The 72,089-nt window shown below is 38.4% G+C and overlaps 3 protein-coding genes, 1 long non-coding RNA gene and 1 other non-coding gene across 5 annotated transcripts; 3 read left to right on the top strand and 2 right to left on the bottom strand.

The window, feature by feature from the left end:
- Nucleotides 1-16,098: 16,098 nt before the first annotated feature.
- Nucleotides 16,099-19,325, bottom strand: LOC135151981 (uncharacterized). Its single transcript, XR_010290998.1, has 3 exons — nt 19,096-19,325; nt 17,210-17,402; nt 16,099-16,325 (listed from the first exon to the last, which is right to left on the bottom strand). It is a non-coding gene; the product is annotated as an uncharacterized LOC135151981 (long non-coding RNA).
- Nucleotides 19,326-27,336: 8,011 nt separating this feature from the next.
- Nucleotides 27,337-27,443, bottom strand: LOC135152503 (small nucleolar RNA R71). The gene has a single exon (XR_010291678.1). It is a non-coding gene; the product is annotated as a small nucleolar RNA R71 (small nucleolar RNA).
- Nucleotides 27,444-48,927: 21,484 nt separating this feature from the next.
- Nucleotides 48,928-50,211, top strand: LOC108203384 (uncharacterized). Its single transcript, XM_017372297.2, has one exon. The coding sequence runs from the start codon at nt 48,928-48,930 to the stop codon at nt 50,209-50,211; it is 1,284 nt and encodes a 427-aa protein (XP_017227786.2).
- A 2,295-nt stretch (nt 50,212-52,506) lies between these two features.
- Nucleotides 52,507-53,214, top strand: LOC108203385 (uncharacterized). Its single transcript, XM_017372298.1, has 2 exons — nt 52,507-52,741; nt 52,841-53,214. The coding sequence occupies exons 1-2, from the start codon at nt 52,507-52,509 to the stop codon at nt 53,212-53,214; spliced, it is 609 nt and encodes a 202-aa protein (XP_017227787.1).
- A 4,100-nt stretch (nt 53,215-57,314) lies between these two features.
- On the top strand, nt 57,315-57,884 carry LOC135152125 (uncharacterized). The gene is made up of 2 exons (XM_064091959.1): nt 57,315-57,415; nt 57,473-57,884. Exons 1-2 carry the CDS (start codon nt 57,315-57,317, stop codon nt 57,882-57,884), a joined length of 513 nt encoding a protein of 170 aa, XP_063948029.1.
- Nucleotides 57,885-72,089: the final 14,205 nt, after the last annotated feature.

Raw genomic sequence — 72,089 nt, 5'->3', positions numbered from 1 at the left:
TTTGAATCAGTCTCTCAGAAGGGACTTCTGATGCAATTTTGATGATTGAATTCTTCTTTAAGGTAGGAACACCATCAACAACCTGTTTTCCCTTGTCCTTAGGCTCAGTCTCGGATTTTGCTTGAGACCTTGTTCTTGGTCTGTTGATATCAGTGTAGTTTATTTCTCCAATCACAATCCCCTTTTCTTTTGGTTTTGATTGTTTCCATATGGGATCAGAGATTGGTTTCTCCTTATCAGACTTTAACTTGCTGACCTTTATCTTCTCAGCAGCCAATCTTTCTTCTTCTTCTAGTCTGATTGCTTCAATGTTGACTCTTGGATTCTCCCTTTCATAAATTTTTCTGGCAACGGCTTCATCAATAGCTTGAAGAGATGGAGATTTGTAGAACAAGGTGGTTTCTTTGCCTTTATATCTCAGAGTTTGATAGAACTTATGAGATTCTGGGTTTCCAGCTTCAATTAAATTATCTGATTCAGAGATCAGATTTTCTCTTTGCTGTTCAACCATAGGAATTAGAGGATTAACTATAGTCAGTTCTTTTGAAACTTGCTTTGATTTTCTGACTGCTTCAGTTTTTCCATCTTTATCACTCCTACTTCCCTCAGCATGAGTAGATTTCTCTTTGTCTCTGATTTGCAAAACAACTTGTTTTTCAGAGTTTCCATCACCAGTTCCCTTTCCATATTTATCATCATCTGGCTTCTTCTTTGACAGATGTTGTTCTTTAGAGCATTTGTCTTTTGGTATTTTCTGCCCCTTTTTGACATCAGCAGATGTAAGAAAAGCAACCAACTGTGCAACAGAAGAACTGAGCTCAGAGAGGGTGGTGAGCATTGAATGCTGAGTGGCCTCAATACCAGCAACCCTGGTTTCAAGAGATGGAGGTACATCTCTGCACATACCATGATGATATGCAACTTGACAGATTTTAACTCTGTTAGTAGTTTGAGGTGGCTCAGGGTGTGGAGGTGATGCTGTAGTTTGAGGAGGATCAGAGTTTGGAGCTTGAACTGGAATCTGAACAGAAGTTACCTCCTCAGCCTCATCATCATCAACTACTGAAATGCTCAAAGTTTGAGATGGCAGTGCTTCTGTGGCTGCATCAGAATTTACAGCACAAGAGATCTCCTGAACATGAGCTGCAACATGTTCTTGAACTTGAATCAGAGATTCCTGATTCACTTGAAGAGTTATCTCTGCTTGAGGCTGGGAATCTTCAGCTGGAATCAGAGATTCCTGATTCAGTGGTGGAGGTGCCTGTGGAAGATCTCTTGATGTTACATGGACATCAGGATTATACTCTGACATAGGAATGTCAGCTTCAGATGAAGGTACATCCAGAGGAACTGCTTAGATGGGCTCAATCAGCACTGGATCATCAAACTGAGGATGTGGATCAGAAAATGGAATCATAGCAAGAGACCTAATCTCTGTGTTAGTGGGAGGATCCACAATAAGATCTGTGATTGAGGTGGGCTTGATCTTCTTCCTGGTTTGTTTAACTGGTGGAGGAGATGGAGGATGTGGTGCATCTTCATCAGAATCTAAAACAGGTTGAAGAAATTTCCTCTTTCTTCTAGGAGGTGAGGATGGAGATGTGTGAGGTGAGTGTTTAGAGGATCTCAAAGTCCTCTTAGGAGATGATAGGTCAGATTTTACAATTGACCCATTTTGGGAAGGACCAGAGGTTGATACAGTCTTTGGTCTAGAGGTGGATGGTTGAGGTTGGTTATCATCAGAGAAGAGAGTATTGTATTTGTCTGGGAGGGCCAGTTTCGACTTGTCCTGCACTGTTATAGGAATGGCAAATACAGGGAGTGGGACCTTTTTGCTATCCTTTTTAATTAAATCAGTAAATGCACGTTTAGTGATTTTAAAAGGAGGCTCGGTATTAGTCTCAGGCAAGGGAACATTAGGAAAACAGTAAGAGAATATCAATTGACAGAATCTAGCATAATAAATGATATTCTTATTCTCTTGTCTCCTATCACCAATAAATCTTAGAATAGATGTAGCAATATCAAAGTTGAGATTATGGATCAGAGAATACCCAATTTGCTGACTAAGGATGGGGATTGCATCAAAATCGCTGCATTTATTTCCAAAGGCTCTGGTGATGCAGTCATAGAAGAAGCTCCATTCTTTGCATAGATTGGGGCGTTTGAGATCCCCCATTAAATCTGTACATCCAAAATACCCAAAGAAGTTAATCATATCTCGCAGAGTCTGAGTAGAGACAGAGGCATTGTACTTGGTATGCTCTGGGAGATGAAGCGCCTTTCGTACTGTTTCAGGAGAGACAAAGTTCTCCTGACCTTCATATTGACAGGTGAGGGATGGGGATCCATGGTCACCACCATCATTGTATTTGGTTGTACGCCAGAAGGTAAGGACTTGAGCTTGCGATATAGACTCCGGTGGAGTCAGAGCATACATTACGTCACTATGCCCAAAAAAGTATTGAATTAGGTGGAACTCGTTGGGAGCTTCAGTATTGTCTAGAATGGCAGCATAGTTGTTGGTAACAAATCGAGCTCCATCAAAATTGAACGCTTTTGTTGACATTTTGCTGTGAAAATGTGAGAAAGATGAGAAGAGTAGAACGTGTTTGAGGAAATGCGTAAGAGAAAATGGAGAAAAGAGAAGGAGAGAGATCAGTGAAAATAGCGTGTAAAAAGTAAAAGATTAAAATCTTTTATCTGTATATATATGCACGCGTTTTACTGATGAAGTTAGTGGGGCACGTGGCAGCCTCCCAAAGGTAAAAAGATATGTAGTGGGGAGGTCATAATTACTGTTGCGTTTAAAATTGTGTAAAAACAACTATTACCGAGAAAACAAAATAATTAGCCGACTTTTACTCCACTAACTTATACAAAGAGTTTTCTAACCGTTGTAGTGTAAATCTGAATATTTACTTAGATGAATAATCAATTAAACTTAAATTCCGAAGGCAATCAGAGTTTGACCAAAATCAGAATTTAGGCAAATATCAGATTTTAAATAACAAACTCAAAAGATGTACATGAATAATCATCTGAAGAGGAATGATAGATCATACGAGTATGTATCCTCAGAGTTTACAAATATTTTTCGAATTATATCAAAAATTACTCGAAGACAAAATATTTGCTAATCACATAAGTGGAGTGTAACGTGTGTGAATTCATGAATCTAAGTGAGATACACAGATTGACAATATTCTCAAGATTTTTAGAAAGAACCAGATTATCAGAAAATCATTTAAACACTTCATTTGCAACAGAGGCTACTATGGTAGGGATCAGAGTTTAACTTATGCTTCTATGGAATGGACCAAAAATGATCTTTAGACTAGAAATTTCTCAGGGCAAGTGAGTTATAACCATCATCAGATCAGTTATCTTATTCTCAGAGTATTGCTCTAGTAATCAGAGATTGTGAAAGGTCACCAAGAAAAATATTGCTTTTTAAATGCATTTTGCTTAATACCAGCAATGCACTTGGATCTTCCCTGACACATAATATCTAAGAAGTAAGGAAGTCTAAATGTTAGATTAAGATCATGGATGTGTTAGAGAGATTTCCACGTATATAACTTTACGAATATCAGTCTATAGAGTAGTATATGACTCAATTCAAGAATTTGTAACAAGTTCTTCACACGAACGTCACTCAGCAGAGAAAATCATGAAATCAGAGTTTAATTATCAGAGTTTAAATCAGAGTATAACATAAGCAGTTAGAAAACATGCTTATAACAAATAATTAATATTGATATGCTTCTAATCAACTAAGCAGAGTATAGAGAGGACCAGAGATCATCCCTAGATCATTTACAAGCCTTGTGAATGTTGCTTCAGCCAGAGGTTTGGTAAATATATCTGCCACCTACTGATTTGCAGGAATAAAATGCAGTTCCACTGTCCCTTCCATTACATGTTCTCTGATGAAATGATATCTGATGCTGATGTGCTTGGTCATTGAATGTTGTACTGGATAACCTGTCATAGCAATAGACTTTGGTTATCACAATAAATAGGAATCTGAGATTAAGTTAACCCATAATCTAGTAGCTGATTTTTCATCCATAAAATCTGAGCACAACAGCTTCCTGCTGCAATGTATTCTGCTTCTGCAGTAGAGGTGGAGATGGATTATTGTTTCTTACTAAACCAAGAAACTAATCTGCCACCAAGAAATTGGCAGCTTCCACTTGTGTTTTCCTGTCTATTTTGCATCCTGCAAAATCTGCATCTGAGTAACCAATTAGGGTAAGGTCTGATTCTCTAGAATACCAGAGTCCCATTTCAATTGTACCCTTGAGATATTTGAAAATTCTTTTGACTACAACTAAATGAGGTTCTCTTGGATCAGCTTGAAATCTTGCACAGAGATAGGTAGCAAACATGATATCAGGTCCACTTGTTGTTAGATATAGAAGTGAGCCTATCATACCTCTGTAGGTAGTAATGTCCACTGATGCTCCAGTGTCTTTATCTAACTTAGTGGCTTTTGCCATGGGGGTGGTGGCAGCTGAGCTGTCCTGCATGCCAATCCTTTTTAATAAGTTTCTGGTATATTTAGACTGATTTACGAAAATACCATAATCAGTTTGTTTGACTTTAAATCCCAGAAAATAACTCATTTCTCCCATCATGCTCATCTGATATCTGGACTGCATAAGCTTAGAAAATCTTTCACAGAGTTTAGAATTAGTAGATCCGAAAATGATATCATCCACATAAATTTGAATTAAAAGTAGGTCTTTACAATGGTTGAGATAAAATAGAGTTTTGTCAATAGTACCTCTGGTGAATCCACTTTCCAGAAGAAATTGAGCTAGAGTTTCATACCATGCTCTTGGAGCTTGCTTTAGTCCATAAAGTGCTTTGTCAATTCTATAGACATAATCTGGAAACTTTGAATCTACAAACCCTAGAGGCTGTTCAACATATACTTCTTCCTCCAGTTCCCCATTGAAAAATGCACTCTTTACATCCATCTGGAAAACTTTGGATTTCTTGTGAGCTGCATAAGCCAGAAAGATTCTGATTGCTTCTAACCTTGCAAAGCAAAGGTCTCATCATAGTCAATGCCTTCCTGTTGAGAGTATCCCTTGGCAACCAGCCTTGCTTTGTTTCTGGTGATTATCCCTTCACTGTCAGTTTTGTTTCTGAAGACCCAATTGGTACCAACTATGGATCTGTTCTTTGTTCTTGGTATCAGAGTCCAGACTTTATTCCTTTCAAATTCATTTAGCTCTTCTTGCATTGCTGTCACCCAATCAGCATCTTGAAGAGCTTCCTCCACTTTCTTAGGTTCTGTTTGAGATAAAAATGAATGAAAGAGACATTCATTTGTTGTTGCTGTTCTAGTCTGTACTCCTGCATCTGGATCTCCAATTATCAGATCTGGTGTATGAGACTTTGTCCACTTTCTTGCATGTGGCAGTTGACTTCTAGAGCTAGATTCCCCCCATAATCCATGCTATTTCCATAAGCAGTCTGATTCTCTGATGCTTCTCCCCCAGAATCCGTGTTATCTCCATGAGCATTCTGATTTTCTGATGCCCCCCCTGAGGGTATGCTCTCATTATTCTCTGATATGGATCTATCAGAGTTTGATGAACTGGCATCGGATGATGTGTTTTCTGATAATTCCTCATCATTTTGATCCATATTTTCATTATTAAATTGCTCCCCCTCAACGTGTGCTTGAGGCTGATGATTTGGAATAACAAACTCTGTATAATTTCAGAATCAGAGTTTATCGAGTCAGAGTATGCTTCTTCATCTTCAAATCTCAGCTGGTCATGTTCAGTGAAGTCTTCTAGTCCAATTATCTTCTTATCATCAAAAGATACATGGATGGATTCCATGACCACTTTTGTTCTCAGATTATAAACTCTGAAGGTCTTAGTTGACAGTGGATAGCCAACAAAAATTCCTTCATCAGCTTTTAAATCAAATTTTGTCAACTGTTCAGGATGACTTTTGAGAACAAAACATTTGCATCCAAATATATGAAAGTATTTCAGATTTGGCTTTCTGTTATTAACCATCTCAAATGGTGTTTTCCCATGCTTGTTTATCAGAGTTGCATTCTGTGTGAAGCAAGTAGTCTGCAAAGCTTCAGCCCAGAAGTAAGTTGGCAGTTTTGCTTCTTCCAGCATGGTTCTTGCAGCTTCTATTAGAGTTCTGTTCTTTCTCTCCACTACATCATTTTGCTGAGGTGTTCCAAGTGTAGAGAATTCTTGCTTGATTCCATTTAATTTACAGAACTCTACCATTCTTGAATTCTTGAACTCAGTGCCATAATCACTTCTGATGATCTTAACAGAATCTTTAGAGATTCTATCCAGTTGCTTGACATGCTCAACCAGAAGAGAGAATGTCTCATCTTTACTGTGTAGAAATAAACCTATGTAAATCTGGTATATTCATCAACAATAACCAGAGTATATCTTTTCTTTGCAATAGACATGACATTTACTGGTCCAAACAGATCAACATGTAGCAGATGATAAGGCTCAAGAATTGAGGACTCAGTTTTACTTTTGAATGAAGATTTTCTCTGTTTTGCTTTTTGACAAGAATCACAGAGGCCATCTGGTGTAAATACTGATTTGGGCAGTACTTTTACAATATCCTTCTTCACTAACTCATTTATATTGTTGAAGTTCAGGTGAGAGAGTTTCTTGTGCCAATTCCAGCTGTCTTTAACACTGGCTCTGCCCAGAAGAAATCTCGGCTTCATAGATATTTCCATGTCTGTATCCCTTCAGACCAACTTTCCCAGTGCTTTTGCTAACATCTTCACAGTGTTCTTCAAAGAAGTTGACATGAAATCCTCTGTCACAGATTTGACTTATGCTCAGCAGATTGTGCTTAAGTCCTGAGACAAGAGCTACAGATTCAATGATGACATTTCCAAGTTTGATGTTGCCATATCCCAAAGTTTTTCCTATGTTGCCATCTCCATAAGAAACATTTGGGCCAGCCTTCTCCACAAATTCTGATAGCAGGGCTTTATTTCCTGTCATATGTCCTGAGCATCCACTGTCCAGAACTAGGATGTTTTTCCTGTTGCCCTGCGATCACAAGGACCACTAATGGTTAGTTTTAAGGACCCAGACTTGCTTGGATCTTTTGTTCTTGTTAAGTTTGTTAACACTAGCAGCGGAAGATTTGTCAGTGTTTAAATCAGAGTTTATGCTAACAGACTTTTTATCAGAATTTGATTTTGAAGAATCAATATTTTTATTCAAGGAAGGTTTCAATTCATAATAATCATAATATAAGCTATGGTATTCCTTACAAGTGTAAATGGAATGCCATAAACTACCACAATGAAACCAAGGATTCTCTGGTCTAAACCTAACATTCCTAGTCTTAACTTCTGATTTGGGAGACATAGTATTTATGTCCTTATTCTTCCTGCAAAAAGAAGCAAGATGGTTAGGATTTCTACAATTATGACACGTTTTCCTAGGAGCATCAGGAATAGGCATGTAGTTATTGCTTTTGTTTATACGTACTTTTCCATTTCTGTTTTTCCCAGGATCCTTAATCCTGTTTTCTTGTTTAACCTCCTTGAGCTTGTGTTTAAGCTGTTTCTGAGTCATTAAACTTATGTTTACTTGTTTAGGTTTACCAGATTCTGATTTGTTGTGTATCTCTGACTCTGGAATTTCCTCTTTTATCCAAGGAGATTCAGCAACAAATTTAACTAGTATAACCTTAGGTTTTTCAATTTTAACAAACTCTGGTTTTGTTGACTCAGCTTCATTCTTATCAGTGTAACCTAATCCTTTCTTCCAATTTCCACTACCTAAGATATTCTGAGTAGTTTTTTCCTGAATTTGTCCATGTTTTTATTATTTCTCTCTCCTGGCAAGTTCTGATTCAAGAGATGCATGTTTCTTTAATAATTCATTTTTGACAAAAACAGCATCATCTCTTTCTTTCTGAACTTCTAACATCTGGACTAATTCTTTCTCAAGATAATCATTCCTTTTCTTTACATCTAAGACTTCAGATTTCAATCTTTCATTTTCTAAGGTCTAATCTCTATAACTGATATGCAAGCTTTTAAAGAACAATCTTAACTCAGTTATGTCTTCAGTATTAAAGGCAAGAGTAGAATTAGGTACCTTTGTTTCAACAATCTTAGAGCTGTTATCAGTGTTTTCCATCAAGGCATAGTTGACTTCTTCCTTTCCCTCATTTTTCTTGAAACCTTTTCTGTCAGAGTTTTTGTCCTTCCTTGTAAACTTCTTTCCCTTATTGAAGTTTTTGTAAGCCATCTTCTTGAAGCTTTTTATCATTAAGCTGCCAAATGCATCATCTCAGTGTCACTGTCCTCAGAGTCTGAGGGGATATCAGAGTTTGAGTCATCATCAGAGTTTGATGACTCAGTGTCAGTTTTTGTGACATGAGCTTTCCCTTTGTTTTTCACAGCAGCTTCTTTTTGAACTTTCAGAGCAACAGGCTTGGGTTTTCTTCCATGTCTTTTGTTTCTCTGCTCCATCTCAAGTTCATAGGTTTTCAGTCTTCCAAAGATATCATCAAGAGACATCTCTCCAAGATGATGATTGTCTCTTATGGTTGTCACTTTCAAATCCCATTTTTCAAGAAGAGCTAGTAGGAATTTGAGATTTGAATCTTCCAAATCATACTCTTTTTCTACCAGGGATAAGTCATTCAGCAACTTGACAAATCTGTCATACAGATCTGTCAATGATTCACCAGTCTTTGAATCAAAGTGTTCATACTCTTGAGTAAGTGTGGTCCTTCTGTTTTTCTTGATGGCATTGGTTCCTTGACATCTGATTTCCAAGGCATCCCATATTTCTTTTGCAGTTTTGCAGCCAATCACCCTATTAGACATAGCATTGGCGAGAGCACTATGCAGTAAGTGCTTCACTTTTGCATCCTTGCTGATTGATGAGATATCTTCAGGAGTATAATCTTTCTTCTCTTTGGGAATCATCTTCTGAGGTTCATCTCCAACTGCAACAGAGAGCTTGGTTGGCATGTGTGTGTTAGGGTTATACTGAAATATTCGTTTGAAGTATATAACAATTATTTGAGAATCTAGAATGCATGTTTTCACATTGTCTGTATATTATATATTGTAGACAATCTAGTATCAAATGGGATAGCAGAAGATTAGATTTTCGAACTCGTTATATAATATAATAAAGGTTCACAGTCTAAATGGTGTTAGACAAACCATTGGAACGACTGAAGTATTATTTGGAAATAGTTTATCTTGACTATTGAATAATACTTATATACTTTGTGTATATTGAACGGGATCAAAATAGTAGAATAATTGTTTCTTTAATTCTGACAATAAATAATTAAGATTCTACGATGTTATTATTGCCTAGGTTCTTAATCCGGATATAGTGATTGACACTTGTATTTAATGCACATGCCTTGATTCATACATTAAGTAATTTATTTTAAATTACAAATTTATGTATTGGGCAATGACATTATATGCAGAGTGGGATCCAGGTGTAGAGAATTCTTGCTTGATTCCATTTAATTTACAGAACTCTACCATTTTTGAATTCTTGAACTCAGTGTCATAATCACTTCTGATGATCTTAACACAATCTTTAGAGATTCTATCCAGTTGCTTGACATGCTCAACCAGAAGAGAGAATGTCTCATCTTTACTGTGTAGAAATAAACCTATGTAAATCTGGTGTATTCATCAACAATAACCAGAGTATATCTTTTCTTTGCAATAGACATGACATTTACTGGTCCAAACAGATCAACATGTAGCAGATGATAAGGCTCAAGAATTGAGGACTCAGTTTTACTTTTGAATGAAGATTTTCTCTGTTTTGCTTTTTGACAAGAATCACAGAGGCCATCTGGTGTAAATACTGATTTGGGCAGTCCTTTTACAATATCCTTCTTCACTAACTCATTTATATTGTTGAAGTTCAGGTGAGAGAGTTTCTTGTGCCAATTCCAGCTGTCTTTAACACTGGCTCTGCCCAGAAGAAATCTGGGCTTCATAGATATTTCCATGTGTGTATCCCTTCAGACCAACTTTCCCAATGCTTTTGCTAACAACTTCACAGTGTTCTTCAAAGAAGTTGACATGAAATCCTCTGTCACAGATTTGACTTATGCTCAGCAGATTGTGCTTAAGTCCTGAGACAAGAGCTACAGATTCAATGATGACATTTCCAAGTTTGATGTTGCCATATCCCAAAGTTTTTCCTATGTTGCCATCTCCATAAGAAACATTTGGGCCAACCTTCTCCACAAATTCTGATAGCAGGGCTTTATTTCCTGTCATATGTCCTGAGCATCCACTGTCCAGAACTAGGATGTTTTTCCTGTTGCCCTGCGATCACAAGGACCACTAATGGTTAGTTTTAAGGACCCAGACTTGCTTGGATCTTTTGTTCTTGTTAAGTTTGTTAACACTAGCAGCGGAAGATTTGTCAGAGTTTAAATCAGAGTTTATGCTAACAGACTTTTTATCAGAATTTGATTTTGAAGAATCAATATTTTTATTCAAGGAAGGTTTCAATTCATAATAATCATAATATAAGCTATGGTATTCCTTACAAGTGTAAATGGAATGCCATAAACTACCACAATGAAACCAAGGATTCTCTGGTCTAAACCAAACATTCCTAGTCTTAACTTCTGATTTGGGAGACATAGTATTTATGTCCTTATTCTTCCTGCAAAAAGAAGCAAGATGGTTAGGATTTCTACAATTATGACACGTTTTCCTATGAGCATCAGGAATAGGCATGTAGTTATTGCTTTTGTTTATACGTACTTTTCCATTTCTGTTTTTCCCAGGATCCTTAATCCTGTTTTCTTGTTTAACCTCCTTGAGCTTGTGTTTAAGCTGTTTCTGAGTCATTAAACTTATGTTTACTTGTTTAGGTTTACCAGATTTTGATTTGTTGTGTATCTCTGACTCTGGAATTTCCTCTTTTATCCAAGGAGATTCAGCAACAAATTTAACTAGTATAACCTTAGGTTTTTCAATTTTAACAAACTCTGGTTTTGTTGACTCAGCTTCATTCTTATCAGTGTAACCTAATCCTTTCTTCCAATTTCCACTACCTAAGAGATTCTGAGTAGTTTTTCCTGAATTTGTCCATGTTTTTATTATTTCTCTCTCCTGGCAAGTTCTGATTCAAGAGATGCATGTTTCTTTAATAATTCATTTTTGACGAAAACAACATCATCTCTTTCTTTCTGAACTTCTAACATCTGGACTAATTCTTTCTCAAGATAATCATTCCTTTTCTTTACATCTAAGACTTTAGATTTCAATCTTTCATTTTCTAAGGTCTGATCTCTATAACTGATATGCAAGCTTTTAAAGAACAATCTTAACTCAGTTATGTCTTCATTATTAAAGGCAAGAGTAGAATTAGGTACCTTTGTTTCAACAGTCTTAGAGCTGTTATCAGTGTTTTCCATCAAGGCATAGTTGACTTCTTCCTTTCCCTCATTTTTCTTGAAACCTTTTCTGTCAGAGTTTTTGTCCTTCCTTGTAAACTTCTTTCCCTTATTGAAGTTTTTGTAAGCCATCTTCTTGAAGCTTTTTACCATTAAAGCTGCCAAATGCATCATCTCAGTGTCACTGTCCTCAGAGTCTGAGGGGATATCAGAGTTTGAGTCATCATCAGAGTTTGATGACTCAGTGTCAGTTTTTGTGACATGAGCTTTCCCTTTGTTTTTCACAGCAGCTTCTTTTTGAACTTTCAGAGCAACAGGCTTGGGTTTTCTTCCATGTCTTTTGTTTCTCTGCTCCATCTCAAGTTCATAGGTTTTCAGTCTTCCAAAGATATCATCAAGAGACATCTCTCCAAGATGATGATTGTCTCTTATGGTTGTTACTTTCAAATCCCATTTTTCAAGAAGAGCTAGTAGGAATTTGAGTTTTGAATCTTCCAAATCATACTCTTTATCTACCAGGGATAAGTCATTCAGCAGCTTGACAAATCTGTCATACAGATCTGTCAATGATTCACCAGTCTTTGAATCAAAGTGTTCATACTTTTGAGTAAGTGTGGTCCTTCTGTTTTTCTTAATGGCATTGGTTCCTTGACATCTGATTTCCAAGGCATCCCATATTTCTTTTGCAGTTTTGCAGCCAATCACCCTATTAGACATAGCATTGGCGAGAGCACTATGCAGTAAGTGCTTCACTTTTGCATCCTTGCTGATTGATGAGATATCTTCAGGAGTATAATCTTTCTTCTCTTTGGGAATCATCTTCTGAGGTTCATCTCCAACTGCAACAGAGAGCTTGGTTGGCATGTGTGTGTTAGGGTTATACTGAAATATTCGTTTGAAGTATATAACAATTATTTGAGAATCTTGAATGCATGTTTTCACATTGTCTGTATATTATATATTGTAGACAATCTAGTATCAAATGGGATAGCAGAAGATTAGATTTTCGAACTCGTTATATAATATAATAAAGGTTCACAGTCTAAATGGTGTTAGACAAACCATTGGAACGACTGAAGTATTATTTGGAAATAGTTTATCTTGACTATTGAATAATACTTATATACTTTGTGTATATTGAACGGGATCAAAATAGTAGAATAATTGTTTCTTTAATTCTGACAATAAAGAACTAAGATTCTACGATGTTATTATTGCCTAGGTTCTTAATCCGGATATAGTGATTGACACTTGTATTTAATGCACATGCCTTGATTCATACATTAAGTAATTTATTTTAAATTACAAATTTATGTATTGGGCAATGACATTATATGCAGAGTGGGATCCAGGTGTAGAGAATTCTTGCTTGATTCCATTTAATTTACAGAACTCTACCATTTTTGAATTCTTGAACTCAGTGTCATAATCACTTCTGATGATCTTAACAGAATCTTTAGAGATTCTATCTAGTTGCTGGACATGCTCAACCAGAAGAGAGAATGTCTCATCTTTACTGTGTAGAAATAAACCTATGTAAATCTGGTGTATTCATCAACAATAACCAGAGTATATCTTTTCTTTGCAATAGACATGACATTTACTGGTCCAAACAGATCAACATGTAGCAGATGATAAGGCTCAAGAATTGAGGACTCGGTTTTACTTTTGAATGAAGATTTTCTCTGTTTTGCTTTTTGACAAGAATCACAGAGGCCATCTGGTGTAAATACTGATTTGGGCAGTCCTTTTACAATATCCTTCTTCACTAACTCATTTATATTGTTGAAGTTCAGGTGAGAGAGTTTCTTGTGCCAATTCCAGCTGTCTTTAACACTGGCTCTGCCCAGAAGAAATCTGGGCTTCATAGATATTTCCATGTGTGTATCCCTTCAGACCAACTTTCCCAATGCTTTTGCTAACAACTTCACAGTGTTCTTCAAAGAAGTTGACATGAAATCCTCTGTCACAGATTTGACTTATGCTCAGCAGATTGTGCTTAAGTCCTGAGACAAGAGCTATAGATTCAATGATGACATTTCCAAGTTTGATGTTGCCATATCCCAAAGTTTTTCCTATGTTGCCATCTCCATAAGAAACATTTGAGCCAGCCTTCTCCACAAATTCTGATAGCAGGGCTTTATTTCCTGTCATATGTCCTGAGCATCCATTGTCCAGAACTAAGATATTTTTCCTGTTGCCCTGCGATCACAAGGACCACTAATGGTTAGTTTTAAGGACCCAGACTTGCTTGGATCTTTTGTTCTTGTTAAGTTTGTTAACACTAGCAGCGGAAGATATGTCAGAGTTTAAATCAGAGTTTATGCTAACAGACTTTTTATCAGAATTTGATTTTGAAGAATCAATATTTTTATTCAAGGAAGGTTTCAATTCATAATAATCATAATATAAGCTATGGTATTCCTTACAAGTGTAAATGGAATGCCATAAACTACCACAATGAAACCAAGGATTCTCTGGTCTAAACCTAACATTCCTAGTCCTAACTTCTGATTTGGGAGACATAATATTTATGTCCTTATTCTTCCTGCAAAAAGAAGCAAGATGGTTAGGATTTCTACAATTATGACACGTTTTCCTAGGAGCATCGGGAATAGGCATGTAGTTATTGCTTTTGTTTATACGTACTTTTCCATTTCTGTTTTTCCCAGGATCCTTAATCCTGTTTTCTTGTTTAACCTCCTTGAGCTTGTGTTTAAGCTGTTTCTGAGTCATTAAACTTATGTTTACTTGTTTAGGTTTACCAGATTTTGATTTGTTGTGTATCTCTGACTTTGGAATTTCCTCTTTTATCCAAGGAGATTCAGCAACAAGTTTAACTAGTATAACCTTAGGTTTTCCAATTTTAACAAACTCTGGTTTTGTTGACTCAGCTTCAGTCTTATTAGTGTAACCTAATCCTTTCTTCCAATTTCCACTACCTAAGATATTCTGAGTAGTTTTTCCTGAATTTGTCCATGTTTTTATTATTTCTCTCTCCTGGCAAGTTCTGATTCAAGAGATGCATGTTTCTTTAATAATTCATTTTTGACAAAAATAACATCATCTCTTTCTTTCTGAACTTCTAACATCTGGACTAATTCTTTCTCAAGATAATCATTCCTTTTCTTTACATCTAAGACTTCAGATTTCAACCTTTCATTTTCTAAGGTCTGATCTCTATAACTGATATGCAAGCTTTTAAAGAACAATCTTAACTCAGTTATGTCTTCAGTATTAAAGGCAAGAGTAGAATGAGGTACCTTTGTTTCAACAGTCTTAGAGCTGTTATCAGTGTTTTCCATCGAGGCATAGTTGACTTCTTCCTTTCCCTCATTTTTCTTGAAACCTTTTCTGTCAGAGTTTTTGTCCTTCCTTGTAAACTTCTTTCCCTTATTGAAGTTTTTGTAAGCCATCTTCTTGAAGCTTTTTACCATTAAAGCTGCCAACTGCATCATCTCAGTGTCACTGTCCTCAGAGTCTGAGGGGATATCAGAGTTTGAGTCATCATCAGAGTTTGATGACTCAGTGTCAGTTTTTGTGACATGAGCTTTCCCTTTGTTTTTCACAGCAGCTTCTTTTTGAACTTTCAGAGCAACAGGCTTGGGTTTTCCTCCATGTCTTTTGTTTCTCTGCTCCATCTCAAGTTCATAGGTTTTCAGTCTTCCAAAGATATCATCAAGAGACAACTCTCCAAGATGATGATTGTCTCTTATGGTTGTTACTTTCAAATCCCATTTTTCAAGAAGAGCTAGTAGGAATTTGAGATTTGAATCTTCCAAATCATACTCTTTATCTATCAGGGATAAGTCATTCAGCAGCTTGACAAATCTGTCATACAGATCTGTCAATGATTCACCAGTCTTTGAATCAAAGTGTTCATACTCTTGAGTAAGTATGGTCCTTCTGTTTTTCTTGATGGCATTGGTTCCTTGACATCTGATTTCCAAGGCATCCCATATTTCTTTTGCAGTTTTGCAGCCAATCACCCTATTAGACATAGCATTGGCGAGAGCACTATGCAGTAAGTGCTTCACTTTTGCATCCTTGCTGATTGATGAGATATCTTCAGGAGTATAATATTTCTTCTCTTTGGGAATCATCTTATGAGGTTCATCTCCAACTGCAACAGAGAGCTTGGTTGGCATGTGTGTGTTAGGGTTATACTGAAATATTCGTTTGAAGTATATAACAATTATTTGAGAATCTTGAATGCATGTTTTCACATTGTCTGTATATTATATATTGTAGAAAATCTAGTATCAAATGGGATAGCAGAAGATTAGATTTTCGAACTCGTTATATAATATAATAAAGGTTCACAGTCTAAATGGTGTTAGACAAACCATTGGAACGACTGAAGTATTATTTGGAAATAGTTTATCTTGACTATTGAATAATACTTATACACTTTGTGTATATTTGTGACAGCCCTCAAATCCGGGGGTCTGGATTTGGTGCCACTATATGAAAAACAATTTAAAACCTATATATTTGAAAGAGAGTAAAATAGAAATTTCAAAACCTGGATATTTTAAATATGATTTACAGTTTTGAAAACCTGTATTTTTGAAAAGCTGAAAAAAACAGAGGATTTAAAACCTGAAAGCTTTAATAAAAGATTTAAAAGAACAAAGTTTAACCCCCTTTAAAACAGGATCGCAAACAGGCTATAGTATTGAAATCAGAAAAATAAAACTAATAAATTCTATTACATGTTTTTACAACTAAATCAAATTTAGACAACTCTAATTACCACTAGTCCCAAAGACTCGATCTTGGATACTCTTCCTGACCATCAGGTTGAAACTTAGTCACTTGCAATCCTCGCCTAGCCTTACTCTTATGCTTAGCCTAAATAGGCGAACCATCTTTAACATTATCTGAAAGGGGTTAGAAGAAATAGCAAGAATGAGCAAAAGAATGCTCAGCAAGTATATAATATCCAAACCAACAATAAATCAAACAGTATGTAAAACCTGACAATGATATAAAGATAATGATACCAACATAATATGATTTAAACCAACCAGTTTCTCCTTTATGGAATTGGAACCAGATAAGACGCTACGAGCTAAGCTGGGTGATCAGCCCACGACATAGCTCCGAACCCGCATATTCAATACGAGTTCTCAAATATAAAGGATCCTAGGCACACTTTGGCCTTTAATAATTCAATTGGGACCGGCGCCTCGGTCATAAAACATTTTCATCCAATTCCCTTTCTAAAACAGATAAATCACATCATTTAAGGTTCAAAATCTTAAGCAACATTGATTCTCAACCAAATATTCATTTCAACACCTTAGCATTAGATTTCTACTAATTAAGTATTCTTTATCAAGGGTATAGGTTACTGAATCAAGTGTATCAATGTATTTTATAATAATGGCGGGGTAGGTTGTATGATGATAACTAAGGTCTTTCAGGAAATGGGTTTCATTTCTGGGTCAGGAACAAACAAGTGAACTAGTTTTTTTATAAGCAAGAACACAATTTGTTGTAGTTAAAAGGGAGGTAAGAAAACAAGGTTCTAAGCTCAATAATAAGTAACTAGCAGTTGAAGAAGATAAGGATGATAATTAAGTTGATACATTTGCAAGATATAAGTGACAAAAGGTATTCCATTTCATACTTGGGTAATTCCAGAATACTCGTAATTAGTAGAAGTCTAATTCTATAAGGAGTTTTGCAATATTCAAAGCATAACAAAAGCATTGCAGGAGCAAAATCTTTTAAAGAGAAAGTAGGTAGGATATATACTTGCCTTAACTCCGGTGTCTAGCTCAGATTTCTAATAACACTATGTAGTGCCATATCATTCCTTTCTGCCAGCTTCTGACAAGATTCTATCTATAACAATCTCTGCCCAACTTCAACTTGCAACACAACTTAGCTATTTTTGAATACCCATTTCAATCACTTCTCGATCAATGCCTCGATCAACGTCTCGTTCAATTCTATACGATGGCAAAATAGTATTTCAGTCGTCGGATCAGACAGATTAACTAAGCTCGAAAAGCATTAATACCTATCATATATCTACCCTTCGCATATATATACCACATAGTCAGACAAACACATAGCACATAGTTGAACAATTAACTTTTATAGCTATTAAAAGTCAATATTGATAAGTTATCATATAACATGTTTCAGTTAACCATGTCACCTTATTCTTATCTTATTTAATATCCTTTAACAAATAAAACATATATAGTTTCTAACGAAAATGAGACAGCACTTCCTCTATTTATCGGACTATCCACATGTTTTCTTATATTATTCAACAAGTAAGCAACTCAATCCAACTCAATAAACCAATAAGTACAGGACCAATATCAATTAAAACACAATATCACAGTATGCACACTTACGTAGCTAGATTCGAAATCATATATCACTATTAGACTTGATTGACACTGACCAACCAAGTATAAACTCCTCCTATGCACTAATCAAAGAAAGAAAACTAGAACAAATAGTTCAAACAGCCCTCACTCTATGATTTTTAACAAATTGAAAATTTATCGCTTTAATACAAAATTTTTATGAGACACGCTTAAGCATTATTACAATCTACTATAAAAATTTCAGAAGCAAATTCCATGTTTAAGGGAGTAAAACAGGGCCTGCAAGTCAGGAACCTGAATCTGCCCTGCAGAACCAGCCCCACGCTAAGAATTTTAATAAATAAAAAAATTGGTCTGTTTGTATAAAATTTTAATGACATATTCCAGACACTAACATCTAACTCCAGTAAAAATTTGAGAAGCAGAGCTCGAGTTTAAAGTAGCAAAACAGGGCCTGGAATAGGACACACCTGCCCAGAATTTTCAGCGCATTTCGCAGTAAAACATGCATATCTTTTAGCTCGTTTAATGAAACTTTGAAATTCCTTTTGGTGCTTGATCTAGACTTCAAGTAGCAAATTATTAAAGAAAGATTAAGCACATAACTCAACTCAATTAACCCAGAATTATGCTGCAAAACAGACCAGCGATAGCCAAAACTTTCAACTCAAGTATGAATAATTCCTAAATCTTTAATCCACTACTTAAACTATTGAAATACCCGACCAAACACAAGTACATAACTCAACCCAAAGATTTAGTACCCAACTCATCTAATTATAGTACTAATTAAACGTACCAAGTACAATCACCAGACCACAACCAATTCAAATATCAATTAAGCACGTATATGTATATCATTATAAGATCAATAGCTTAGATATCAAAATAACTTGAACCACATAAATACACATAATTATATCAAAACAAAGTACCACTTACTCTGCATATATAAACATATACACCACCACTTTCAATTTAACTACTTAACTCTAAATCCAAGCTCGAAATCAATTAAGCCAACTAGTAACACCCATTCTCGATTATACACACAATAACATACATATAGTACCACACACTTTGAATGATACAACCACCAACTCCAATCTTCTTTCAATTACCCAATTAACCGTAAATAATCTACATTTTTGAAATCAAATCAGCCCTTAATCGCATCATCGTAATCCAAATTTCATAGATAATTCAACACCAAATTTGACTAAACTATATAACACATATATACAACAATTCACACTAAAATTCATCCCAACTCATGGATATAATAAGGACAGGGTTGTACCGAACAAGAATATGGTCAGAAGGTGGAGGACAGAGCCTGGGTTGCCAGAAACGGAGCATCGGTAGTCGATTAGACAGCGGTTGTCGCGACTTCAATCGCAGAACTGAGAACAGCGGCAGTGTTGGAGAGAAAAACGGAGGGCATCGATGTCGACAAACAGCATATAGGGGAGGCGACTGTTGGTTTGAGGGAGGAAGGAGAAATATGCGAGAGAGAGAGAGAGAGAGAGGGAGAGAGAGAGAGAGAGAGAGAGAGAGAGAGAGAGACGATAGATTTAGAGGAATGAGAGGGCTGAGATTTTGATTTATGATAATATGAAGGTCGGCAAAACGAGGCGGTGCTGTAAAAGGGTACGTGGCTAAGTCTTGTACCACGTGCCTTTAATAATCTGAATAACCAATTGACTCGGACCCGCTTTTAACTATATTATCGGAATATCTCGCTATTATAGTATCTTGGAAACATCACCAACATATTTTTATAAATCCCGGAATATTATAAAACTAATAAAATAAAAGTTTCGGGATTTATGAAGCATTACTGAAATTTATACGTAATTTAGAAGTTAATTGTGTTCAAGAAATATTTACACATGAAACTTCTACAAAAATAATATTTTTAATATTTTCAAAACTCCTAAAAATATTCATTACCATTTTCAAGTAATTAAAAGAATTTTACAAGTCATTTTTGTATTTTAAGAAATTCAATTTCCTATAATCCATTTTAAAGAAAATCATAAATATTTATAAAACAACACAAAAGTTTGTAACAGATATACACACAAGCATAAATCACATCCAGATACTAAAGTTAAATCATAGAACAAGTAATTCATATATTTAACATGGTATTCAATTCAAAACACACAACAAAATTTCGATATCCTAATGAGTCGGAAAATATTTGAAAATTATAAAACTGGAATAAAATATAGAATTTTATTCCTCATTTTTCTCGAATAATCATGAATAAAAATAATAAAATAATATCTAAAATCCGAGTCGTCACAATATTGAACGGGATCAAAATAGTAGAATAATTGTTTCTTTAATTCTGACAATAAAGAACTAAGATTCTACGATGTTATTATTACTTAGGTTCTTAATCCGGATATAGTGATTGACACTTGTATTTAATGCACATGCCTTGATTCATACATTAAGTAATTTATTTTAAATTACAAATTTATGTATTGGGCAATGACATTATATGCAGAGTGGGATCCAGGTGTAGAGAATTCTTGCTTGATTCCATTTAATTTACAGAACTCTACCATTTTTGAATTCTTGAACTCAGTGCCATAATCACTTCTGATGATCTTAACAGAATCTTTAGAGATTCTATCCAGTTGCTTGACATGCTCAACCAGAAGAGAGAATGTCTCATCTTTACTGTGTAGAAATAAACCTATGTAAATCTGGTATATTCGTCAACAATAACCAGAGTATATCTTTTCTTTGCAATAGACATGACATTTACTGGTCCAAACAGATCAACATGTAGCAGATGATAAGGCTCAAGAATTGAGGACTCAGTTTTACTTTTGAATGAAGATTTTCTCTGTTTTGCTTTTTGACAAGAATCATAGAGGCCATCTGGTGTAAATACTGATTTGGGCAGTCCTTTTACAATATCCTTCTTCACTAACTCATTTATATTGTTGAAGTTCAAGAGAGAGAGTTTCTTGTGCCAATTCCAGCTGTCTTTATCACTGGCTCTGCCCAGAAGAAAGCTTGGCTTCATAGATATTTCCATGTCTGTATCCCTTCAGACCAACTTTCCCAGTGCTTTTGCTAACAACTTCACAGTGTTCTTCAAAGAAGTTGACATGAAATCCTCTGTCACAGATTTGACTTATGCTCAGCAGATTGTGCTTAAGTCCTGAGACAAGAGCTACAGATTCAATGATGACATTTCCAACTTTGATGTTGCTATATCCCAAAGTTTTTCCTATGTTACCATCTCCATAAGAAACATTTGGGCCAGCCTTCTCCATAAATTCTGATAGCAGGGCTTTATTTCCTGTCATATGTCCTGAGCATCCACTGTCCAGAACTAGGATGTTTTTCCTGTTGCCCTGCGATCACAAGGACCACTAATGGTTAGTTTTAAGGACCCAGACTTGCTTGGATCTTTTGTTCTTGTTATGTTTGTTAACACTAGCAGCGGAAGATTTGTCAGAGTTTAAATCAGAGTTTATGCTAATAGACTTTTTATCAGAATTTGATTTTGAAGAATCAATATTTTTATTCAAGGAAGGTTTCAATTCATAATAATCATAATATAAGCTATGGTATTCCTTACAAGTGTAAATGGAATGCCATAAACTACCACAATGAAACCAAGGATTCTCTGGTCTAAACCTAACATTCCTAGTCTTAACTTACGATTTGGGAGACATAGTATTTATGTCCTTATTCTTCCTGCAAAAAGAAGCAAGATGGTTAGGATTTCTACAATTATGACACGTTTTCCTAGGAGCATCAGAAATAGGCATGTAGTTATTGCTTTTGTTTATACATACTTTTCCATTTCTGTTTTTCCTAGGATCCTTAATCCTGTTTTCTTGTTTAACCTCCTTGAGCTTGTGTTTAAGCTGTTTCTGAGTCATTAAACTTATGTTTACTTGTTTAGGTTTACCAGATTTTGATTTGTTGTGTATCTCTGACTCTGGAATTTCCTCTTTTATCCAAGGAGATTCAGCAACAAATTTAACTAGTATAACCTTAGGTTTTTCAATTTTAACAAACTCTGGTTTTGTTGACTAAGCTCCATTCTTATCAGTGTAACCTAATCCTTTCTTCCAATTTCCACTACCTAAGATATTCTGAGTAGTTTTTCCTGAATTTGTCCATGTTTTTATTATTTCTCTCTCCTGGCAAGTTCTGATTTAAGAGATGCATGTTTCTTTAATAATTCATTTTTGACAAAAACAACATCATCTCTTTCTTTCTGAACTTCTAACATCTGGACTAATTCTTTCTCAAGATAATCATTCCTTTTCTTTACATCTAAGACTTCAGATTTCAATCTTTCATTTTCTAAGGTCTGATCTCTATATCTGATATGCAAGCTTTTAAAGAACAATCTTAACTCAGTTATGTCTTCAGTATTAAAGGCAAGAGTAGAAAGAGGTACCTTTGTTTCAACAGTCTTAGAGCTGTTATCAGTGTTTTCCATCAAGGCATAGTTGACTTCTTCCTTTCCCTCATTTTTCTTCAAACCTTTTCTGTCAGAGTTTTTGTCCTTCCTTGTAAACTTCTTTCCCTTATTGAAGTTTTTGTAAGCCATCTTCTTGAAGCTTTTTACCAATAAAGCTACCAACTGCATCATCTCAGTGTCACTGTCCTCAGAGTCTGAGGGGATATCAGAGTTTGAGTCATCATCAGAGTTTGATGACTCAGTGTCAGTTTTTGTGACATGAGCTTTCCCTTTGTTTTTCACAGCAGCTTCTTTTTGAACTTTCAGAGCAACAGGCTTGGGTTTTCCTCCATGTCTTTTGTTTCTCTGCTCCATCTCAAGTTCATAGGTTTTCAGTCTTCCAAAGATATCATCAAGAGACATCTCTCCGAGATCATGATTGTCTTTTATGGTAGTTACTTTCAAATCCCATTTTTCAAGAAGAGCTAGTAGGAATTTGAGATTTGAATCTTCCAATTCATACTCTTTATCTACCAGGGATAAGTCATTCAGCATCTTGACAAATCTGTCATACAGATCTTTCAATGATTCACCAGTCTTTGAATCAAAGTGTTCATATTCTTGAGTAAGTATGGTCATTCTGTTTTTCTTGATGGCATTGGTTCCTTGACATCTGATTTCCAAGGCATCCCATATTTCTTTTGCAGTTTTGCAGCCAATCACCCTATTAGACATAGCATTGGCGAGAGCACTATGCAGTAAGTGCTTCACTTTTGCATCCTTGCTGATTGATGAGATATCTTCAGGAGTATAATCTTTCTTCTCTTTCGGAATCATCTTCTGAGGTTCATCTCCAACTGCAACAGAGATCTTGGTTGGCATGTGTGTGTTAGGGTTATACTGAAATATTCGTTTGAAGTATATAACAATTATTTGAGAATCTTGAATGCATGTTTTCACATTGTCTGTATATTATATATTGTAGACAATCTAGTATCAAATGGGATAGTAGAAGGTCAGATTTTCGAACTCGTTATATAATATAATAAAGGTTCACAGTCTAAATGGTGTTAGACAAACCATTGGAACGACTAAAGTATTATTTGGAAATAGTTTATCTTGACTATTGAATAATACTTATATACTTTGTGTATATTGAACGGGATCAAAATAGTAGAATAATTGTTTCTTTAATTCTGACAATAAAGAACTAAGATTCTACGATGTTATTATTGCTTAGGTTCTTAATCCGGATATAGTGATTGACACTTGTATTTAATGCACATGCCTTGATTCATACATTAAGTAATTTATTTTAAATTACAAATTTATGTATTGGGCAATGACATTATATGCAGAGTGGGATATTAACTATAAAAGGAAACCGTGTCCGAAAAATATATTCGGGTGATGATGTCCTCTTGAAAGCTCATAAAGATAATTATGCTTTAGTCCTGCAGGCAGATTTGTTCTTCATTATTATAAGGTTGAGTGGATGATCAAGGATAAAAGATATTGATTAAATTAATTGTCAGTAAATAATTTAATTAATGGATATGCATCTTAAACATGGGGAATTTATAAGCAATTAATATGTGAGCCGAATTAAATAATTAATTTACGGAATTAGGAAAGGTAGTGCAAATATTAATTCTTTAGTGGATTGAATTAATATTTAATGACTTTGGGCCTGGCCCGGAATGTCATTGGAAGGCTTGACCTAAGGGTCTATGATCCCTACTCTAGCCTATATATATTCTCGTTTTCCTAAAGCTGAAAGACACACCAAAAATGAATTCTTTCTAGGGTTTGAGAGAGGCAGACGTTTTTCTCAAGGAGCCAGCTAGGGTTTTGGTTTTCAGAGCTTTAAGGAGAGGCACACCTTGGGAGATCGAAGGCCACACTTCGTCCAAGGAGAATCAGGGAATATAGTAGAAGATGTGGATTTGAATCGCTTGCACCGTAGCGATTAAGGTTAATATTTTGTTCGAACTTTTAATTAGTATCATAAAACGCAGGGCCAAGGTCCGATTGTTCCTACAGTGGTATCAGAGCCAGGTTGCGGTTCTGCGATTTATGATATGTAGTCCATGTCATGATTATATATGCATGTATATAGTGGTTCTGTGATGCAGGTTGTTATCCACTATTATGGCCATGTTTTAATTATGTGTTTTGGATCCCACGTGGTTTATCGTGGCTGTGTTGTAAATCACGAGGGTTGATCGTGATAGTTTGATCTTGTAATTCAATTTGTAATTGTTTTAGATTATGATCTGATGTAATAGAATAGGATGGTTCGTCTGTACAATTTGTATGTAATTGTTTGATCAACGGGGCTGCAAGAAACAGAGATCTTCCGCTGCTGCGATCTGTTTAGGGGGTGCTTCGCTGTTTTGGCCATAACTTTTGCATACGATGTCCGATTTGGGCGAATCAGCACTTTTCGGGGACGGCAGAATGAGACATAACTCGCGAAAGCTTGATTGAGGTGATTTTGAAGCTGTTTTCAGGATTTTTCGAGGCATTCTGAGGCCTTTTAGGCCTCCAAACAGGCTCTCGAAGTTTTCTGGAATTTTCCGAAGGATGAATTCGAAGCTGTTTTTCCGGGGCCATAATAGTGGATGTGTTTTTATTATGATTTACATAATTCTTGATTATTGTTATTATGTGTTTCTTGTCTATGTTGTTATGCCATGTGATATTAACCCTTCGCATGCTAGAATGACATGGACATAGGGATGTTTTTAATTAATGCTTTAATCATGATAGTATGCTGCCATGTTATGTGTTCTTTGTGTTGCTATAATCATGATAGTATGCATTTGATTTTCGAAGAAATCACATAGGGCGACGCATCTAGATTAAAATCCTCAACGTAAATTCTAAGTGGGAGAGGGAATTAATATGAGATTAAATCCCATGGTCTCCATCATTGTTTGTATGTAATTTAACATAGAGACGAATATAAATTATATACACGTCACCCATCGTGGCATGTAATTTATGGTGTCTAGAATGTTATAGATATTACTGGAACAAACTACTTAAATTAATACGAATAAATACAAATTTTCTTTATTTCTGATTTGGGGCGATTTCTAAGGCTTATGGGTATTTGATAAGCGTGCATTTAATCCTAATATTGTCCCTGTATTTTAGTTATTTTGTAATTAATTGGATTTTTATTTAATAAATATTAATGTTTTATTGTAGGATGCAAGGAATTCTAATCAAATATGGATTGGAGTTTAAATAGCAAGAATTGGAGTTCAATTCGAATAAAATTCGGATTTTAAGGCTAGCTGCGCAGCATTAACTGTTTGGGCCATATTTGGAGTTCTAGAAGTCCAAATCAGGTGATTCAAGAGCCCACGCGAATCTTAGAACAAGGCCTTCATTTCAGAAGTGGTCGTGCAATTTTATCCCAGCCGTATCAGCCCAGAATCAGAGTCAAAAAGTCAACTGCGAATTTCCTCTTTTGGAATTCTATTCTGATTCGGAAGTCTCCTTGTATTTTCATTAATTCATTAAAAATACTTTTAATATAGAGATTAGGGTTTAGGATTCAGACCTAATTAGAGAGAGAGACACGGTACGAGATAGAGAAAGGAGGCACAAGCATAGAGAGAAAGAAGAAGCGAGACGGAAGAGATTTCAGCCATTGAAGACATTCAGTGGATTTGTTTCTTCATCTCTTTGTTTAGAATTCTCTCCTTTACTCTTATTATCATGAACATGTTCTCTTTATCTTTGGTTGATTTTGAGATTTTGAGTATGAACTAATTGTATAAAGTTAGGATTTTTATGGAACCCTAGCATTAGGATTTTGGTGTTTAGTTAAGAATATCGTATGCAATTTCATGGTTTACTCATTCGAGTGTTTTTCATGTTAATACTTGATATTGTCTTATCGACTCTAGTGGGTTATCGAGTTAATCATAATACTGAGAGGGTTATGATTAATTAACACAAGACTTGAATGGTGCATGATTATATCTTTTGATTATAATTTAGCTACGGTATAGACATATATTGTGACCATGCATAGATTTGTGAATTGATGCTAAATTGGATTCTGAATATTAAATTGGCATAGACATATGTTGGTTTAATTGTAGGAATTATACCATAGTAATTTCGAGAGAAGCCTATGACCATTGAATTCTAGCTAGTAAATTGTGATTTGCTGCAATATTTCGCGACTCTTTTATCGATATTCTTGTGTTAGGCGGAAGTAATTATCCTGACTTATCTTCTCTTATTTGAAACTCGTTAAGCTCTTTAGTATAATTTTAGTTTGTTAATTTAGTTTTAATATAAAAAACCACCAACAATTTATTGTGTTCGATAACCATACTGTTAGATATTATTTGTGATTGATACGTTTAAATAGTCCTTGAGGAATGATATATGGTATTTATTACTATTTACTTGTTTTCGATTGTGTACACTTGCACATCAGTATTTTACGCAACAAGTTGTTGGCGCCGCTGTCGGGGACTATTTTTGTTATTAATTGCGAATTTTATATTCTTACAGTTTGGTTTTTGTTACTTCTGTTCTAACGAGAGTAATTTTTTTGTGTTCATCAGGTCTCTTTGTGCATGAGCGAAAGACACCCAATGGTATTTGGCTTTGATCCTGAAATTGAGCGAACATTCAATAGAAGAAGAAAAGCACAATGCAAGATCAAGCAAACACAAGTAGCTATGGGTGACAACATTAATAATGGAGACATTCCAGTTGTTCCAGCGGGTGCATTTATTGTGGATGATAAGGATTCGGCAATATGCGGCACCCCGTTTCGAAGAATTAAATTCGGGGATCATAAGACCCGATATTCAAGCAACACAGTTTGAGTTGAAGCCGGTCATGTTCCAAATGCTTCAGACTATTGGTCAATTCATGGAGATCAGTGATTCTTTCAAATTTCTAGGAGTACCTGAAGATGCTTTGCGCTTGAAATTATTCCCTTATTCTGTGCGAGACAGAGCTAGAACCTGGCTAAATTCTTTACCGGCAGGATCAGTCACAACATGGAATAATTTGACAGAAAAATTCTTGAGCAAGTATTTTCCTCCCAATATGAATGCAAAGCTTCGGAATGAGATCAATTCTTTTCAACAGCAGGATGATGAATATTTGTATGATGCATGGGAGAGATTTAACGAATTACTCAGAAAATGTCCTCATCATGGTATTCTTCATTGCATTCAGATGGAGACTTTTTATAATGGTCTCAATGCCCAAACAAAGATGGTGGTTGATGCATCAGCAAATGGGGCTCTTCTCTCTAAGTCCTATAATCAGGCTTATGAAATTCTTGAGACAATTGCTACCAACAACTATCAGTAGTCATCTTCTAGAGCTCAAACAAGTAAAATGGTAGCTGGAATCTATGATGTGGACTCTGTTGTGCCATAAAATCTCCCTGGGCTTATTTTATAACCCATCATATTAGTTGGGCTTTATTTGGGCTTATTGGAATCATCTGGTTAAGGATAATGGGCTTCACCATGGTTGGGTGAATCATTGGAGGCATACGAGGAGGTATATGGACTTGCATTGGAAGCACAATGAAGACTGCCATCAGAATGGGGTTGCACCTGAAGGCGCTTTAGGGGTAACCGCTGCTAGGGGTTACCGCTAAGTGCATCCTGGCTTGCAGCTACAGGGCTGCAGTTAGGGATGCTGCTGGCAGGGCTTCCGCCGCCTGGGCAGAACTAAATACCTGCATATTAAGGACGAGTTGGAGGACGAGTTGGAGGTGGATTGGAGGTGGATTGGGAGTATATCAGCTATCATTTATTTGCAAATTAAGGGATAAATACATCTATTATGGAGATAATGACGATCAAGGGGAGATAATTCAAGGATATTCGGATATACATGCAAAATGAAGGCTTCAAGTGACCTACTTGGAGTGGGATGCCTCTAGATAACTACTAAAAGAAGGCTGTTTTATCCTAAACTAGAGGGGATAAGAGCTTATCTCTTCAGAGTCCTAAATCGAGAACTACATGGGCTTGATCCCTATAAATATAGGGTATGTAGGCACCTTGCAAAGGGAAGAATTTCGGATTCATAAACTCACGAGTTCTACACTCTAAAGAGAGGCACGTGTAACCTTTGTGACGTACATTTTCGGGCAATTGCAGGACGGAATTCCATAATTCCGGCCTCGTTGTTTGGTTCTTTGCAAGCTCAGCCCTTAAACACATTTGTTTTTCTTTAGTTTATGTAAACGGTAGCCCCTAAGAGCTAGCCGTGATTTTCGTAGTTGTAACAGATATCCCTATAATTGTGCTATACGGTTCTGGGGGTGTTGTATCAATTCCTCTCACAACACTTTTTGGCGCTAGAAGAAGGGGATTACTGATCTTAGAGAGGAGAGATGTCAGAAATTCCCGAAAACACTGAAAACCCCAAGACGCCGGAAGGCGCTACGCAAGGTGAAAGCGATGTTCCGAGCGGGGAATTAACACGCGAGGAGATGAAGGCAAAAATAAAGAGAATGAGTCGAAGGATTGCTTCTTTGAAAAGGAAATCAGCAAGGTCGAAAAAGGCTAGCAAGGTGACTCCCACCAAGCTAGATTTTGATGGAGAAGGCGGTAGGAAGGAAGGCGACAACCCTGAGGACCGAGCTGACCCCGAAATGGATGATGGAGAGCACTCACAGGCTGCTAGTGTGTTCGACCGCCTTGGAAGGAAACTGACCGAGCAAGACTTGCGGCACAGGCTTGGCAACAAGGCCCCTAACGGGGATGAACCTGAAGGCTCGCAACGCAGGGCTACTCCCAGCCAAAGACAGGAGAAGCCCGTGTCTGAAGCTCGGTCAAAGGATAGAAACCAAAGGTCGTCGAAAGTTATCTCCATTCATGATGAGGAGGAAAGCTCAGGGTCGCACAATGATGAGGAAGTAAGCAAGAAGAAAGATCGACCCTTGGATGGTGATTATGAGGTTGCACTTGATGATGGGGATGATAAGTGCAAGATGGAAGAGCTGCTAGAAGCCCTAAAGAAGGTGAAGGCCGATAAGAAGTCGAAAGCCGAGCTTACCGTCAAGTCACCCTTTACTAAGAGGGTTAGGGAGTCACCCCTACCACGCATCTACAGGGGGGTTGGCGACCTGCGATTTAACGGAACCACGGATCCCGTGGAGTATCTTAGCCGGTTTGACACTGAGATGGAGGTCTACCAGATTCCAGACCTCACAAAATGTCGCTTTTTGGCTGCAACCCTCAGGGATGACGCTCACCACTGGTTCAAGAGGCTTCCTGCTGATTCTATCAGCTCTTGGAGGAAAATGTGTGAACTGTTTGTGGGACAATTCAGGGCTTCTTTCACATGTGCCCCACCCGCCAACACTCTGGCCAATATCAAGCAAAAGGAACACGAGACATTAAGAGAGTATTTCAAGCGCTTCAACTCGGAGGTACCCCATGTTAGGCCAACATCAAAGGAAACCCTGAAAAACTTCTTGATAGCAGGGGTAAGGCCTGGAACAGACTTCTGGAAGGAGTTGCAAGGACGGGAGCCTGAAACCCTGGTTGACTTCTTTGCTAGGGCTGAACCCCATAAGGTGATTGAGGAATCCCTAGCTAAGTTGAAGAAGGTGTTGAAGTCTGAAAGCTGTAGCAGCTGGAAGAATAAGAGGGATAGGTCTTACAGCCCAGAAAGAAGGAACACCTATGAGAGGGATCCTTACGTAAGGCCTACTGGTGAGAAGCCTTCAAGCCGAGATGGCAAGACTTCACCCTTTACTGTGAACACAACCAGCACGCAGGGCTTCGACAAGTCAAGGCTAACGATGAGGTTGGCAAGAGAAACAAGGTATCATGAATACACGCCTCTAACGGCCTCCATAGATCGTATTTTCGAGGTCGGAGATAAGGCAAGATTCTTCCGGAAGCCCTTCCGAAATGGACCCCCTGGGAAGAAAGACCAGGGAAAATATTGTGCTTTCCATAACCTAAACGGACATGTCACGGCGGAATGTGTTCATCTTAAAGACCACATAGAGGATCTTATCAGAACAGGGTATCTGACGGAATTTGTAGCCCAAGAGGCTAAAAAGTATAAGGAAAAGAAAGCCGAAAAGACAAATAACCAGGAAGCCAACCGTAACACCCGAGCTGGCAGTGTACGAATGATCATCGGAGGACCCTTCGTGGGAGGCCATGGACGCAGTGCTATGAAAAGATATGTACGGGAAGCCCGAGGGCCGCCCTTAACCAATGTGTGCCATCTGTCTGAAAGGCCTCCCAAAATGTTCAAAGGGGAGACCATGGACATTACCTTTACTGAGGGGGATGCACGCGCGGTACACCATCCTCATAGCGATGCCCAGGTGGTAACAGCCGTGATCGAAAATGTCAATTTACACAGGCTTCTTGTCGACAACGGAAGCTCTGTCAATATCTTGGCCTATAGTGCACACCAGAGAATGAAAATGGAAGATAGAGATATGATGGCCTGCTACAATGAATTGTATGGTTTCACGGGGAATGCCGTCTAGATTGTTGGAAGGGTAAGACTCCCAATCACCCTTGGAGTAGAGCCCCGGGCTACCACTCAAGTTGCAGAGTTCATGATAGTGAACGAAGACATCTCCTATAACGGGATCCTGGGCAGACCCATCTTAAGGGACATGCGGATCGTGACCTTAATATACCATTTATCAATGAAGTTCCCAACCCCTAATGGGGTAGGATGTGTACGGGGATGCCAGGCTGACTCCCGGGAATGCTATAGCAAGGCTTTGAGATCTGCAGTAAAAGCCTGTAAAGAGGCCCAGCAAATGGATGAAGACATCCTGGAGAGCTGTTACAAGCAAATGGATATAGAAGAGGAACCCGAAACTAAGGCCTGGAAAGATCTTGATAAAGTTTTTAAAAGAGACTTGTAACATGGTGGTCATTGTGCAGCACCCAGGGGAAGACCCTTATCTAGAAGCCTCACACGCCGCGCATGGAGGGCTTACACTCACGGATGCACTCCCAGTGGAAAACACTGATACAGCTGAAATCCTGGTTGAAGGAATTGTGGAAGATGTTACTGACAGTGACTCCGAAGGGGTTGGTCAAAAGCAGCCCCAAAATAAAAAGCAAGAAAATGAGTGCGAGGCACCTTGTGACTTCAACAGTGCTATGGTAACCTATCAACTCGGAAACCGGACACGGCTTCCCGTTCATGAAATCCTGGGTACGCAACCCCAAGTGGGGGTCAACAAAGAGGTTACCGTTGAGATCGACCTCGACCCAAGGATGCCGGAAACCCAGGTGAAGACTAGAGCAGCTGGGGATACCCTGTCCATCTTGGTGGATGAGTCTGACCCCACTAAAGAACTAAAAATTAGGGAGCAATTGGGGCCGGACCTAAGGGAAACCCTGGCCGCATTCTTAAAGAATAATCTGGACATCTTTGCTTGGAACCATTCGGATATGATCGGGATTCACCCCGAAGTCATGTGCCACCACCTCAATATTGACCCAGACAGGAAGGGAGTTAGACAGAAGAGGAGACCAATTAGCGGGGAAAGAAGAGTTAGCCTAGTGAAAGAAGCTTTCTACCCTACATGGCTACCAAACCCGGTGTTGGTGAAGAAACCTAACGGAAAGTGGAGAACATGCATAGACTTTACTGATCTGAACAAGGCTTGCCCTAAGGACAACTTCCCGCTTCCTCGAATTGACCAATTGGTGGATTCCACTATAGGGCATGCACTGTTAAGCTTCATGGACGCCTACTCGGGCTACAATCAAATCCCCATGTTCGAGCCAGATCAGGAGCACACCTCCTTCATCACTGACAGGGGGCTTTACTGCTATATCGGCATGCCGTTTGGTTTGCTAAATGCTGGGGCCACGTATCAAAGGCTGGTTAACAAGATGTTTAAGGACCAGATTGGGAAAACAATGGAAGTATATGTGGACGACATGCTAGTCAAGTCAAAGGAAGCTTATCATCATGTGACACACTGATCAGAGATGTTCGACATACTAAGAGATTACAGGATGAAGTTGAATCCCCAAAAATGCGTATTCGGGGTTGAATCCAACAAGTTCCTGGGCTTCATTGTCAATCACATGGGAATCGAAGCTAACCCTGCGAAGATCAAGGCCTTAATTGAAATGAGGTCGCCTAGGAATGTAAAAGAGGTGCAATGCCTTATAGGCCGGGTTGCCGCCCTAAACCGGTTTATCTCAAAGTCCTCAGACAAATGTACAGAATTCTTTGCAGCCATAAAAAAAGGGCAAAAATTTGAATGGACGACAGAATGCGAGGCTGCCTTCCTGAAGCTGAAAGAGCAACTTGGAAGCCCGCCACTGTTGGCAAAACCAACAGAGGGTGAAGCCTTAATCCTTTACTTAGGGGTTTCTGAGTTCTCAATTACCGTTGTCCTGATCAAGGAGGAAGAGCAAGCCCAGCAGCCGGTATATTATGTGAGCAAAAGACTACTCGATGCTGAATCCCGTTACTCGAATATGGAGAAGTTAGCCTACACACTAATTTTGGCTTCCCGTAAACTAAGGCCTTACTTCCAGGCCCACAAGATAGAAGTGCGAACGTCCTTCCCTCTCAGGCAAGTACTACACATGCCGGAAGCCTCTGGCAGAATTATGAAATGGGCGGTTGAGCTAGGCCAATTTGATATAGAGTACAAGCCAAGGACCGCCATCAAGGCGCAGGCACTAGCTGACTTCATCTTAGAGTTTCGACCTACTTTTGAAGTTGAAGGGATGGAATGCATACCTGAACCTCAATATCCAATAGCCATACCCGAGAATTGTTCCCCTTGGTAGAACTTGTACGTCGATGGGGCTGTAAAAGGAAATGGGTCCGGGGCTGGCATTGTCTTAGTCAGTCTTGAAGGCCATAAGCTGCAAAGCTCCATTCACTTCGACTTTAAAGCCACCAACAATGACGCGGAGTATGAAGCCCTAATAGCAGGGCTAAAGCTAGCCTTGGAGATGAGGGTGGAAAATATGAATGTTTATAGTGATTCTATGCTGGTAGTCTGGCACATCCGAGGAGGCTTCCAAGCTAGGGGTCCCCGTACCGATCTCTACATGCGGTATGCCCAGGAACTAATTGGGAAATTTAGAGAAATCAAGCTAGAGCAAATACCAAGATCCGAAAATGCGAATGCAGACGCATTGGCCAAGTTAGGCTCTCAGAGGGATGCACACATACTTGGGGTGATCCCCCTCGAAATCCAGTATCAGCCTAGCATCCCCAAGATTGAAATCCTGGATGTTTCGGTCGATGAGTCTAAGCTTTGGACAACCCCAATCCAGGAATACATAGCCAACAGAACCCTGCCTGCAGATAAGGATGAGGCCGGAAAATTGAGATACAAGGCAGCCCGGTATGTAATCTATGATGGAATCCTTTACAAAAGGGGGTTCAATCGGCCCCACCTTAGGTGTGTTGCTGGGATAAGATGTGAATATATTATGCGCGAGGTGCATGAAGGAATTTGTGGGAATCACTCGGGGGGTGCCTCCCTCGCTCACAAAATACTCCGTCAAGGCTACTACTGGCCTATCCTCTACAAGGATGCTCATGCCTTCGCCAAGGCCTGTGACAGTTGCCAAAGGTTCTCTAATACAAATAAGAACCCAACAGTACCCCTGAAGACCCTGACAAGCCCCTGGCCGTTTGTTGTTTGGGGTATAGAACTGATTGATGAATTACCCAAAGGGAAAGGAGGGGTGAAATATGCAGTTGTGGTTGTAGACTACTTTACTAAATGGGCTGAGACCGAACCCCTGGCTTCCATCACTGCAAGGAAGCTAGTAGACTTCGTGTATCGAGCAATCGTCTGTCGATACGGGGTTCCCTACAAGCTCATATCAGACAATGGGAAGCAGTTTGACAGCAATGAGATGATAAACTTCTGCGAACACCTGGGCATAAAGAAAGGCTTTTCCGCTGTGTGCCACCCTCAGAGTAACGGTCAGAAGGAGGCCATAAACAAAATTATTAAGCACACCTTGGAAGCCAAACTAGAAGAGAAAAAGGGATGTTGGCCGGAAGAACTTCCTATGGTGTTGTGGTCTTACAATACCCCTCCAAGGTCTACCACTAGCGAAACCCTGTTCACCCTAACATACGGGTGTGAAGCCATGGTTCTTGTAGAGGTTGCAACAGGGTCCTTTCGAAGGGATAACTATGACCCTGAGAATAATGAAGTAAACCACATGCTCTACCTAGATCTGATTGAAGAAGTAAGGGATACGGCTCAGTTGAAACTTGTTGCGTATCAACAGAGGACCCGCAAGTATTTTGATAAGAAAGTGAGGGTTCGACCCCTCAAGACAGGAGACCTGGTTCTCAGGAAAATGATGCCTAACATGAGGGTTCCCGCTCATGGAACCTTCGGTGCAAAATGGGAAGGCCCATACATCATCAAAACAGTGCTTTGGGAAGGTACCTATCACCTCACAGACATGGATGGAAGACTCATACCACGGGCATGGAACGCCCAACACTTAAAGAGGTATTACCAGTAGCTTCACCTGAGTAGTATTTCTGTAGGCTTCGGCTTAAGGGTCAGTACAATAAAGGCGGTTTATTAGTTGTAATCGCTATGCTTTTAGGAAAATTATTAGGCTACTATTTTCTTTATTTGCTAGGATGCTCGGGGGGTGGTGTCTTTACACCCCCCAAAATTATGCTATGTCAACTTTTTACCATGTGATTTAGTAAAATTTCGCAGTGTTCCGTTACAAAAATCTTGTATATGCTTGCTTGCTTACCATGATTGTTAATTGAATACTTCATGTATGCTTTAAAAAGTATTTAGGGTTCCAATTGCATCTAGTTCTCCATCATAATTGTAATTATGCTAAAGAACTCGGGGGGTAGTAGGCATATCATTAAACATTACCAGGCTTAAATTTGAAATTGGAAATCGAAAACATCAAAACCCAACAACTTGGCTGCACTGATTGGAAGGAAAGCCTGTCAAGGCTTTCAAGGTTTAAAGCCTATCAAGGCTTTCAAGGTTTAAATCTTATCAAAGCTTTCAAGGTTTTGGGCTTACAGTAGCCCTTCAAGGCTAAAGCTTATCAATGCTTTCAAGGTTTTGGGCTTACAGTAGCCCTTCAAGGTTTAAAGCTTTTCAAGCTTGCAAGGTTTTGGGCTTACAGTAGCCCTTCAAGGCTAAAGCTTATCAAAGCTTTCAAGATTTCAAGCTTTTCAAGCTTGCAAGGTTTTGGGCTTACAGTAGCCCTTCAAGGTTTAAAGCCTATCAAGGCTTTCAAGGTTAAAGCTTATCAAAGCTTTCAAGGTTTCAAGCTTTTCAAGCTTGCAAGGTTTTGGGCTTACAGTAGTCCTTCAAGGTTTAAAGCCTATCAAGGCTTTCAAGGCTAAAGCTTATCAAAGCTTTCAAGGTTTCAAGCTTTTCAAGCTTACAAGGTTTTGGGCTTACAGTAGCCCTTCAAGGTTTTAAGCTTTTCAAGCTTGCAAGGTTTTGGGATTACAGTAGCCCTTCAAAGTTTAAAGCTTATCAAAGCTTTCAAGGTTTCAAGCTTTTCAAGCTTGCAAGGTTTTGGGCTTACAGTAGCCCTTCAAGGTTTCAAGCTTTTTAAGCTTGCAAGGTTTTGCGCTTACAGTAGCCCTTCAAGATTTAAAGCTTATCAAAGCTGTCAAGGGTTCAAGCTTTTCAAGCTTGCAAGGTTTTGGGCTTACAGCAGCCCTTCAAGGTTTAAAGCTTATCAAAGCTTTCAAGGTTTCAATCTTTTCAAGCTTGCAAGGTTTTGGGCTTACAGTAGCCCTTCAAGGTTTAAAGCTTATCAAAGCTTTCAAGGTTTCAAGCTTTACATGCTTGCAAGGTTTTGGGATTACAGTAGCCCTTCATGGTTTAAAGCTTATCAAAGCTTTCAAGGTTTCAAGCTTTTCAAGCTTGCAAGGTTTTCGGCTTACAGTAGTCCTTCAAGATTTAAAGCTTATCAAAGCTTTCAAGGTTTCAAGCTGGCAAGGTTTTGGGCTTACAGTAGCTCTTCAAGGTTAAAGCCTATCAAGGCTTTCAAGGCTGAAGGCCTATCAAGGCTTTCGAGTTTAAAGCCTATCCAGGCTCCCAAGGCTCACTTGGTGGAATTATTACAAGGCTAACTTGGTGGAGTTATTACAAGGCTTACTTGATGGAATTACAACAAGGCTAACTTGGTGGAGTTATTACAAGGCTTACTTGGTGGAATTACTACAAGGCTTACTTTGTGGAGTGATCTCGAAGCTTACACCTGGAGGGTCACTTTAAGAATTATACCTAAGGGTATCCTTCAAGGCTCACGCCTGGGGCTTACGTGTAAAGCCCGATGCCAAGCTTGCATGTAAGAATGAATTTACTTGTGCTCGGATGGATTATTACAAGGAAATATTAAGTACTTGTACGTTGATAGGGAGTTAACACAATTACTTCAATATACATTCCCAAGAAAGGAAACAACCCTGGAAAATAGGGTCCCAAGGGTCAAAACCCCCCGGAAAGTGGACAGTGCATACATTTTTAATGCAAGGGTTATCCCTATATTTGTCCTTTCTACCTGCACGTAAGGATTAGATGACAGGTACATGCAACATCATGAGGAATACCGAAAAATCATACAAGGCAAAGGAGATTGAAGGAAACTGCAGCAATTGGCATAAATAAATATATACTACAAAGGAAATTCCTCCCCACACCAACAGGGGGGGGCCCTTGTAGTATTGAAAATATCTCGCGAGGCATTCTGAGGTGCCCGCACCCTCATCCAAAGTTATTCAATTCACGACGACAAGCGCCAAGCAAAAATATTCGTAATTAAAAGCCGATTAAATAGAGGGGGAGGAGATCAAGGGGCAGCAGGAGAGGAGGAGTCCTTTTCATCGCCGACAAGAGGATCCTGGGAAGCTTGGGTTATCGCAGGGGCTGCAGCCGGAACCCCTTCCGGGGGCGTCACCTCAAGACCCACAGGAACTAACTCTGCAGGCTTCGGCTCGTCTTCGGCCACAGCCCTCTTTTCAACACCTCCGTTTGACAGACCCTGGGAAGTCGCCGAGACCTTGTTTAGGCCAGCTTCATCCTCGGCCTTTGCCTCCTCCAGGGCTACCGCGGCGTCAGACCCCAGCTTCGCCCAATCGTTGTCGGGGAAGAAGCGGTAGGCCGACTTAACACAGTCCTTCACCCCCGCGGCAACCCCAGCCTCGAATATGGCGGCCTCCCGCTCCTTCCTCCCTGCCTTTGTGGCGGCAGCGGCGTCCTGGAGGCCTTTCACTTGCAACTCAAGCTCCTTGACCTGCCTCCGCAGGCCGTCGACCTCCTCCTCAAGCCCCCTCATTATCATGTCCTACTTCTCCTTTAGCTGCTGAGCCTTGGCTTCCGCTTCCTTAAACTTTAGGTTGGCCTTTCGGTAGGCGTCCCTCTCTTTGGTGGCGGAAGCCAGGTCAGCCCTAACCTGCTCAGAGAGCATCCGCTGAAAGAGCTGAGTCTTTTGGTAGGCTATCGAAAGCCTGTCCCACTCCCGAATTGTGGCCTTGGGGACCTGATCAGAGAGCATCCGCTGAAAGAGCTGAGTCTTTTGGAAGGAAGAGGAAGCGGGAGAGCTGCGGGCTAGGGTTAACCTGGGCTTCTTGCTTGTACGGCCTTCAGCTGAAGACCCCGCCTTAGCAGTCTTAGAGGGGTCCCGCTTGCGACCCCCGGAGGAGGTCTTCTTCTGCTCTAGAGAAGGAGAAGGAAGCTGGGAGATAGGCTTCGCAGGAATAGGGGCCTGGGAGCCGGAGGCTTCCCCAAACGAATCCTCATACTTGGTGGAGCGCTTGACAAAACGGGGAATGTTGGCAGCCATATCTGTAGGAGGAAACAAAGAGAGACAATCAGAAACTATGCAATTGTTAATAAGAATATGAAAGAGTGCAACCAAAATAGGTGGCGTAAAAGGTTATAAGGCATGCATGGCATATATGGCAGTAAATCTACAAGGCAAATATCATATAAGGAAGACAAGTTCAAAGGTGCAAGCTAAGAGGAAACCTGGGCTTCCCGTTGCCTCCACATCTGCACCCCCCTCATCAACGGGGGATGCATCAACCACCGTAGTGGAGAAACCGAGCCCCTCCAGGTTCTCTGGAGTTAGCAAGCTGGAGCCATCACCCAATTTGGTGGAAATCCCCAGCACATGCTACAACAAACACAAGTATAAGGAAACTAAATGGGAAACCTAAAAAGCTAAACCGGACAGTGGACAAGGGGAAAATTGGCTTACTGGGGAAGAGGTTGAAGTCCTTTCTATAGACTGGGCAGTCGTAGCAGTAAACGAAGAGCTTCTGCCAGTTCGACATCGACTGGCGGTTGCCCTTGATGCCCTTTTTATGGTGGGTATTCCATGCAGTGAGGTAGAAGAACCCTGGGTCCTCCCAGTGAGTTTCAGCTGGAAGAACCAGCCCAGCTCCAAGGCAGACATCCTCACCCCATGGTGGATGTCGTAGAGGATGTAGAGGCAGACCGCCATGCGGTAGGAGTTGGGGGTGAGCTACATGTGGGAGACCTCATAGAAGTCCAAGACCTCCAGGATGAAAGGATGGAGGGGGAGAGACAAGCCCAGCCTAAAGAACTGGGCGGAGAGCACGGCCTTGGGATAGTGTTAGGGTTATACTGAAATATCCGTTTGAAGTATATAACAATTATTTGAAAATCTTGAATGCATGTTTTCACATTGTCTGTATATTATATATTGTAGACAATCTAGTATCAAATGGGATAGCAGAAGATTAGGTTGTCGAGTACCTTATATAATATAATAAAGGTTCACAGTCTAAATGGTGTTAGACAAACCATTGGAACGACTGAAGTATTATTTGGAAATAGTATATCTGGACTATTGAATAATACTTATATACCTTGTGTATATTGAACGGGATCAAAATAGTAGAATAATTGTTTCTTTAATTCTGACAATAAAGAACTAAGATTCTACGAAGTTATTATTGCTTAGGTTTTTAATCCGGATATAGTGATTGACACTTGTATTTAATGCACATGCCTTGACTCATAAGTTAAGTAATTTATTTTAAATTACGAATTTATCTATTGGGCAATGGCATTATATACAAAGTGGGATATTGACTATAAAAGGAAACCGTGTCCGAAAAATATATTCGGGTGATGATGTCCCCTTGAAAGCTCATAAAGATAATTATGCTTTAGTCCTGCAGGCAGATTTGTTCTTGCATAATTATAAGGTTGAGTGGATGATCAAGGATAAAAGATATTCATTAAATTAATTGTCAGAAATTTATTTAATTAATGGACATGCGATATCTTAAACATGGGGAATTTATAAGCAATTAATATGGGAGCCGAATTAAATAATTAATTTACGGAATTTAGAAAGGTAGTGCAAATATTAATTCTTTAGTGGATTGAATTAATATTTAATGACATTGGGCCTGGCCCGGAATGTCATTGGAAGGCCTGACCTAATGGTCCATGATCCCTACTATAGCCTATATATATTTTGGTTCTCCTGAAGCTGAAAGACACACCAAAACTATTACGGAAGGGATTTCGAGTCTGTTTTTCGGAATTTTTCGAGGTATTCTGAGGCCGTTTAGGCCTCCAAACGGGGACTCGAAGTTTTCTAGAATCTTTCGAAGGATGAATTCGAAGCTGATTTTTCTGGGGCCATAATAGTGGATGTGTTTTATTATGATTTACATAATCCTTGATTATTGTTATTATGTGTTTCTTGTCTTTGTTGTTATGCCATAATAGTGCATGCTAGTATGACATGGACATAGGGATGTTTTTCATTAATGCTTCAATCGTGATAGTATGCTGCCATGTTATGTGTTCTTTGTGTTGCTATGACCATGATAGTATGCATGTGGACTTCGAAGAACTAACATAGGGCGATGCATCTAGATTAAAATCCTCAAAGTAAATTCTAAGTGGGAGAGGGAGCTAATATGACATTAAATCCTATGGTCTCCATCATTGTTTGTATGTAATTTAACATAAAGACGAATATAAATTATGTATAGGTCACCCATCGTGGCATGTAATTTATGGTGTCTAGAATGTTATAGATATTACTAGAACAAACTTCTTAAATTAATACGAATAGATACGAATTTTCTTTATCTCTGATTTGGGGCGATTTCTAAGGCTTAGGGTATTAAGTGAGATCGATGTGACTCCTCCACCGCCTAGAAGTCAAACCAGACACGAATATTGAATTGAAGTATTCTATTCAAAGAATATTGGAAGGTATACATGCCGCCCATCGTGGCGTACCAAGTTCCATAGGTTTCGGATAATTTAATATTTGATGATGGTATACACTTAGCTATGAAAAATAATATAGACCACCCCAACGTGGCTTATTGTTTAGTAATAAGACCGAAGTAACGTTTAAACAAATTTAGGTGGTATACATGTCACCCATCGTGACGTACCAGAAACTTATGGTGTTTAAACGTTAGTGCATTTAATTTTAATAATTGTTAGAGGAACCAATAGGTCTTAATTTTAATGCACCCTTCTTTATGTGTAATGTGATTTTTTCATGTATGATTTTCAGGATAAAATGGGCTTTAATCCACTGTTCACCATACTTAAGGATAACAAACTTACCGGACCTAACTATATTGAATGGAAACGTAATTTGGACATTGTGTTGACTGCTGAGGAGTACAAGTTTTGCACTTATGAACCCAAGCCTGAGCAGCCCGCTGCTGATGCTCCTGATGAGGAGAAAGAGTATTATAAGCGGTGGATAAAGGCTGATGAGATGTCGCGATGTTACATTCTGGCAGCAATGTCGGGTGTTTTGCAGCATCAGCATCAGGCTATGGCCACTGCTTCGGATATGCTCTTTAATCTCAAGAAACTTTTTGGAGATCAGAATAGGGCTGCTAGGCAAGTAGCCATGAAGGCTTTAATGAACACTCAGATGGCTGAAGGTACACCTGTAAGGGATCATGTTCTCAAGATGATGTCACATCTGAATGAGATAGAGATCCTTGGTGCTGAGCTTGACGGGGAAACCCAGATTGACATTGTCCTTATGAGCTTGCCCAAAAGTTTTGAGCAGTTCCGCTTGAATTACAACATGAACAAGAGGCAGTATAGTCTTGCGGAACTGCTGACAGAACTTCAGGCAGCTGAAGGATTATTTCGCCAGAGTGTTCAGGTGAATGTGGCTGAGAAAGGTTCTTCCTCTAAGTCGAAAGGCAATAAGAAGAAGAAAAAGGCTCAGACACAACAAGCTGTGAAGGCAGTGGGAGTTCAAGGTGGTGTGAAAAAGTCTAAGGGAAAGTGCTACCGGTGCAAGCAGTCGGGTCACTGGAAAAAGGATTGTCCTCTTCCTAAGAAGACAAGCAATACTGGTATATCTCTTTCTCTAGTTACAGAAACATTTATAGCAGCTATATCTATGACCACTTGGTGTGTAGATACTGGAGCCACTGATAATGTTTGTAACTCTATGCAGGGGTTCCAGCAATCCAGAATGCTTAGAGATGGTGAGATCTACGTTTTCATGGGAGATGCTACGAAAGTAGCAGTAGTTGCAGTAGGAGTTATTCATTTATCTTTTGGTTCTGATAGGATTTTTATTTTGAACAATTGTCTTTATGTACCTTCTTTTAGAAGGAATTTGATTTCGGTTTCTAAACTTGCTATGGATGGTTATAATGTTTGTTTGGATCGTAATGTTTCTATTATGATGAATAAACGGATTATATGTTCTGGTACATTGCAAGACAATTTGTATATAATTAATCCTAGTCAACCCGCACTGCAACTACAACATAGGGTATTGAACAACACATTTTCTACCTCTAATAAAAGAAAGGAACCTTCTAGTTTGAACCAAACATATCTTTGGCACTTGAGATTAGGTCATATTAACTTGAGGAGGATTCAAAGACTGGTAGTAGACGGGCCTTTAGGCTCATTGGCAGTGGAGCCATTTCCAGTTTGTGAATCCTGCTTGGAAGGTAAAATGACCAATAGGCCTTTCAAGGCAAAGGGGAATAGAGCCAAAGAAGTGTTAGGATTGGTTCACTCTGATTTATGTGGACCCATGAATATCCAAGCAAGAGGTGGTTATGAGTATTTCGTCACTTTCATTGACGATTATTCTAGATATGGGTACGTTTATTTGTTGCGCCGTGAGTCTGAGTGCTTTGATAAGTTCAAAGAGTACAAAGCTAAAACGGAGAAGCGACATAATAAAAGTGTCAAGTCACTACGATCAGATCGTGGTGGCGAATACTTGCTTGGGGAATTCAGGGAATATTTATCAGAGAATGGGATAGAATCCCAGTTGACTGCACCAGGCACACCCCAGCAGAACGGTGTAGCAGAGAGAAGGAACCGGACTCTTTTAGAGAGTGTTAGATCGATGATGAGTTATTCGGATTTACCCAAGTCGTTTTGGGGACATGCCTTAGAGACAGCAGCTTATCTTCTGAACTTAGTACCTTCTAAGTCGGTTCCTAAAACCCCTTTAGAATTGTGGACCGGGGACAAACCGAGTCTGAGACACATTCGAATATGGGGCTGTCCAGCACATGTGCTGAACAAGAACGCGACTAAGCTAGAATCTCGTACAGAAGTAAAGCTGTTTGTAGGCTACCCCATGGGAACAAAAGGTTATTTATTTTATAGTCCTAAGGATCGGGATGTCACTGTTAGCACCAATGCAAGATTCTTAGAGGAAGACTATATAATGAATCACAAACCCATGAGTAGTATCGTTTTAGAGGAATTAGGGGGAGGGACGAATAATGAACCTGTAGTACAAGTAGAACAACCACAGCAGACTGTGCAACCGGTTACTAATATCGCACCTGTTCCTCGTCGTAGTGGGAGGGTTGTTCGACAGCCCGACAGATTCATGTTTTTGGGGGAGTCTTCGGACTTGGTCTCTGGTGAACATGAAGATGATCCCCGGACATACGAAGAGGCAATACAAGACAAAGATGCAAGTCTTTGGCAAAAGGCAATGGATTCTGAGATGGAATCAATGTATTCTAATCAGGTCTGGGAGCTCGTGGAACCACCCAAAGGTGTAAAACCTATTGGATGTAAGTGGGTCTACAAGAAAAAGAGGGGATCAGACAAAAAGGTGAAAGCCTGGAAAGCAAGACTTGTTGGGAAAGGGTATACTCAAAAAGAAGTTATCGATTATGAGGAAACCTTTTCGCTAGTAGTCATGCTTAAGTCAATCCGTATTCTTTTATCTATAGCAGCTCATCTCGATTATGAGATTTGGCAAATGGATGTCAAGACAGCTTTCCTTAATGAAAATCTTAAGGAAACCATCTATATGCAGCAACCAGAGGGATTCATTAAAGAAGGCCAAGAGCATCTTGTATGTAAGCTGAAGAGGTCTATTTATGGACTTAAACAAGCTTCTAGGTATTGGAACATTCGCTTTGATCAGGCAGTCCAGTCGTATGGATTTGATCAATGTCCAAGCGAAGCATGCGGGTATAAGAGATGTGAGGGAAATGCAGTGGTTTTTCTAGTGCTTTATGTTGATGACATTTTACTCATTGGAAACAATGTTAAGATGTTGTCTTCAATAAAGGCATGGTTGTTCAAACAATTTGAAATGAAGGACTTAGGTGAAGCAGCATACATCCTTGGGATCAAACTTATAAGGGATCGCAAGAAAAGGATGTTGGATTTATCTCAGGAGCCCTACATAGATGACGTATTAGCTCGTTTTAACATGCAGGACTCCAAGAAGGGTAATTTACCCTTCAGACATGGAGTTACTCTATCAAAGAGGCAGTGTCCTTCGACACCTAAGGAGATAGAGAACATGAAAGCAGTTCCTTATGCCTCGGCGTGTGGGAGCCTAATGTATGCAATGTTATGTACGAGGCCTGATATCTGCTTTGCCGTGGGCATGGTTAGCAGATACCAGTAAAACCCAGGACAGGAACATTGGAGTGCTGTAAAAGCAATACTCAAGTACCTGCGAAGGACTAAAGAGTATATGTTGGTTTACAAGTCCTCTGATTTATTGCCTCTGGGATATACCGATTCGGATTTCCACACAGATAAGGATAAGAGAAAGTCCACCTCGGGATGTGTTTTTACTTTGGGAGGTGGAGCCGTAATATGGAGGAGTGTGAAGCAGAAATGCATCGCAGACTCAACCATGGAAGCCGAATATATGGCAGCCTCTGAGGCAGCCAAAGAGGCTATATGGTTCCGAATCTTCCTGCTGGATTTAGATGTGGTTCCTAATCTGCCACAGCAGATCACGATTTATTGTGATAACACTGGTGCTGTGGCGAATACCAAGGAACCACGGGCCCATAAGGCAGCGAAACACATAGAGCGTAAGTATCACCTCATACGACAGTTCGTTAAGCGAGGAGATATCATTGTGACTGACATAACATCGAAGGATAACCGGGCAGATCCTTTCACGAAGAGCTTACCAGCTAAGGCTTTTCAGGAGCATGTGGAAGCGATAGGAGTCAGATACTTGGTCACATAGTTATTATAGTTGGTAGTGGATTGCTTGTAATAGACACTGATATACTCAAAGAATATCTTGAGTATAAGTGGGAGATTGTTAGGGTTATACTGAAATATTCGTTTGAAGTATATAACAATTATTTGAGAATCTTCAATGCATGTTTTCACATTGTCTGTATATTATATATTGTAGACAATCTAGTATCAAATGGGATAGCAGAAGATTAGATTGTCAGACTCCTTATATAATATAATAGAGGTTCACAGTCGAGGTGGTGTTGGACAAGCCACTGGAACGGCTGAAGTATTATTTGGAAATGGTTTATCTTGACTATTGAATAATACTTATATACTTTGTGTATATTGAACGGGATCAAAATAGTAGAATAATTGTTTCTTTAATTCTGACAATAAAGAACTAAGATTCTATGATGTTATTAATGCTTAAGTTCTTAATCCGGATATAGTGATTGACACTTGTATTTAATGCACATGCCTTGACTCATAAATTAAGTAATTTATTTTAAATTACGAATTTATGTATTGGGCAATGACATTATATACAGAGTGGGATATTGACTATAGAAGGAAACCGTGTCCGAAAAATATATTCGGGTGATGATGTCCTCTTGAAAGCTCATAAAGATAATTATGCTTTAGTCCTGCAGGCAGATTTGTTCTTGCATAATTATAAGGTTGAGTGGATGATCAAGGATAAAAAAAATTAATAAAATTAATTGTCAGAAATTAATTTAATTAATGGACATGCCATATCTTAAACATGGGAAATTTATAAGCAATTAATATGGGAGCCGAATTAAATTATTAATTTACAGAATTAGGAAAGGTAGTGCAAATATTAACTCTTTAGTGGATTGAATTAATATTTAATGATATTGGGCCTGGCCCGGAATGTCATTGGAAGGCCTGACCTAATGTTCCATGATCCCTACTGTAGCCTATATATATTCTCGTTCTCCTAAAACTGAAAGACACACCAAAACGAATTCATCCTAGAGTTTGAGAGAGGCAGACGTTTTTCTCAAGGAGACAGCTAGGGTTTTGGGTTTTCGAAGCTTTAAGGAGAGGCACACCTTGGGAGATCGAAGGCCACACTTCGTCCAGGGAGAATCAGGGAATACAGTAGAAGACGTGGATTTGAATCGCTTGCGCCGTAGCGATTAAGGTTAATATTCTGTTCGAACTTTTAATTAATATCATAAAACGCAGGGCCAAGGTCCGATTGTTCCTACAGATAGTCAGGGCCCGGCTTGAGGGTGTCGAAGCGGTGTCACCTCTCTCTTGGCATTGGAATCCCCAGGGTGCAACCAGGGTTGCAGGACTCCAAGAGGGACTGCAGGCGAGCAGGAGTCATGATGGAGTCCATGTACTCGCAGGCCAGGACTACAGCTGGAGGCTCGATCACCTCCACGGAAGCCTCGGCCTCCCGTTCAGCCTCCTCGGGGTTCCCCTCGAGGGCTTCAGCAGCAGGGTCCAGCGGGAGGCCCGGAGTCCCATCCGCCTGGCTAGACTCGGAGGCGGTCCAGTTGAGCTCCTTCACCACCAAGCTGTGCCTGGAGCGAGTTCTGGAGCTAACTCCTGAGCTTGGCCGGGCAGGTTGAAGGTCTAGGCTAAAGGAATATCCCGTGTCAACCACGACAGCGGGAGCCTTGCTGGTAGCAGATTGGGACGAGTGAGGAGACATTGATCCTTGAGACATCTACAAGAGGAAATGATGGGTTAACAGAGGACACAACAGGAGGTGAAGGGGTCGAAAGAAAAAGAACAGAAAAGGAAAAGGGTCTGCGGAAGACTGGGCTGCGAAGGTGGAGCCCTACGGGTGTGAATGAGAAATGAAAAGGCTTCAGTTGGAGCCCTAAGGTATGAGGGGACTACCTCCCTCAAAGGAAGTGGCACAGGCCACGAGTGACGGTTCTTCTTCTCCGGGTTGCCTAATAAGGGACCCAGAGCGGGAAGCCTGATCCTAACCTTAACCTCAACCACAACAACCAACATCTAATAAATGCACTAGGCTACAAGCTAAACAAGTATAGCAAGTAAATCACATAACAACACATTCAAAGCATCTAAAGGGCATGAAAAAGGGTTCGATTGTAAAAGAGGGGTTTCCCCCTGGAGGCGATTGGGAACCTAGGGTTTACAATCTAGGGCTACGATCATGGCTTCAAAGCAACGCAACAACGCCGAGGGCGATAACCTAGTCGGAAAATAAACAGGGCCTAATCGAAGTCGATTGAAGCCAGTGGTGTGTGCACATTCAAAAGATTAATGTGTGCAATCAATTATACTAACATGCAGAGCAAATTGGTAGTTCAATCTGACATAATAACATTAAGCGAGGCAAATGTGGGTGTGTGCGCGCAAGCCGAGATGAACAGTCAAAAAGAAAAAATGAAAATCGAGCGTGGATCATATAAACATTTAGTTGCAGACATGGTGAAAATGTGATGAAAGACGAAGACGAAAGTAAGAAGGCATACCTTTGGTCGGAGGTCGGTGAAAGTCAGAGAAGAAAACGCCGGAGAGAAAGAGCAAGTTGCGCCTGGAAGTGCTTCGGTCGGAAGAGAGAGTATGAAGTGAAGTGTTTAAGAGATAAAAGAAAAGAAGAGTGAGGCTTGGTGTGTGTGTGTGTGTGTATATAGCAGTGGGAAGTGGGGAACAGCTACGCCAGGTGGCGTGCCGTGACTGGCTTGGCGTGCAGGTAGCTTTGATGAGCCAGGGGTTCCCGAGGCCTAGGTGGGTGGCTGAAGAGGTAGAGGCATGCTAGGACTCTACGGTTGCACCACCTAATAAGGGATTTTCTGTTACAATTCAAATCAATTTGAATTTAAATTAAACCCCGAAATCTTTGGGATCAGCCTTATCACAAGCTGACGTGACACATGCGGGAAACTGAAAAGGTGGAGTAAAAATTGCGGAAGCTCAAAGCATATTTTTGGAAGATAATTTTAATTATTTTGGGAACAAATACTCAAGGCTTGTGATGGTTGCAGTGAATTAATATAATTGGTTTTATAATTATGCGTGGGAAGTATATCTGAATTATTTCTTGTTTCTTACACCAGGCTGCGCCTACGTAAGCTTAGAAATAATTTACGATTAACCTCTAACATAATTTAAGGGCTTGCAGCTGGATGGTTGAGGGTTACCGTTCTTAGGTTCCTCTCGTATTTAATACTTCAAGGAACCGCGGGGTAGTTGTTGTGCCATAAAATCTCCCTGGGCTTATTTTATAGCCCATCATATTATTTGGGCTTTATTTGGGCTTATTGGAATCATCTGGTTAAGGATAATGGGCTTCACCATGGCTGGGTGAATCATTGGAGGCATACGAGGAGGTATATGGACTTGCATTGGAAGCACAATGAAGACTGCCATCAGAATGGGGTTGCACCTGAAGGCGCTTTAGCGGTTACCGCTGCTAGGGGTTACCGCTAAGTGCATCCTGGCTTGCAGCTACAGGGCTGCAGTTAGGGGATGCCGCTGGTAGGGCTTCCTCCGCCTGGGCAGAACGGCAGGCAGACTCCAAGCATGACTCTTCTTCCTTGTTTCTAGGAGGACGAGTTGGAGGTGGATTGGGAGTATATCAGCTATCATTTATCTGCAAATTAAGGGATAAATACATCTATTATGGAGATAATGACGGTCAAGGGGAGATAATTCAAGGATATTCGGATATACATGCAAAATGAAGGCTTCAAGTGACCAACTTGGAGTGGGATGCCGCTAGATAACTACTGAAAGAAGACTGTTTTATCCTAAACTAGAGGGGATAAGAGCTTATCTCTTCAGAGTCCTAAATCGAGAACTACATGGGCTTGATCCCTATAAATATAGGGTATGTAGGCACCTTGCAAAGGGACGAATTTCGGATTCATAAACTCACGAGTTCTACAGTCTAAAGAGAGGCTCATGTAACCTTTGTGATGTACATTTCCGGGCAATTGCAGGACGGAATTCCATAATTCCGGCCTCGTTGCTTGGTTCTTTGCAAGCTCAGCCCTTAAACACATTTGTTTTCTTTAGTTTATGTAAACGGTAGCCCCTAAGAGCTAACCGTGATTTTCGTAGTTGTAACAGATATCCCTATAATTGTGCTATACGGTTCTGGGGTTGTTGTATCAATTCCTCTCACAACAGACTCTATAACTTCGATGAAGGCTTAACTAGCATCTATGGAGCATGTGCTCAAGAATCTGAGCATGGGCAATAATCAATCTAAGGAGCAATCCCTCAGTTCACAGATTAATCAAACCAAGAATGTTTCTTGTGTATTTTGTGGCGAGGCTCATACTTATGATAGTTGTCCTTCAAATCCGGAATCTGTCTTTTACATGGGAAATCAAAACAAGGGTGGCCCTTACTCGAATACTTACAATCAGTCATGGAGGCAACATCCTAATTTTTCTTGGAGCAATCAAGGGGCAAATTCTGGAACTTCAAATGGCAACGTAAAGTCCAATTTTCCACCTGGATTTTCTCAACAAGCACCTCAGTCTAATTCACTTGAAAATATGTTGAAGGAGTACATCATCAAGAATGAAGCTAGTAGATCTCAAACTAAAGCTCTGGTCCAAAGTCAAGCGGCATCCTTACGAAACTTAGAGAATCAGGCTGGGCAACTAGCTAATGAGTTGAGGAATGGACCACATGGTACTCTCCCTAGCGACACCGAAAAGCCTAAGGGTGTTGGGAATGAACATTGTAAGGCCATGACATTGAAGAACGGAAAAGTATTGGGGAACGCTACTACTGACTCTAAACAGGATGATTCTGTTGAACTGAGTGGCAATGAGGAAAATTCTGAAGGTAAGGAAATCGAGAATGACAAGGTATCTCCACCAAAGGCTTCTTCTGAAAAATCACACATTCACCCACAACCTCCATATCCTCAGCGGTTCCAAAAGCAAAAACATGATGTTCAGTTCAAGAAATTTCTTGATGTCTTGAAGCAACTTCACATCAATATTCCTCTTGTAGAAGCTCTTGAGCAGATGCCCAACTATGTGAAATTCATGAAGGACATTCTTACAAAGAAGAGAAGGCTGGGGGAGTTTGAAATTGTAGCTCTAACGAAGGAGTGTAGCTCATTCTTGCAACATAAATTGCCTACAAAGATGAAAGATCCAGGGAGTTTCACTATTCCTTGCACTATTAGTGACTCTTATTGTGGGATGGCATTATGTGATTTGGGAGCTAGCATAAACTTGATGCCTATGTCGGTGTTCAGAAAATTGGGGATTGGAGAAGTTCGGCCTACTACTGTCACTCTTCAACTAGCTGATAGATCTCTTGCTCATCCAGAGGGAAAGATTGAAGATGTTCTGGTCAAAGTAGACAAGTTCATATTTCCTGCTGATTTCATCGTGTTGGACTATGAAGCTGATCGAGAGGTTCCCATTATCTTGGGAAGACCATTTCTTGCTACCGGAAGAACTCTCATAGATGTGCAAAACTGAGAGCTAACTATGAGGGTTCAAGAAGAAAAGGTGACTTTTAATGTCTTTAAAGCAATGAAATATTCTGATGATGTAGAAGATTGCTCAGCTATCACTTTATTTGATGAGCTAATTTCTGATAAATTAGACTTTAATTCTTCTCACGATCCTTTGGAGCAATTAATATTGAATGCTTCTCAAGAGGGAGATGATAATGTTGAACTCTTAGCTTGGTTGGAAGTTAATTCACAGGTTACAAGAACTAGGGGACGCTTTTAGTCATTGGATTTGTCGTCAAGGGAGTTCAAGACTCCTAAGTCATCAACTGATGAACCATCAGAGTTAGAACTAAGGGCTCTTCCTTCTCACTTGAAATATGCTTATTTGGGACCTTCTTCCACTTTGCCTGTTATTATCTCTGCTAAATTATCTCTTGCTCAAGAAGAGAAATTGGTTGAGCTTCTGAAGAATCACAAGAAAGCTATTGGGAGGAGTATTGCAGATATCAAAGGTATTAGCCCTTCTATTTGCATGCATAAAATCTTGTTAGAAGATGGTGCCAAAGGTTCAATTGAAGGCCAGCGCAGATTGAATCCTATTATGAAGGAAGTGGTGAAGAAAGAGGTAATTAAATGGTTAGATGGTTGAATTATTTATCCAATCTCGGATAGTGCATGGGTGAGCCCAGTTCAGTGTGTGCCTAAAAAGGGTGGATTCACGGTGATAAAAAAATGAAAATAACGAGTTGATACCTACGAGAACAGTCACCGGTTGGAGAATTTGTATTGATTATCGGAAGCTGAACAAAGCCACCAGAAAGGATCAGTTTCCATTTCCCTTTGTTGATCAGATGTTGGATAGACTGGCTGGACGAGAGTATTATTGTTTTCTTGATGGGTACTCTGGCTATAATCAGATAATAGTTGCTCCCGAAGATCAACACAAGACTACTTTCACTTGTCCTTATGGTACTTTTGCCTTCACAAGGGTGTCATTCGGGCTATGTAATGCCCCTCCAACTTTTCAAAGATGTATGATGGCTATCTTTTCAGACATGGTTGGAGAATTTCTAGAGGTATTCATGGATGATTTCTCAGTATTTGGGGATTCTTTTGATGATTGTCTTTATAACTTGGGGAAGGTTTTGGAGCGATGTGAATACACCAATCTTGTACTCAATTGGGAAAAATATCATTTTATGGTGAAGGAAGGAATCGTGTTGGGACATAAAGTTTTAAGGAAGGGAATTGAAGTTGATAAAGCGAAGATTGAAGTCATCGAGAAGTTACCTCCTCCTTCTTCTGTTAAGAGCACTCGAAGTTTTCTTAGGCATGCAAGTTTCTACAGACGATTCACTAAAGACTTCTCCAAAATTTCTAAGCCTCTTTGCAAGTTATTGGAGAATGATACTCCTTTTCTGTTTGACGAAGCATGTTTAAAGGCTTTCGAGGAGCTAAAGCGAAGGTTGATTTCTGCACCTATTATCATTGCACCAGATTGGAGCTTGCCATTTGAATTAATGTGTGATGCTAGTGATTATGCCGTGGGAGCAGTCATGGGACAAAGAAAGAACAAGGTATTTCATCCTGTATACTATGCAAGTCGTACTTTGACTGGAGCTCAATTGAATTACACGGTGACTGAAAAGGAGCTTCTTGCCGTAGTATTTTCCTTTGAAAAATTTTGTTCTTATCTGGTGGGCACGAAAGTTATTGTCTTCACTGACCATTCGGCAATTAAGTATTTAATTGCAAAGAAGGATGCAAAGCCTCGGTTGATTCGGTGGGTGCTTCTACTTCAAGAGTTTGATATCGAGATACAAGATAGAAAAGGTGTGGAAAATCAAGTGGCTGACCATTTATCGAGAATGGAGTACATTGATGAATCTTCCTCGATGATTCCTATCAAAGAGACATTTCCAGATGAGCAAATGTTTAAGGTACAACTCTCTGATTTTACACCATGGTAAGCTGATTTTGTTAATTATCTAGCTACCGGAATGATGCCACCAAATCTATCTAGCCAACAAAGGAAGAAATTCTTACATGACATGAAATCTTATTTTTTGGATGAGCCTTATTTGTTCAAACAAGGTGCTGATCAGATGATAAGAAGATGTGTACCTGACTATGAGGTAGAATATATTCTTTTCCACTGCCATTCATCTCATTCTGGTGGACATTTTGGTGGAAAACGCACAGCTGCAAAGGTATTGCAATCTGGTTTCTTTTGGCCTTCTTTATTTAAGGATGCGCATGCCTATGTTGTCAGATGTGATCGTTGTCAAAGGGTTGAAAATATATCAAGAAGGAATAGATGCATTTGACAAATATTCTTGAGGTAGAGTTGTTTGATGTGTGGGGAATTGATTTCATGGGCCCGTTTCCTCCCTCTTTCAATAATGAATACATCTTAGTGGCTGTTGATTATGTCTCTAAATGGGTGGAAGCTGCTGCCTATCCCACTAATGATGCCAAGGTTGTCGTCAAGTTCTTGGACAAACATATCTTCACTCGCTTTGGAACTCCACGAGCAATCATCAGTGATGAAGGTACACACTTTGTGAATAAATTGTTGTCCAATATATTGGCTAAGTATAATTTTGAGACACAATGTGGCCACGGCCTATCATCCTCAAACTAATGGGAAGCTGAGTTGTCCAATAGAGAAATCAAGGGTATTCTTCAAAAGGTTGTAGATCCTAACCGTAAGGACTGGTCTACAAGATTGGATGAGGCTCTTTTGGCTTATCGTACTGCATACAAAACTCCTTTGGGTATGTCTCCGTACCGCTTAGTTTTTGGGAAAGCGTGTCATTTACCAGTTGAGCTTGAACACAAAGCTTATTGGGCTCTGAAAAATTTAAATTTTGACATGCAACTGGCCGGTGAAAAGAGAATGTTACAACTTGATGAGTTAGATGAACTCCGGTACTTTTCCTACGAGAATGCTAAGCTCTACAAGGAGAAGACAAAGAAATGGCATGATAAAAACATTCAATCTCGAGTGTTTGAGGTGGGGTAACAAGTCTTATTATTTAACTCAAGGCTCAAATTATTTCCCGGTAAGTTGAAAACAGTCGCTGATTTTGTGTTTTCGAGGGGAGCTAATCAGTAGGTCTTGAACGGGAGGCAGCACTATCTGCTGTCCGTGCAATTCATACTATTAGAATAATGTATTTTTTTACTGCGCTTGTGCTGGGCGTGCTCATTAGCGCCGCCCGTGCGGAACCTACTACCATACACATGCTTGAGCTCCTGATGCAAGGCCTTCAAGCACATTCAGCCCATCCAATTTCTAATATACAAGCCAGCCCATTCGCTCGCTCCAACTGTAACAGCTTTGTCTACAATCTCCAAACTATATTATGGGCCCAACACTAAGTCAGCCCATCCATTATCGGCCCAATTTGAATGACCAGGCCTGAATCTGCAATTCACATGGATGCTACGTAGTGATGGAATTAAAAAGGAAAGTGAAGGAGCAGAGGGTCGAACACTCAACCTCCAGCAGAAGTGCTCCCAAGCTTTTATGTTGCACTCCCAGCCAGTGGACCATCGTCCCAGCTATGCATTTGATTATTCTGACTTCAACAAATTCTGAGGGGAGTTTTCTTCTTCATTTTTTATATAGAATATTTTTAATATTAAATAATATTATATTATATATATGTATATTATATCACATTCATTGAGGACAATGAACCACTTAAGTGTGGGGAGGGGTTTTCAACATATTAAAAAAAACAAGGCCTTTATTAGAATAATATATTTTTTTATTAGAATAATTTAATAAAAATTATTTTGTCTTGTCTCATATTAGTTGCATTAATTGTAGAGCATATAGATGCATATTTTTTTTAAGATCATTTTTGTATTTTTCTTTTTTTATTTAGGTGCATGTTCATAATTCCATGAAAGTTTGTTAGATAATGTTCACATCCTATGATGATTTATTGTGCATAATGTCTTGGCAAGTAATCTTGATTATATGTGATGTTGTGCATGCTTAGAAGTTGTTTGTGCGGAAATATTACACTATATAATAATGCTCTAGAGACAAGATTATAGACCAGCTTATTTCTTTAGTTTTAGCTATGAGCTGGGCGTAGAATTTTGACTATTCCCTTTTGAGCTTAGAGTCTATAATTCTTAAGTAAGGGGGAACTTTGGGCTACACATGCCTTTCTAGAAAAAAAATGAAAAAAAATAGAAAGAAAAAAATTGAAAAAAAGATTGTAATAGCAATAAAGTTCATGAAAACAATGGTGGTATAATTGACTAGGTTGGGCTCATTAATACTCGAGTAATTAAGTCTGAGGGGACTTTGTGCCTAGTAACCTAAAGCTTTTATGGTTTTGGATTGCTGACCCAACACTTGTTAAATGAGTATTAGTGCATAAATTTTTAGGGATCTCAACCATTGCACGGTCAAATAAGCCACCTAAATCGTATGTGTGAACAATTTGGTTGGTGAAGTCTTATGGTGGTCGTAACTCACTTACCCTGAGAAGCGTCCCGACCTTAGACCGAGCACATACACACCAAATAATAGATAGTGAAAAAAATTATAGGAGAGGCATGGAAGTTCCTTTGTGACCCTGAGCTATAGTTGACTCTAATGTAACGGAGTGTTTAAGCATTATTCTGATTAACGACTCATGACTAAGATTCTGTTGAAGTTTGTTGGTCTCTATTTTGTTTAATTAGAGAGCATGTTGAACACACACGATGCACTCCGCACTTGCAATGAAAGAGTAGCATGACTAATATGTGAGATAGGTGAATACCTTGACTGTTGCATTTTCTGAGGATTATATGTTAACAAGGTTGATACTTGCATGATTGGAGTTGTGATATATTCATTTAGTTTGCATTCATGTATGTTACATATGTGAGACTTGGCACACAAAAAAATGGATTTTGTGGGTATATTCACTATAAACCCTCACGAGACCTTACTCGTCCACTAGAGCTGTCTAGGGGTTTAAAGGGCTTGTTGCATATGCCAAATGCAACCGTGATCACCTACGGAAGTGGTACTAGTTAGTTTAGACATAGTTTTTTGTTTTTTTTTTCTTTGCCCGAGGACGTGCAAAATGCTAAGTGTGAGGATGTGATAAGCGTGCATTTAATCCTAATATTGTCCCTGTATATTAGTTATTTTGTATTTAATTGGATTTTTATTTAATAAATATTAATGTTTTATTGTAGGATGCAAGGAATTCTAATCAAATATGGATTGGAGTTTATATAGCAAGAATTGGATATTTAATTCGAATAAAATTCGGATTTTAAGGCTAGCTGCACAGCATTCACTGTTTGGGCCATATCTGGAGTTCTAGAAGTCCAAATCAGGTGATTCAAGAGCCCACGCGAAGCTTAGAACAAGGCCTTTATTTCAGAAGTGGTCTTGCAATTTTGTCACAGCCGTATCAGCCCAGAATCAGATTCAAAAAGTCAACTGCGAATTTCCTCTTTTGGAATTCTATTCTGATTCGGAAGTCTCCTTGTATTTTCATTAATTCATTAAAAATACTTTTAATATAGAGATTAGGGTTTAGGATTCAGACCTAATTAGAGAGAGAGACACGGTACGAGATAGAGAAAGGAGGCACAAGCATAGAGAGAAAGAAGAAGCGAGACGGAAGAGATTTCAGCCATTGAAGACATTCAATGGATTTGTTTCTTCATCTCTTTGTTTAGAATTATCTCCTTTACTCTTATTATCATGAACATGTTCTCTTTATCTTTGGTTGATTTTGAGATTTTGAGTATGAACCAACTGTATAAAGTTAGGATTTCTATGGAACCCTAGCATGAGGATTTTGGTGTTTTGTTAAGAATATCGTATGCAATTTCATGGTTTACTCATTCGAGTGTTTTTCATGTTAATATTTGCTATTGTCTGATCAACTCTAGTGGATTATCGAGTTAATCATAATACTGAGAGGGTTATGATTAATTGACACAAGACTTGAATGGTGCATGCTTATATCTTTTGATTATAATTTAGTTACGGTATAGACATATATTTTAACCATGCATAGATTTGTGAATTGATACTAAATTGGATTCCGAATATTAAATTGGCATAGACATATGTTGGTTTAATTGTAGGAATTATATCATAGTAATTTCGAGAGAAGCCTATGACCATTGAATTCTAGCTAGTAAATTGTGATTTGCTGCAATATTTCGCGACTCTTTTATCGATATTCTTGTGTTAGGCGGAAGTAATTATCCTGACTTATCTTCTCATATTTGAAACTCGTTAAGCTCTTTAGTATAATTTTAGTTTGTTAATTTAGTTTTAATATAAAAAACCATCAACAATTTATTGTGTTCAATAACTAGACTGTTAGATATTATTTTTGATTGATACGTTTAAATAGTCCTTGAGGAACGATATCTAGTATTTATTACTATATTACTTGTTTGTGATTGTGTACACTTGCACATCAGTATTTTACGCAACAGTATTAAGTGAGACCGATGTGACTCCTCCACTGCCAAAAAATCAAACCATTGACGAATATTGAATTGAAGTATTCTATTCAAAGAATATTGGAAGGTATACATGCCACCCATCGTGGCGTACCAAGTTCCATAGGTTTCGGATAATTTAAGATTTGATAATGATATACACTTAGCTATGAAAAATAATATAGACCACCACAACGTGGCTTATTGTTTAGTAATAGGACCGAAGTAATGTTTAAACAAATTTAGGTGGTATACATGTCACCCATCGTGACGTACCAGAAACTTATGGTGTTTAAATGTTAGTGCATTTAATTTTAATAATTGTTAGAGAAACCAGTAGGTCTTAATTTTTAATGCACCCTTTTTTATGTGTAATGTGATTTTTTCATGCATGATTCGCAGGCTAAAATGGGCTTTAATCCACTGTTCACCATACTTAAAGATAACAAACTTACCGGACCTAACTTTATTGAATGGAAACGTAATTTGGACATTGTGTTGACTACTGAGGAGTACAAGTTTTTCACTTATGAACCGAAGCCTGAGCAGCTTGCTGCTGATGCTCCTGATGAGGATAAGGAGTATTATAAGCGGTGGACAAAGGCTGATGAGATGTCGCGATATTACATTCTGGCAGCAATGTCGGGTGTTTTGCAGCATCAGCATCAGGCTATGGCCACTGCTTCAGATATGCTATTTAACCTCAAGGAACTTTTTGGAGATCAGAATAGGGCTTCTAGGCAAGTAGCCATGAAGGCTTTAATGAACACTCAGATAGCTGAAGGTACACCTGTAAGGGATCATGTTCTCAAGATGATGTCACATCTGAATGAGATAGAGATCCTTGGTGCTGAGCTTGACGGGGAATCCCAGATTAACATTATCCTTATGAGCTTGCCCAAGAGTTTTGAGCAGTTCCGCTTGAATTACAACATGAACAAGAGGCAGTATAGTCTTGCGGAACTGCTCACAGAACTTCAGGCAGCTGAAGGATTATTTCGGCAGAGTGTTCAGGTGAATGTGGCTGAGAAAGGTTCTTCCTCTAAGCCGAAAGGCAATAAGAAGAAGAAAAAGGCTCACACACAGACACAGAAAGCTGTGAAGGCATTGGGAGTTCTAGGTGGTGTGAAAAAGCCTAAGGGAAAGTGCTGCCGGTGCAAGCAGTTGGGTCACTGGAAACATGTTAGGTCCTTATTCAAGGATAATTAAGCTAGAAGGGGGGGTTGAATAGCTTAATCACCAATTTAAAAACTTTATGGCGTTTTAAAAAGTTTATCCCCTTTTTAAAAGCTTGTATCAAGAATAATGGCAGTTGTAAATGCGGAAGCAAAGAGCAAAGAAAGAAAAATACCACACGAGGGATTTTATCCTGGTTCGCCGTGGCTAACTCAACAGATGGAGTCCACTCACCCCTAGTCCAGTCCCCGAGCTCCTCCCTGGACTCGAGATTTTCTCTACTATAAAGATACTCCTTTAAAGTAGGCGGAGAAGCCTTTACAAATATATATCTTGGAGCGTAACTCCCCATTACCTCTTCACTATAAATGTAAAACACCTACAAAGCTTGTCTCAGAACGTAACTCCCCGTTACTTCCTCAAAGTCGATGTGGAACCTTGTGTAGTCTTTGTACTTCTAACTCTTTTGCCGGTCTCGGTTCTTAGATATTAGATCTCGGGTCTTTCCTCTTCTTCACGGTGCAATGACTATTAACTCCCCGTCAATACGTCAAGGACTTGGGTCTTGGAACGAAGATCACCTCACTTCACTTCACCTCCCCGCAAAAGTTAGAATACAATATCTACGAAAATATATCCTTGTTTTAATAAGATTTTAGTCCGCTAAGTCAGTCCAATAATCATGGTCAGGTATAAGGTTCATCGATTATAACAACACTAACGGTGATTAGTCCAACAATTTATATCGCGCGGAAAATATAACTAGTTGATTTTAAATCAGATTGATTTTAATAACCTGAGCAAACCACGGACAGGCAAGCTACGAGAGTTATGATTAATTAGTGTCGAGTGATTTATAGATATAAGACGCAGTCGATAATCACACTCACACACAAGGGATCGGGAACCACGTAACTTATCTTAATGATATCCCGACCAAGCACAGGGCTGAAAAATGGGTTCCTCACTAAAACAAGAAGGGTATGTTGGGCGTAGAGATATATCAGTTAAGCACAGATAAAACGCACAACAATAACTAACTTATTACCTTAGGCCTTATATCCGGCTTTCCGTGCCAAGGCAAAGATCCCTCCAAATTTGGTGAGGAAATCTCAAAGGATACGGGTTAGGTTCCGGGACAAAACACATGCGCAAATATATAACGAGTGGCTAACTCGTGCGTTTTGTAAACAAAGAGAACTTTAAAGATGAAGAGAATATTTTTTGTTCAAAAGCCCTTTGTCAAAAAATGGTCGGTTAAGACACGAGTAAAACGAAGCTAAAATAACCACTTACAAAAAGTTCGCCGGAAAAATTCGTCGGAGGTTCGACCGGATTTTGGCTTTGCACATGAATTTTGAGCAGCCCTTCGGGAGGACAAAAAGAGTGGTATGAAAATGAGCTAAGCAAGATGTGGCTAGGTTGGGTGGTACGAAGCCTCGGGGTTTAAAACTTTGTGTATATAACGAAATATATGAAGAATCGAAGGTTTTAAAGATGAAGTAAATATGGTGAGTACTTGAATAAACTTTGGGAGAGTGTTCTTACTTCAAAATCTCAGCATATATTTGGCTCTTATCTTGAAAAAAATGGATGGGGGGAGGCTTGTATTCATAGGCAAATTGTGGGGGATGATGTCATTGTAGGAACAATCGGATCTTGGCCTGCGTTTTATGATACTAGTTAAAAGTTCGAACAGAAAATTAACCTTAATCGCTACGGCGCAAGCGATTCAAATCCACGTCTTCTACTGTATTCCCTGATTCTCCTTGGACGAAGTGTGGCCTTCGATCTCCCAAGGCGTGCCTCTCCTTAAAGCTCCGAAAAACCCAAAACCCTAGCTGTCTCCTTGAGAAAAACGTCTGCCGCTCTCAAACTCTAGGATGAATTCGTTTTTGTGTGTTTTTCAGCTTTAAGAGAACGAGAATATATATAGGCTATAGTAGGGATCATGGACCATTAGGTCAGGCCTTCCAATGACATTCCGGGCCAGGCCCAATGTCATTACATATTAATTTAATCCACTAAAGAATTAATATTTGCACTACCTTTCTAAATTCCGTAAATTAATTATTTAATTCGGCTCCCATATTAATTGCTTATAAATTCCCCATGTTTAAGATATCGCATGTCCATTAATTAAATAAATTTCTGACAATTAATTTAATCAATATCTTTTATCCTTGATCATCCACTCAACCTTATAATTATGCAAGAACAAATCTGCTTGCAGGACTAAAGCATAATTATCTTTATGAGCTTTCAAGAGGACATCATCACCCGAATATATTTTTCGGACATGGTTTCCTTATATAGTCAATATCCCACTCTGTATATAATGTCATTGCCCAATACATAAATTCGTAATTAAAAATAAATTACTTAACTTATGAGTCAAGGCATGTGCATTAAATACAAGTGTCAATCACTCTATCAGGATTAAGAACTTAAGCATTAATAACATCATAGAATCTTTGTCCTTTAGTGTCAGAATAAAAGAAACAATTATTCTACTATTTTGATCCCGTTCAATATACACAAAGTATATAAGTATTATTCAATAGTCAATATAAACTATTTCCAAATAATACTTCAGTCGTTCCAATGGTTTGTCTAACACCATTTAGACTGTGAACCTTTATTATATTATATAAGGAATCTGACAATCTAATCTTCTGCTATCCCATTTGATACTAGATTGTCTACAATATATAATACACAGGCAATGTGAAAACATGCATTCAAGATTCTCAAATAATTGTTATATACTTCAAACGAATATTTCAGTATAACCCTAACAATCTCCCACTTATACTCAAGATATTCTTTGAGTATATCAGTGTTTATTACAAGCAATCCACTACCAACTATATATAACTATGTGACAAAGTATCTGAATCCTATCGCTTCCACGTGCTCCTGAAAAGCCTTAGCTTGTAAGCTCTTCGTGAAAGGATCTGCCCGGTTATCCTTCGATGTTATATCGGCCACAATAATATCTCCTCGTTTAACGAACTGTCGTATGAGGTGATACTTACGCTCTATGTGTTTCGCTACCTTATGGGCCCGTGGTTCCTTGGTATTTGCCACAACACCAGTATTATCACAATAAATCGTGATTTGTTGTGGCAGATTAAGAATCACGTCCAAATCCAGCAGGAAGTTTCGGAACCATATAGCCTCTTTGGCTGCCTCAGAGGCTGCCACATATTCGGCTTCCATGGTCGAGTCTGTGATGCATTTCTGCTTCACACTCCTCCATATTACGGCTCCACCTCCCAAAGTAAAAACACATCCCGAGGTGGACTTTCTCTTATCCTTATCTATCTGGAAATCCTAATCGGTATATCCCAGAGGCAATAAATCAGAGGACTTGTAAACTAACATATACTCCTTAGTCCTTCGCAGGTACTTGAGTATTGCTTTTACAGCACTCCAATGTTCCTGTCTTGGGTTTGACTGGCATCTGCTAACCATGCCCACGACAAAGCAGATATCAGGCCTCGTATATAACATTGCATACATTAGGCTTCCACATGCCGAAGCATAAGGAACTGCCTTCATGCTCTCTATCTCCTTAGGTGTCGAAGGACACTGACTCTTTGATAGAGTAACTCCATGTCTGAAGGGTAAATTACCCTTCTTGGAGTCCTGCATGTTAAAACGAGCTAATACGTCATCTATGTAGGGCTCCTGAGATAAAGCCAACATCCTTTTCTTGCGATCCCTTATAAGTTTGATCTCAAGGATGTATGCTGCTTCACCTAAGTCCTTCATTTCAAATTGTTTGAACAACCATGCCTTTATTGAAGACAACATCTTAACATTGTTTCCAATGAGTAAAATGTCATCAACATAAAGCACTAGAAAAACCACTGCATTTCCCTTACATCTCTTATACACGCATGTTTCGCTTGGACTTTGATTAAATCCATACGACTGGACTGCCTGATCAAAGTGAATGTTCCAATACCTAGAAGCTTGTTTAAGTCCATAAATAGACCTCTTCAGCTTACATACAAGATGCTCTTGGCCTTCTTTCATGAATCCTTCTGGTTGCTGCATATAGATGGTTTCCTCAAGATTTCCATTGAGGAAAGCTGTCTTGACATCTATTTTCCAAATCTCATAATCGAGATGAGCTGCTATAGATAAAAGAATACGGATTGACTTAAGCATGACTACCGGCGAAAAGGTTTCCTCATAATCGATACCTTCTTTCTAAGTATACCCTTTCGCAACAAGTCTTGCTTTCCAGGCTTTCACCTTTTTGTCTCTTTTTCTTGTAGACCCACTTACATCCAATAGGTTTTATACCTTTGGGTGGTTCCACGAGCTCCCAGACCTGATTAGAATACATTGATTCCATCTCAGAATCCATTGCCTTTTGCCAAAGACTTGCATCTTTGTCTTGTATTGCCTCTTCGTATGTTCGGGGATCATCATCATGTTCACCAGAGACCAAGTCCGAAGACTCTCCCAAAAACATGAATCTGTCAGGCTGTCGAACAAACCTCCCACTACGACGAGGAACTGGTGCGGTCTTAGTGACAGGTTGTACAGTCTGTTGTGGTTGTTCTACTTGTACTACTGGTTCATTATTCGTCCCTCCCACTAGTTCTTCTTAAACGATATTACTCATGAGTTTGTGATTCATTATATAGTCTTCCTCTAAGAATCTTGCATTTGTGCTAATAGTGACATCCCGATTCTTAGGACTATAAAATAAATAACCTTTCGTTCCAATGGGGAAGCCTACAAATAGCTTTACTTCTCTACGAGATTCTAGCTTAGTCGCGTTCTTGTTCAGCACATGTGCTGGACACCCCCATATCCGAATGTGTCTTAGACTCGGTTTGTCCCCGGTCCACAAGTCTAAGGGGGTTTTAGGAACGACTTAGAAGGTACTAAGTTCAAAAGATAAGCTGTTGTCTCTAAGGCATGTCCCCAAAACGACTTGGGTAAATCCGAATAACTCATCATCGATCTAACACTCTCTAAAAGAGTCTGGTTCCTTCTCTCTGCTACACCGTTCTGCTGGGGTGTGCCGGGTGCAGTCAACTGGGATTCTATCCCATTCTCTGATAAATATTCCCTGAATTCCCCAAGCAAGTATTCGCCACCACGATCTGATCGTAGTGACTTGATACTTTTATTATGTCGCTTCTCCGTTTTAGCTTTGTACTCTTTGAATTTATCAAAGCACTCAGACTTACGGCGCAACAAATAAATGTACCCATATCTAGAATAATCGTCAATAAAAGTGACGAAATACTCATAACCACCTCTTGCTTGGATATTCATAGGTACACATAAATCAGAGCGAACCGATTCTAACACTTCTTTGGCTCTATTTCCCTTTGCCTTGGAAGGCCTATTGGTCATTTTACCTTCCAAGCAGGATTCACAAACTGGAAATGGCTCCACTGCCAATGATCAGCCTAAAGGCCCGTCTACTACCAGTCTTTGAATCCGCCTCAAGTTAATATGACCTAATCTCAAGTGCCAAAGATATGTTTGGTTCAAACTAGAAGGTTCCTTTCTTTTAGTAGAGGTAGAAGATGTGTTGTTCAATACCGTATGTTGTAGTTGCAGTGCGGTTGATTAGGATTAATTATATACAAATTGTCTTGCAATGTAGCAGAACATATAATCCATTTATTCATCATAATAGAAACATTACGATCCAAACAAACTTTATAACCATCCAAAGCAAGTTTAGAAATCGAAATCAAATTCCTTCTAAAAGAAAGTACATAAAGACAATTGTTCAAAACCAAAATCCTATCAGAACCAAAAGATAAATGAATAACTCCTACTGCAACTACTGCTACTTTCGTAGCATCTCCCATGAACACGTATATCTCACCATCTCTAAGCATTCTGGAATGCTGGAACCCCTGCATAGAGTTAAAAACATGATCAGTGGCTCTTGTATCTACACACCAAGTGCTCGTAGATATAGCCGCTATAAATAGAGAAAAATACATACCAGTATTGTTTGTCTTCTTAGGAAGAGGACAATCCTGTTTCTAGTGACCCGACTGCTTGCACCGGTAGCACTTTCCCTTAGGCTTTTTCACACCATCTTGAACTCCCACTGCCTTCACAGCTTTCTGTGTCTGAGCCTTTTTCTTCTTCTTATTGCCTTTCGGCTTAGAGGAAAAACCTTTCTTAGCCACATTCACTTGAAAACTCTGCCGAAATAATCCTTCAGCTGCCTGAAGTTCTGTCAGCAGTTCCGCAAGACTATACTGCCTCTTGTTCATGTTGTAATTCAAGCGGAACTGCTCAAAACTCTTGGGCAAGCTCATAAGGATAATGTCAATCTGGGTTTCCCCGTCAAGCTCAGCACCAAGGATCTCTATCTCATTCAGATGTGACATCAACTCGAGAACATGATCCCTTACAGGTGTACCTTCAGCAATCTGAGTGTTCATTAAAGCCTTCATGGCTACTTGCCTAGCAGCCCTATTCTGATCTCCAAAAAGTTCTTTGAGATTAAAAAGCATATCCGAAGCAGTGGCCATAGCCTGATGCTGATGCTGCAAAACACCCGACATTGATGTCAGAATGTAACATCGCGACATCTCATCAGCCTTTGTCCACCACTTATAATACTCCTTATCCTCATCAGGAGCATCAGCAGCAGGCTGCTCAGGCTTGGGTTCATAAGTGCAAAACTTGTACTCCTCAGCAGTCAACACAATGTCCAAATTACGTTTCCATTCAATATAGTTAGGTCCGGTAAGTTTGTTATCCTTAAGTATGATGAACAGTGGATTAAAGCCAATTTTATCCTGAGAATCATGCATGAAAAAATCACATTACACATAAAGAAGGGTGCATTAAAAATTAAGACCTATTGGTTCCTCTAACAATTATTAAAATTAAATGCACTAACGTTTAAACACCATAAGTTTCTGGTACGTCACGATGGGTGACATGTATACCACCTAAATTTGTTTAAATGTTACTTCGGTCCTATTACTAAACAACAAGCCACGATGGGGTGGTCTATATTATTTTTCATAACTAAGTGTATACCATCATCAAATATTAAATTACCCGAAACCTACGGAACTTGGTACGCCACGATGGGTGGCATGTATACCTTCCAATATTCTTTAAATAGAATACTTCAATTCAATATTCGTCAATGGTTTGATTTTTATGCAGTGGATGTGTCACATCGGTCACACTTAATACCCATAAGCCTTAGAAATCGCCCCAAATCAGAGATAAAGAAAATTCGTATTTATTCGTATTAATTTAAGAAATTTATTCCAGTAATATCTATAACATTCTAGACACCATAAATTACATGCCATGATGGGTGACGTATATATAATTTATATTAGTCTTATGTTAAATTACATACAAACAATGATTGAGACCATGGGATTTAATATCATATTAATTCCCTCTCCCACTTAGAATTTACTTTGAGAATTTTAATCTAGATGCATCGCCCTATGTTATTTCTTCGAAGTCCACATGAATACTATCATGGTCATAGCAACACAAAGAACACATAACATGGCAGCATACTATCATGATTAAAGCATTAATGAAAAACATCCCTATGTACATGTCATTCTAGCATGCGAAGGGTTAGTATCGCATGACATAACAACACAGACAAGAAATACATAATAACAATAATAAAGAATTATGTAAATCATAATAAATCACATCCACTATTATGGCCCCGGAAGAAACAGCTTCGAATTCATCCTTCGAAAAATTCCGGAAAACTTCGAGAGCCCGTTTGGAGGCCTAAACGGCCTCAGAATGCCTCAGAAAATTCCAAAAAACAGCTTCGAAATCACCTCAACCAGTCTCACCCGGGTTGTAACTAGGTCCGTCTCGTTCTGCCGTTTCCGAAAAGTGCTGATTCACCCAAATCAGACATCGTATGCAAAAGTTATGGCCAAAACAATGCAGCACCCCTGAAAACAGATCGCAGCAGCGGAAGATCTCTGTTTCTTGCAGCCCCGTTGATCAAACAATTAAATACAAATTGTACAGACGAACCAGCCTACTCTATTACATCAGATCATAATCTAAAACAATTACAAATTGAATTACAAGATTAAACTATCACGATCAACCCTCGTGATTTACAACACAGCCACGATAAACCACGTGGAATCCAAACATAACAAAATAATTAAAACACGTCCATAATAGTGGATAACAACCTGTATCACAAAACCACTATATACATGCGTATATAATCATGACATGGACTACATATCATAAATCGCAGAACCGCAACCTCGCTCTGATACCATTATAGGAACAATCGGATCTTGGCATGCGTTTTATGATACTAATTAAAAGTTCGAACAGTATATTAACCTTAATCGCTACGGCGCAAGCGATTCAAATCCACGTCTTCTACTGTATTCCCTGATTCTCCTTGGACGAAGTGTGGCCTTCGATCTCCCAAGGTGTGCCTCTCCTTAAAGCTCCGAAAAACCCAAAACCCTAGCTGTCTCCTTGAGAAAAACGTCTGTCTCTCTCAAACTCTAGGATGAATTTAGGAGAACGAGAATATATATAGGCTACAGTAGGGATCATGGACCATTAGGTCAGGCCTTCCAATGACATTCCGGGCCAGGCCCAATGTCATTAAATATTAATTCAATCTACTAAAGAATTAATATTTGCACTACCTTTCCTAATTCCGTAAATTAATTATTTAATTCGGCTCCCATATTAATTGCTTACAAATTCCCCATGTTTAAGATATCGCATGTCCATTAATTAAATTAATTTCTGACAATTAATTTAATCAATATCTTTTATCCTTGATCATCCACTCAACCTTATAATTATGCAAGAACAAATCTGCCTGCAGGACTAAAGCATAATTATCTTTATGAGCTTTCAAGAGGACATCATCACCCGAATATATTTTTCGGACATGGTTTCCTTTTATAGTCAATATCCCACTCTGTATATAATGTCATTTCCCAATACATAAATTCGTAATTTAAAATAAATTACTTAACTTATTAGTCAAGGCATGTGCATTAAATACAAGTGTCAATCACTATATCAGGATTAAGAACTTAAACATTAATAACATAATAGAATCTTAGTTCTTTAATGTCAGAATAAAACAAATAATTATTCTACTATTTTGATCCCGTTCAATATACACAAAGTATATAACTATTATTCAATAGTCAAGAAAAACTATTTCCAAATAATAATTCAGTCGTTCCAATTGTTTGTCTAACACCATTTAGATTATGAACCTTTATTATATTATATAAGGAATCTGTCAATCTAATCTTCTGCTATCTCATTTGATACTAGATTTTCTACAATATATAATATATAGACAATGTGAAAACATGCATGCAAGATTCTCAAATAATTGTTATATATTTCAAACGAATATTTCAGTATAACCCTAACATTTATGCATGACATAATAATGATGAAGTCATTCATGACATCAAAAGCAAGCCTTGGCCACCAAGTTCTTCCATTATCCCATGTGCTCAATTAAGGAAGCCAACTAGCATCATCCATTTGAATTCTCAGCACTTAAAAAGCTCTAGAAGTTGCACGCAAATCGAGATAACGGTAATAAATCCGTTACACTTAAATAATGTGAATTTTTGGAACGTGCGAAATAAATTCCAGAAAAATTATGATAAATCTTAGAATATTGGAAAATTGCACTCTAGACATTATGGTGATTTTTGGTCAACCCAAGCTTGGTCAAACGTTCACGCGTAGTTCGGACAAACAGCTAGAAAATGCAGAAAAATGAAAGTTCTCGAAAAATTCCGAAACTTTTACCATGCATTAAGAATAATATATAACTGGATAATATCAAGTTTCAAGTCAATATGGCAAGTGGAAGTATTCTATTTAGATTTAAAACGATTAAATTAGCCTTTCGGGTTTTGAATAAAATACGACAATTCTTTTGAAATATCCGAAAAGGGATTTAGGCCAAATTTAAAACTTGAATAAATACTTAAAATATATTCCCATAAAGATAAAATACTTTGGTGGGTTGGGAACTATTTTAAAGTATTTAACCCGATTTTCTAAGATTTAAACATGTTTAAGAAAAACCGAAATAATTAGTCTTTTAAATATCCGAGAAGAACTTTTGACGAAAGTTTTGATACCAAAATACTTAGAAATATTGTGTTAACGATAAATCATGATTTTGATACATTGAAAAACCTTTCTAAGTATTGAAGAAGATATTTTTCTCCGAAAAATAAAGAATTTGAGAGACCAGGAGAAAATATTCCAAAGGTATATTTAAAAAATGATATTTATATTTTTTAAGACCAATATTAATATGGAGAAAATAAATCCTTTATTTAGAAAAATTAAATCATTGAAGATCAAAGGATTTATGATTTAAAAGATTTAAAATAAGTTATTTCGAGAGATAATAAAACGTTTAAATATGGAATAAATTACTTTAAATTGAAATTTTTCTTTTTAATGTCACATGAGTGGTCTAAAGAATATCACGTAAGGATAATCCTTTTTCGAGCTTCATGTATTTTAATGTTGCAATATGAAGATGAAGGACATCATATTTTACGATTCCTCAACACGTATATTGCGTAACAGAAATATTCATTAAAAATAAATGTATTTTTAGTACGAAGGAATAAACGGGTATTTTAAAAAGACTTGCCAAAAACAACTCTTAAATTTTGATTAATCAATTAAATCAATGACCTTTTGGGAGGATTACTAAGTGAATTTAAATTTAACGTTTATCACAAATACCAAAACAAATATAAATAAATTTATATCGAAGATATCCTTTCAATCTTCCCCTTTTTGGTACTTGTCAAATAAACATAAAATTTAAATTTTAAAAGTGTGTGCTTCCCCTACGTGTATGCATGAATAAAACATTTAAGGGGCCGTTTGGTTCGAGTTAAGGAAACGAAATGGAATTCAGAAAGGGAAACGAAGAGAAAGGAAAGGAATGATGCTGAATTGTATTACCTGTTTGGTTTTGATCCGGAAACGGAATGAAAATTTATATGATTATTCCTATATTTAATTTTTAAATATTAAATAATATCAAAAGAGCCAAATATATTCACGTTTATAATTTGATATATTTTATTATTTAAAAATTTTATTAATTTAAAAATATCTTGACTTATAAATTATATTAAAATTATTTTTAATATGTAAAAAATAGATTAAAATTTATTTTTGATCTTCAAAAATATTTTACATATTATTTTTTAATGTTAATGATTTTTGAAATAAATTATAAGTGAATATAAAATAAGAATCAGGAAAGGGAAAAGAAATACCTGGTGGGGGTGGGGAATGGATCAGGAGGGATCTGGGGTAAACCTAAAACCAAAACAAGGCAAAGAGAATGACAGATTTCATAAAACAAACAACAACAAATGGAATGAAACGGGTTGTTTCCCTTTCCCTTTGTCAGTTACCCCTAACCAAACGGCCCCTAAATATATTGCACGACTAGGAGCAAGTAATCCTTCAAAGCATTTGGGACAATTCCTGCAAAAACATTGATTAGTGAAAGGCATATGTTTAGCCTATTTGTAATCAAAGAGGTACCAACTCAACTCTGATAAGAAAGCAAGGTAAATAGAAAGTACTGTTGAAGGAATCCGTACGAAGAACGTCAAGTGATTTATTGAAATTATATGTCTGAAGAATTTCAGGATGCTGCTGCACACCACTGGAAGAAGTTCATTAATATGTTCAAGCCTCAGTGTACAAATAATCTTTTGTAGCACGTCCAGAAATCCAGAAGGTATAAAGTTTTAATACTTTATTTATTCAGAAGATTCCATACTATTGTTACTAATGAAGAAGAACTACGAAGACAAAGACTCGACGAACAAGCCACGTCTCAAATATTTATTAGATAAAAAATATTTAATTCAGCTAGATACAGATGAACCAGACAGTACATTTGTGTGTCAGCTACTCAGATTAAGTGTTCTGCATCAACTATAAGTGGTCGTTCAATCAAGACGAAGATCTACAACGTTTAAGCATGTCTGGAGTCCCTGCTGCTTATGGAAAAGAATTATATAAATATTTCTTTAATTAATTCACTTATCAAAATAATTAAATTGGTTGCATAATTTATTTATTAAATTGATTCACCTTCGAAGTAATTTAATTTATGAATTTATATGATTAATATAATTAATTGAGTGATTATTGAATATTTATTTAATTAAAAACACATGTTTTATGCATTATAGCAGTCGGTGTGACATTGTTTTATAATGTCATACCGTGTCTCCCATTATGACTTTCCTCCCATGACTTAAGAATGTCATTCTGATGAGCTTATCATGGTTTATTCAGTCGGTATGACTTTCTTCAGAAAGTCATACCGTGTCAGTCAGTATGGCATTGTTGTTATGTGTGTATGACTTGTGTTGTATGACTTTAAAAGTCATACCCTTTGATGCTATATGACTTATTAAGTCATACCACTTGATTCCTTATGACTTTGGCTAGTTAAGTCATGCCAAATGACCTTTGAAGGCCAAGGAATTAATGTCATACCGTTTATGGCAGAATGACATTCTCAAATAATGTCATTCCTTCCTTCCTTTTGGCATGGCTTTGCTTTGTAATGTCATTCCTAAGCTAGAAAGTCATTCCTTTCAATGTCATACCTAGTTCCAAGTGATTTGCCTATATATATGGCTTCACTTCTTCATTTCTAAGTTGTTCAAGTATTGTAAAAGCTTTCAAGTTGTTTGTAACTTGCTATTGTTATATTCACATTTTTATGTGCTTTGATCACTCGGTTGTTTTAATCACTAAGTTAGAATACATCCTGTCGAATTTATTCTACGAACTTTAGTGGACATTAAAACGAACCATATTAATTATATAACGACTTAAAACATTGTTATATTAATTAATTAAAATCTGATTAACAAGTTATATTCAAATCAGATTATTCCTCCGCGATTTTTAGTGACGATTGTATTCAACCCCCCCCCCCCCTCTACAATCGTTTCAGGACCTAACAATTGGCATCAGAGCGGTTGATACCATTATTCCGTATAAGATCATATACACACTCTGTAATGTCCAAATATTTTTTATTCGGATTAATTTTATTCCAAAAATTAATTTTGATTTAAAATATTTTTCTTTCAAAAATCCAAATCTCATCCAAACACTATTCACTCTAAATCCTTAAAAATGAGTACACAAAAGATTAGTAGCATTAAAATCCCACCGTTCAGCAAAGAACACTTTGGCCTATGGAAGAGGCACATGTTACTATTCCTCCGCACTGCGAACAGAAAATACATCGAGATTCTGAACAAAGGTGTTTCTACTCCGATGAATGTCATATTAGCACACGAAGAAGATGGTGTGTTAATACCTCATCAGACATTTTCAAAAGAACCTTCTGAGTATACAGATGAAGAGAATGAACAGATGAACTTAGATGATACTCTTCAACTGATCTTAGTAGAATCCCTAGATCCTGTCATGTACAATGCTGTTGTTAATTGTACGAACGTGAAGCAAATCTGGGATACGTTAGAGATTATCAACGAAGGCTCAGAAGAAGTAAGAGAGAACAAGAAAGAGATACTGATGGCTCAGTATGAACAGTTTGGTTCCGATCCCGGAGAAAGGATTTCAGAGGTGTTTATCAGACTTAATAATTTGATAAATAATTTAAATCTGAATGGGAAATACTACTACAAGAAAGAGGTCAACATGAAGTTTCTCTTAACCCTTCCTAAACATCTGGAACACAGAATCACTGCTATCAGGGAAAGTAGAGATCTGAATGAGATTTCTCTGGAGAAACTCTACGGAGTTTTGAAAACTTATGAACTCGAGCAAATTCAAAGTAAGTAGAGATATGGCTGGGGTAAACACTGAACCATTCAAGAGCTCTAGTTATTGAATCACCTACACCGGAAGAAAAGAAGGATGTTGTTGTTCCTTCTAAGGCCATTCAGGAATTTGTTGTACCTGAGATGGGTGAGACTGCTTCTTCCAGTGGTGATGAAGAGTTCTATACAATGGAAGAGCTAGAATAGTTAGAAGATCAATCTCTATCACTGTTTGCCACGAAATTTGGAAACATGAGATTCAAGAAGAACCCCTCCTACAAGTACAAACCCACTACCAACAGGTTTCAAAAAAGAGGTTACTCATCTTCTACAATCAAAGGAGGATACAAGACTGGGATGGTGG

This window comes from Daucus carota, chromosome 4 (assembly GCF_001625215.2).
Source record: "Daucus carota subsp. sativus chromosome 4, DH1 v3.0, whole genome shotgun sequence".
NCBI lineage: Eukaryota > Viridiplantae > Streptophyta > Magnoliopsida > Apiales > Apiaceae > Daucus > Daucus carota.
Note: the sequence above shows the minus strand (reverse complement) of the source record. Positions and strands in the feature narration are given on the sequence as shown.

Excerpts from the sequence above, each read along its gene's own strand:
- LOC108203385 (XM_017372298.1), top strand. The coding sequence starts at position 52,507 with ATGCATTTGACAAATATTCTTGAGGTAGAGTTGTTTGATGTGTGGGGA. Across the intron at positions 52,742-52,840 it reads AGCAATCATCAGTGATGAAG|CTGAGTTGTCCAATAGAGAA; the intron begins GTACACACTTTG and ends ACTAATGGGAAG.
- LOC108203384 (XM_017372297.2), top strand. The coding sequence starts at position 48,928 with ATGGAGCATGTGCTCAAGAATCTGAGCATGGGCAATAATCAATCTAAG.
- LOC135152125 (XM_064091959.1), top strand. The coding sequence starts at position 57,315 with ATGTCGGGTGTTTTGCAGCATCAGCATCAGGCTATGGCCACTGCTTCA. Across the intron at positions 57,416-57,472 it reads GATCAGAATAGGGCTTCTAG|GGATCATGTTCTCAAGATGA; the intron begins GCAAGTAGCCAT and ends TACACCTGTAAG.